The 64,506-nt window shown below is 37.0% G+C and overlaps 1 protein-coding gene across 3 annotated transcripts; it reads left to right on the forward strand.

The window, feature by feature from the left end:
- The first annotated feature begins 35,156 nt into the window (after positions 1-35,156).
- FAM241B (family with sequence similarity 241 member B) lies at positions 35,157-60,657 on the forward strand. Of its 3 annotated transcripts, none has more exons than XM_053692012.1 (3): positions 35,157-35,204; positions 42,273-42,395; positions 57,166-60,657. In XM_053692012.1, the coding sequence occupies exons 2-3, from the start codon at positions 42,303-42,305 to the stop codon at positions 57,412-57,414; spliced, it is 342 nt and encodes a 113-aa protein (XP_053547987.1). In that variant the 5' UTR covers positions 35,157-35,204; positions 42,273-42,302; the 3' UTR covers positions 57,415-60,657. The 3 variants fall into 3 exon arrangements, with proteins under 3 accessions (XP_053547987.1, XP_053547988.1, XP_053547986.1); XM_053692013.1 differs by lacking the exon at positions 35,157-35,204 and adding an exon at positions 35,439-35,456; XM_053692011.1 differs by lacking the exon at positions 35,157-35,204 and having other exon boundaries at positions 41,720-42,395.
- Positions 60,658-64,506: the final 3,849 nt, after the last annotated feature.

A 64,506-nucleotide genomic window follows, 5' to 3' on the forward strand; every position in this document is an offset into this window, starting at 1 on the left:
TGCTCTAAGTTTGCCAAGTATGTCATCCAATGGAGTCTCTACCTGTAAAGCCTCTTCCAGAGACTCAAACCAGTACGCCGCAGCAGCAGTGACAGGGGCAATGCATGCAATGGGCTGTAGGATAAAACCTTGTTGAATAAATATTTTCTTAAGGTAACCTTCTAATTTTTTATCCATTGGCTCTAAAAAAGCACAACTGTCCTCAACAGGGATAGTAGTACGCTTTGCTAGAATAGAAACTGCTCCCTCCACCTTAGGGACTGTCTGCCATAAGTCCCGTGTGGTGGCGTCTATTGGAAAACATTTTTCTAAAAATAGGAGGGGAAGAGAACGGCACACCTGGTCTATCCCATTCCTTATTAATAATTTCTGTAAACCTTTTAGGTATTGGAAAAACATCAGTACACACCGGCACTGCAAAGCATTTATCCAGTCTACAAAATTTCTCTGGCACTGCAATGGTATCACAGTCATTCAGAGCAGCTAAAACCTCCCTAAGTAACACGCCGAGGTGTTCAAGCTTAAATTTAAATGTAGAAATATTAGAATCAGGTATCTTTCCTGAGTCATTAACATAACCCACTGACTGAAGCTCTCCTTCCTCAGCTTCTGCATATTGTGAGGCAGTATCAGACATGGTTCTTAAAGCGTCAGTATGCTCTGCATTTTGTCTCACCCCAGAGCTATCTCGCTAACCTCTAAGTTCAGGTAGTCTGGCTAATACCGCTGACAGTGTATTATCCATGACTGCCGCCATATCTTGTAAAGTAAACGCTATGGGCGCCCTAGATGTACTTGGCGCCATTTGAGCGTGAGTCCCTTGGGCGGGAGTCAAAGAGTCTGACACGTGGGGAGAGTTAGTCGGCATAACTTTCCCCTCGTCAGATTCCTCTGGTGATAATTTTTTTAAAAAACAGAATATGATCTTTATTGCATAAAATGTAATCAGTACATTTGGTACACATTCTAAGAGGGGGTTCCACCATGGCTTTTAAACATAATGAACAAGGAGTTTCTTCTATGTCAGACATGTTTATACAGACTAGCAATGAGACTAGCAAGCTTGGAAAACACTTTAAATCAAGTTAACAAGCAAATATAAAAAACGGTACTGTGCCTTTAAGAGAAACAAATTTTGTCAGAATTTGAAAAACAGTGAAAAAATGCAGTAAATCAAACGAAATTTTTACAGTGTATGTAATAGGCTAGCAGAGCATTGCATCCACTTGCAAATGGATGATTAACCCCTTAGTTCAAAAAACAGATCAAAAAAACAAAATAGACTTTTTTTTTTTTTTTTTTTAACAGTCACAACCAACTGCCACAGCAAGCTGTGGTCCTACCTTCCCCAATAAACGACTTTGGAAAGCCTTTGAGCCCTTTAGAGATGTCCTATAGCATACAGGGGACTCCTGAGGGAAGCTGGATGTCACAGTTTGTAATTTTAACTGCACCAACTGTAACTTTTATACTATAACAGTGGAAAGCCTCAGTAAAACTGTTTCTAGTCAAAATTTAAGCCATGTGGAAAAAACTAGACCCCAATAAAGTTTTATCACCAATGCATATATAAAAACGATTAAACATGCCAGCAAACGTTTATATTGCAATATCATAAGGGTATTACCGCTGGGAGTAAGCATGATACCAGTCGTTATTAAATCACTGTATTCAGGCTTAACTTACATTAATCCGGTATCAGCAGCATTTTCTAGTGTTTTCCATCTCTAGAAAAAATTATAACTGCACATACCTGATAGCAGTATAAACTGCACGCCATTCTCTCGCTGAAGTTACCTCATCTGTGTAATCCCCTCAGACATATGTGAGAATAGCAATGGATCTTAGTTACAACCTGCTAAGATCATAGAAACCTCAGGCAGATTCTTCTTCTATTTACTGCCTGAGATAAAATAGCACAACTCTGGTACTATTTAAAAATAGCAAACTTTTGATTGAAGAAAATAAACTAACTATATTTAACCACTCTCTCCTACAACATCCTAGCTTGTTGAGAGTTGCAAGAGAATGACTGGCTATGACAGTTAGGGGAGGAGCTATATTACAGCTCTGCTGTGGGTGTCCTCTTGCAACTTCCTGTTGGGAATGAGAATATCCCACAAGTAATGGATGATCCGTGGACTGGATACACCTTACAAGAGAAATAATAAACAAATGACAAGATGTTTAAACTAATTACACCTAATCTAATCCCCCTAACAAAATAAAAAAGCCCCCCCAAAATAAAAAAAGTCCTACCCTACACTAAATTACAAATAGCCCTTAAAAGGTCCTTTTGCGGGGCATTACCCCAAAGTAATCAGCTCTTTTACCTGTAAAAAAAATTACAAATCCCCGCCCAACATTAAAACCCACCACCCACACAACCAACCCTACTCTAAAACCCACCCAATACCCCCTTAAAAAAACTAACACTAAACCCTTGAATATCACCTTACCGGGAGAAGTCTTCATCCAACCAGGCCGAAGTCCTCAACGAAGCTGGGAGAAGTCTTCATCCAAGCCGGGTGAAGTGGTCCTCCAGACGGGCAGAAGTCTTCATCCAGACGGCATCTTCTATCTTCTATCAGCCAATCGGAATTAAGGTAGAAAAAATCCTATTGGCTGATGCAATCAGCCAATAGGATTGAGCTTGCATTCTATTGGCTGATTGGAACAGCCAATAGAATGCCAGCTCAATCCTATTGGCTGATTGCATCAGCCAATAGGAATTTTTCTACCTTAAATCCAATTGGCTGATAGAATTCAAGGTAACTTTGTATTTATTTTAGCTAGGTAGTTATTAAATAGTTAATAACTATTTAATAACTATTCTACCTAGTTAAAATAAATACAAACTTACCTGTAAAATAAAAATAAATCCTAAACTACATACAATGTAACTATTAGTTATATTGTAGCTAGCTTAGGGTTTATTTTATAGGTAAGTATTTAGTTTTAAATAGGAATTATTTAGTTAATTATAGGAATTTTTCTTTAGATTTTAATTATATTGAAGTTAGGGGGTGTAAGGGTTAGGGTTAGACTTAGATTTAGGGGTTAATAACTTTAGTATAGTGGCGGCGACGTTGGGGGTGGCAGATTAGGGGTTAATAAATGTAGGTAGGTGTCGGCGATGTTAGGGATGGCAGATTAGGGGTTAATAATATTTAACTAATGTTTGCGAGGCGGGTGTGCGGCGGTTTATGGGTTAATATGTTTATTATAGTGGCGCCGATGTCCGGTTCGGCAGATTAGGGGTTAAAAAAATTTTTTTAGTGTTTGCGATGCGGGAGGGCCTCGGTTTAGGGGTTAATAGGTAGTTTATAGGTGTTAGTGTACTTTTAGCACTTTAGTTAAGAGTTTTATGCTACGGCGTTGCAGTGTAAAACTCTTAACTACTGACTTTTAAATGCGGTACCAATCTTGACAGGAGAGGGTGTACCGCTCACTTTTTGTCAGACTCATAATACCGGCGCTATGCAAGTCCCATTGAAAAAAGAGGATACGCAATTTACGTTAGTGGATTTGCGGTATTTCCAAGTCTGGCCAAAAAAGTGAGCGGTAGACCTATACCTGCAAGACTCGTAATACCAGCGGGCGTTAAAAAGCAGCATTAGGACCTCTTAACGCTGCTTTTTAAACCTAACGCACAACTCGTAATCTAGCCGTATATTTTTAGTTATTCTTTTACAATACTTATATTTTGTTGATTATTTTACTGATAGTCCTTTACAAATATGTTTTTGGAACACTACATATTTTACACTTTTAGTTGAATGCTCACTCAGGAAGGCAGTCAGACATGATGTATAAACATTCATTTTTTACATTCTTTTTTTCTTTACATTCTTTTTTTCTTTATGGCCTAATGATGTTTGTATCGTTCATGTGTACGTTATGGATTAATGTATGGCAGAGAAGATAAATGGAGCCTCTGTCCTTTTTGCTGTGACTTATGATTGTATAACTATGATAAGGAAATAAAAAGATATAAAAAAAATAGTTGAATGCACAGGAGGTTATGTTTTGATTCTACATCAGTGCTTAGAGACACCATAAAATGAATACATAAAATTACTACTACTAATAATAATTTGAAATGAGAGCTTTTGTTGAGTTGCCTAGTGCGGAGTTTATGATGAGACCTAACCTAAGCAGTAACTCAACGGCTAGACTTAACGACATAGGATAGAGCACAAAAGCCAGAGTATCCCCTCCTCTCAACAGAGGGAAAAAATGAGACCCCCTAATAACTAGCTCGGATAACTTGCTTTTAACCTTACGACCTTTGTCATTGCAGTTGGGGGACCATGGCACATCCATCAAGACTAAGCCAAAGAAAAGAGAATAATACCCCTTGCAATTTTATTCTGAACTCTTCCCTCCTTCCTTCCCCCTTGTAACTCCCCCTATCTCTCTCCACTTGTCCCTCATTTATCTATTCATTCCAGAACAGGAGATTTCAATTAGTTCACTCGTTCATCAGCTGAAGTGAAGCCACAATAAGCCATAATGATCAGGCCTCACCCAGACTGCCAGAGCTTTGAAGCAACCATTTACTCACCCTGGGCAGAACTAAACAAATGCTAATTTCACATGCGCCTCTTACTTTTTTTTCTTTTCTTTTTTTAGTTGCTTCTGTTTTTTTATTTTTTTTTATGCCCTAGTCCATCACTGGATGGATGAGCAGCGAAGCCAGTTCTATATGGCTGCTGAAAGGGAAACGTTTTGTGTCTCAAAAGAGAAACGCCTCTTATCAAGTTTTGCCTTTTTAAGAGGCCATAAACATTTTCTAATAGAGTTGAAGGACAAGGGGAAGAAATTTTCATCAGGTCTTTTGTTGTAGAGCCGTGTGCATCCACTGTATAGTCACCCACTGAAATAATGCGTCTACTATATGAAACATTGTCTATATTATTATGCCGCTGGTCCTAAGTGACAGTTATACCGCATCTAATTACTAGCGAGAAAATTCTAGAGATGTGCTACTCATAAAGCTAACAAAATATTAATTAAAATGGTAAACCGCTACAGCTTTTATTTTATATAAATATACAGGGGTGGAAAAATAAAACTATAGTTTACTAGTCAGTGATTAAAAGCATTAGCCCATTCCGTTTTAAAGATGGGAAAACGTTAACATTTTTTACTTGTCCAGGAATAGTGGATATTTCAAGCCATATACACAATTTTCTATAAAATATATAATATACTCTTTCAACCTAGTCAGTATTGTTCTATCCTTTTAACCCCCACTAGTCTTTAAAATCTAAGGTAACAATTCGGATAAAAGAAATTCGGTGTCCTGAAATTGTGTATTTCAATATGAAATGTAAGTCCAAAACATAATGTAAATAAATCGTGCAATGCTTATATTTATTTACTTAAATATTTGTGTTTACTTTTGTAGGTTTAAATAACATTAAGACATTTTTTTCTGTATTCCTCGAGTTGCTTAACCAACCAAGAACATGACTGAAATTAAACTCTATTGATTTCAGATATACAGGGGGTGATGAACTATGTGAGGTGCAGAGAGAGAGAGAAGGGGATCTATAAGAGGTGATGACCTATGTGGGGTGCAGAGAAAGAGGGGTGATCTATAAGAGGTGATGATCTATGAGGGTTGCAGAGAGAGAGGAATCCATAAGCGGTAATGATCTTTGTGGGGTGCAAGAGAAAGGGGGGGATGTATAAGGGGTGATGGACTATGTGGGGTGCAGAAAGAGAGAAAAAGCAGGATCTATAATGGGTGATGATCTTTGTGGGGTGTAGAGAGAGAGAGATGGGATTGAGTATGTGGAGTGCAGAGAGAGAGGTGGGATTGAGTATGTGGAGTGCAGAGAGAGAGGTGGGATTGAGTACGTGGGGTGCAGAGAGAGAGAGGTGAGATTGAGTACATGGGGTGAGAGAGAGCAAGTGGGATCTATAATGGGTGATGATCTTTGTGGGGTGCAGAGAGAGAGTTGGGATTGAGTAAGTGGGGTGCAGAGAGAGAGAGGTGAGATTGAGTATGTGGGGTGAGAGAGAGCGAGGGGGATCTATAATGGGTGATGATCTTTGTGGTGTGTAGAGAGAGAGAGATGAGATTGAGTATTTGGAGTGCAGAGAGAGAGGTGGGATTGAGTACGTGGGGTGCAGAGAAAGAGAGAGGTGAGATTGAGTACATGGGGTGAGAGAGAGCGCGGGGGATCCATAATGGGTGATGATCTTTGTGGGGTGCAGAGAGAGAGATGGGATTGAGTATGTGGAGTGCAGAGAGAGAGGTGGGATTGAGTACGTGGGGTGCAGAGAAAGAGAGAGGTGAGATTGAGTATATGGGGTGAGAGCGAGGGGGATTTATAATGGGTGATGATCTTTGTGGGGTGCAGAGAGAGAGGTGGAGTTGAGTATGTGGGGTGCAGAGAGAGAGGTGAGATTGAGTATGTGGGGTGCAGAGAAAGAGGTGGGATTGACTATGTGGGGTGCAGAGAGAGGTGGAATTGAGTACATGGGGTGCAGGGAAAGAGGTGAGATTGAGTATGTGGGGTGCAAAGAGAGAGGTGGGATTAGGTACGCGGGGTGAGAGAGAGCGAGGGGGATCTATAAGGGGTGATGATCTTTGTGGGGTGTAGAGAGAGAGATGAAATTGAGTATGTGGGTTGCAGAGAGAGAGGTGGGATTAAGTACGTGGGGTGCAGAGAGAGAGGTGGAATTGAGTATGTGAGGTGCAGAGAGAGGTGGGAGTATGTAGCGTGAGGGAGAGTGAGGGGGATCTGTAAGGGGTGATGATCTTTGTGGGTTGAGAGAGAGCGAAGTGGATCTATAAGGGGTGATGATCTTTGTGGGGCGCAGAGAGAGTGAGAGGGGATATATAAGGGGTGATGATCTATGTGCTTTTCAGGGAGAGGGTTAAAGAGATGACATTCTGGTTCCTATATTTTCCCAAAGTTTAATTTTCTATATTCCAGGAGGTATATAAAGTTTATTGTATATACTTCAGGAGGTATATAAAGTTAATTTATATATTTCCGGAAGTAAATAGAGTTTATAGTATATATTTCAGGAGGTATATAAAGTTTCTTTTATATATTTGTGTTTACTTTTGTAGGTTTAAATAACATTAAGACATTTTCTGTATTCCTCGAGTTGCTTAACCAACCAAGAACATGACTGAAATTAAACTCTATTGATTTCAGATATACAGGGGGTGATGAACTATGTGAGGTGCAGAGAGAGAGAGAAGGGGATCTAGAAGAGGTGATGACCTATGTGGGGTGCAGAGAAAGAGGGGTGATTTATAAGAGGTGATGATTTATGAGGGTTGCAGAGAGAGAGAGGGGGATCCATAAGCGGTAATGATCTTTGTGGGGTGCAAGAGAAAGGGGGGATGCATAAGGGGTGATGGACTATGTGGGGTGCAGAAAGAGAGAAAAAGCAGGATCTATAATGGGTGATGATCTTTGTGGGGTGTAGAGAGAAAGAGATGGGATTATGTGGGGTGCAGAGAGAGAGGTGGGATTGAGTATGTGGGGTGCAGAGAGAGAGAGGTGAGATTGAATACATGGGGTGAGAGAGAGCAAGTGGGATCTATAATGGGTGATGATCTTTGTGGGGTGCAGAGAGAGAGGTGGGATTGAGTACGTGGGGTGCAGAGAGAGAGGTGAGATTGAGTATGTGGGGTGAGAGAGAGCGAGGGGGATCTATAAGAGGTGATGATCTTTGTGGGGTGTAGAGAGAGAGAGATGAGATTGAGTATGTGGAGTGCAGAGAGAGAGTGGGATTGAGTATGTGGGGTACAGAGAAAGAGAGAGGTGAGATTGAGTACATGGGGTGAGAGAGAGCGAGGGGGATCTATAATGGGTGATGATCTTTGTGGGGTGCAGAGAGAGCGGTGAGACTGAGTACGTGGGGTGCAGAGAAAGAGGTGGGATTCACTATGTGGGGTGCAGAGAGAGGTGGAATTGAGTACGTGGGGTGCAGAGAGAGAGGTGAGATTGAGTATGTGGGGGGCAGAGAGAGAGGTGGGATTAGGTATGCGGGGTGAGAAAGAGAGAGGGGGATCTATAAGGGGTGGTGATCTTTGTGGGGTGTAGAGAGAGAGATGAAATTGAGAGAGGTGGAGTTGAGTACGTGGGGTGCAGAGAGAGAGAGGTGAGATTGAGTGCATGGGGTGCAGAGAAAGAGGTGGGATTGACTATGTGGGGTGCAGAGAGAGGTGGAATTGAGTAGGTGGGTTGCAGGGAAAGAGGTGAGATTGAGTATGTGGGGTGCAGAGAGAGGGGTGGGATTAGGTACGCGGGGTGAGAGAGAGCGAGGGGGATCTATAAGGGGTGATGATCTTTGTGGGGTGTAGAGAGAGAGATGAAATTGAGTATGTGGGTTGCAGAGAGAGAGGTGGGATTAAGTACGTGGGGTACAGAGAGAGAGGTGGAATTGAGTATGTGGGGTGCAGAGAGAGGTGGGATTGAGTACGTAGGGTGAGTGAGGGTGATCTGTAAGGGGTGATGATCTTTGTGGGTTGAGAGAGAGCAAAGGGGATCTATAAGGGGTGATGATCTTTGTGGGGCGCAGAGAGAGTGAGAGGGGATATATAAGGGGTGATGATCTATGTGCTTTTAAGGGAGAGGGTTAAAGAGATGACATTCTGGTTCCTATATTTTCCCGAAGTTTAATTTTCTATATTCCAGGAGGTATATAAAGTTTATTGTATATACTTCAGAAGGTATATAAAGTTTATTGTATATATTTCAGGAGGTATATATAGTTTATTTATATATTTCCGGAGGTAAATAGAGTTTATAGTATATATTTCAGGAGGTATATAAAGTTTATTTTATATATTTCATGAGGTATATAATATCTCTTTTATATATTTGAGGAGGTATATAAAGTTTATTTTATATATTTCAGGAGGTATAATGTTTTATATTATATATTTCAGAAGGTAAATAAAGTTTATTGGATATATTTCATGAGGTATATACATTTGATTGCATATATTTCAGGAGGTATATAAAGTTTATAGTATATATTTCAGGAGGTATATAAAGTGTATTTCATATACTTCAGGAGGCATATAAAGTTTATTGTATATATTTCATGAGGTATATAAAGTTTATTTTATATATCTCAGGAGATATATAAAGTTAATTGTATATATTTCAGGAGGTATATAAATTTAATTGTATATATTTCAGGAGGTATATAAAGTTACTTGTATATATTTCAGGAGGTATATAAAGTTAATTGTATATATTTCAGAAGGTATATAAAGTTACTTGTATATATTTCAGGAGGGATATAATGTTTATTTAATATTTAGATATATGAAGTTAATTGCATATTTTCAGGCGGTATATAAAGTTTTATTTTATATATTTCAGTAGATATATAAAGTTGATTGTATATATTTTAGGAGGTATATAAAGTTTATTGTATATATTTTAGGAGGTATTTAAAGTTTATTGTATATATTCCAGGAGGCATATAAAGTTTATTGTATATTTTTTAGGAGGTATATAAAGTTTATTTTATATATTTCATGAGGTATATAATATCTCTTTTATATATATTGAGGAGGTATATAAAGTTTATTTTATATATTTAAGGAGGTATAATGTTTTATATTATATATTTCAGAAGGTAAATAAAGTTTATTGGATATATTTCATGAGGTATATACATTTGATTGCATATATTTCAGGAATTATATAAAGTTTATAGTATATATTTCAGGAGGTATATAAAGTGTATTTCATATACTTCAAGAGGCATATAAAGTTTATTGTATATATTTCATGAGGTATATAAAGTTTATTTTATATATCTCAGGAGATATATAAAGTTAATTGTATATATTTCAGGAGGTATATAAATTTAATTGTATATATTTCAGGAGGTATATAAAGGAGGTATATAAAGGTATATAAAGTTAGGTATATAAAGTTAATTGTATATGTTTCAGAAGGTATATAAAGTTACTTGTATATATTTCAGGAGGGATATAATGTTTATTTTATATTTCTTATGAGATATATGAAGTTAATTGTATATTTTCAGGAGGTATATAAAGTTTTATTTTATATATTTCAGGAGATATATAAAGTTTATTGTATATATTTTAGGAGGTATATAAAGTTTATTGTATATATTTTAGGAGGTATTTAAAGTTTATTGTATATATTCCAGGAGGCATATAAAGTTTATTGTATATATTTCAGGAGGTATTTAAAATTTGTATATATTTCAGGAGGTATATAAAGTTTATTGTATATATTTCAGGAGGTATATAAAGTTTATATATTTCAGGAGGTAAATAGAGTTTATAGTATATATTTCAGGATGTATATAAAGTTTATTTATATATTTCAGGAGGTATATAACATTTATATATTTCAGGAGGTAACTAGAGTTTATAGTATATATTTCAGGAGGTATATACAGGGAGTGCAGAATTATTAGGCAAATTAGTATTTTGACCACATCATCCTCTTTATGCGTGTTGTCTTACTCCAAGCTGTATAGGCTTGAAAGCCTACTACCAATTAAGCATATTAGGTGATGTGCATCTCTGTAATGAGAAGGGGTGTGGTCTAATGACATCAACACCCTATATCAGGTGTGCATAATTATTAGGCAACTTCCTTTCCTTTGGCAAAATGGGTCAAAAGAAGGACAGGTTCAGAAAAGTCAAAAATAGTGAGATATCTTGCAGAGAGATGCAGCACTCTTAAAATTGCAAAGCTTCTGAAGCGTGATCATCGAACAATCAAGCGTTTCATTCAAAATAGTCAACAGGGTCGCATGAAGCGTGTGGAAAAACCAAGGCGCAAAATAACTGCCCATGAACTGAGAAAAGTCAAGCGTGCAGCTGCCAAGATGCCACTTGCCACCAGTTTGGCCATATTTCAGAGCTGCAACATCACTGGAGTGCCTAAAAGCACAAGGTGTGCAATACTCAGAGACATGGCCAAGGTAAGAAAGGCTGAAAGACGACCACCACTGAACAAGACACACAAGCTGAAAAGTCAAGACTGGGCCAAGAAATATCTGAAGACTGATTTTTCTAAGGTTTTATGGACTGATGAAATGAGAGTGAGTCTTGATGGGCCAGATGGATGGGCCCGTGGCTGGATTGGTAAAGGGCAGAGAGCTCCAGTCCGACTCAGACGCCAGCAAGGTGGAGGTGGAGTACTGGTTTGGGCTGGTATCATCAAAGATGAGCTTGTGGGGCCTTTTCGGGTTGAGGATGGAGTCAAGCTCAACTCCCAGTCCTACTGCCAGTTTCTGGAAGACACCTTCTTCAAGCAGTGGTACAGGAAGATGTCTGCATCCTTCAAGAAAAACATGATTTTCATGCAGGACAATGCTCCATCACACACGTCCAAGTACTCCACAGCGTGGCTGGCAAGAAAGGGTAAAAAAGAAGAACATCTAATGACATGGCCTCCTTGTTCACCTGATCTGAACCCCATTGAGAACCTGTGGTCCATCATCAAATGTGAGATTTACAAGGAGGGAAAACAGTACACCTCTCTGAACAGTGTCTGGGAGGCTGTGGTTGCTGCTGCACGCAATGTTGATGGTGAACAGATCAAAACACTGACAGAATCCATGGATGGCAGGCTTTTGAGTGTCCTTGCAAAGAAAGGTGGCTATATTGGTCACTGATTTGTTTTTGTTTTGTTTTTGAATGTCAGAAATGTATATTTGTGAATGTTGAGATGTTATATTGGTTTCACTGGTAAAAATAAATAATTGAAATGGGTATATATTTGTTTTTTGTTAAGTTGCCTAATAATTATGCACAGTAATAGTCACCTGCACACACAGATATCCCCTTAAAATAGCTATAACTAAAAACAAACTAAAAACTACTTCCAAAACTATTCAGCTTTGATATTAATGAGTTTTTTGGGTTCATTGAGAACATGGTTGTTGTTCAATAATAAAATTAATCCTCAAAAATACAACTTGCCTAATAATTCTGCACTCCCTGTAAAGTTTATTTATATATTTCAGGAGGTATATCGAGTTTATAGTATATATTTCAGGAGGCATATAAAGTTTCTTTTATATATTTCAGGAGGCATAAAAGTTTTATTTTATATATTTCAGGAGGTATATAATATTTCTTTTATATATTTCAGGAGGTATATAAAGTTTATTTTAAATATTTCAGGAGGTATAATGTTTAATATTATATATTTCAGGAGGTATATAAAGTTTATTGGATATATTTCAGGAGGTATATACATTTTATTGCATATATTTCAGGAGGTATATAAAGTTTATAGTATATACTTCAGGAGGTATATAAAAGTTATTGTATATATTTCATAAGGCATATAAAGTTTTATTTTTATATATTTCAGGAGGTATATAAAGTTTATTGTCTATATCTCAGGAGGTATATAAAGTTACTTGTATATATTTCAGAAGGTATATAAAGTTACTTGTATATATTTCAGGAGGTATATAATGTTTATTTTATATATCTCAGGAGATATATAAAGTTAATTGTAAATAGTTTAGGGGGTAGATAAAGTTTATTGAATATATTTCAGGAGGTATATAAAGTTTATTGTATATATTTTAGGAGGTATATAAGGTTTATTGTATATATTTTAGGAGGTATATAAAGTTTATTGTATATATTTTAGGGGGTATATAAAGTTTATTGTATATATTTCAGGAGGTATTTAAAGTTTATAGTATATATTTCAGGAGGTATATAAAGTTTTTTGTATATATTTCAGGAGGTATATAAAGCTTATTGTGTATATTTCAGGAGGTATTAAAAGTGTATAGTATATATTTCAGGAGGTATATAAAGTGTATTTCATATACTTCAGGAGGCAAATAAAAAGTTTATTGTATATATTTCAGAAGGTATATAAAGTTTTATTTTATATTTCAGGAGGCATATAAAGTTTATTGTATATATTTCAGGAGGCATATAAAGCTAACTGTATATATTTCATAAGGTATTTAACGTTTATTTTATATATTTCAGTAGGTATATAAAGTTTATAGTATATATTTCAGGAGGTATATAAAGTGCATTTTATATACTTCAGGAGGCATATAAAGTTTATTGTATATATTTCTGAAGGTATATAAAGTTTTATTTTATATTTCAGGAGGTATATAAAGTTTATTGTATATATTTCAGGAGGCATATAAAGCTAATTGTATATATTTCATAAGGTATTTAACGTTTATTTTATATATTTCAGTAGGTATATAAAGTTTATAGTATATATTTCAGGAAGTATATAAAGTGCATTTTATATACTTCAGGAGGCATATAAAGTGCATTTTATATATTTCTGAAGGTATATAAAGTTTTATTTTATATACTTCAGGAAGCATATAAAGTTTTTTGTATATATTTCAGGAGGCAAAAAGGTAATTGTATATATTTCATAAGGTATTTAACGTTTATTTTATATATCTCAGGAGTTATATAAATTTTATTGTATATATTTCAGGAGGTATATAAAGTTTATTGTATATATTTCAGAAGGTATATAAGGTTTTATTTTTATATATTTCAGGAGGTATATAAAGTTTATTTTATATATCTCAGGAGATATATAAAGTTTATTGTTTATATTTCAGAAGGTATAAAAAGTTTTATTTTATATATTTCAGGAGGTATATAAAGTTTATTTTATATATCTCAGAAGATATATAAAGTTTATTGTATATATTTCAGAAGGTATAAAAAGTTTTATTGTATATATTTCAGGAGGTATATAAAGTTTATTTTATATATCTCAGGAGATATAAAGTTTATTGTATTTATTTTACAGAAGGTATAAAAAGTTTTATTTTTTATATTTCAGGAGGTAGATAAAGTATATTGTATATATTTCAGGAAGTATAAAAAGATTATTGTAAATATTTCAGGAGATATATAAAGTTTATTGTATATATATCAGGAGGTATACAAAGTTTATTTTATATATATATATATATATATATATATATATATATATATATATATATATATATATTTCAGGAGGTATATAAAGTTTATTGTATATATTTCAGAAGGTATTTAAAGTTTATTGTATATATTTCATACGGTATATAAAGTTTATTTTATATATTTTAGGAGGCATAAAGGTTTTATTTTATATATTTCAGGTGGTATATAAAGTTTATTGGATATATTTAATAAGGTATATGCATTTTATTGCATATATTTCAGGAGGTATATAAAGTTTATAGTATATATTTCAGGAGGTGTATTAAGTGTATTTTATATACTTCAGGAGGCATATAAAGTTTATTGTATTTATTTCAGGAGGCATAATAAAGCTAATTGTATATATTTCATAAGGTAATTAACGTTTATTTTATATATTTCAGGAGATATATAAAGTTTATTGTATATATTTCAGGAGGTATATAAAGTTTATTGTATATATTTCAGAAGGTATATAAGTTTTTTTTTATATATTTCAGGAGATATATAAAGTTTATTGTATATATTTCAGAAGGTATAGAAAGTTTTATTTTATATATTTCAGGAGGTATATAAAGTTTATTTGATATATCTCAGAAGATATAAAGTTTATTGTATTTATTTTAAAGAAGGTATAAAAAGTTTTATTTTTTATATTTCAGGATGTAGATAAAGTTTATTGTATATATTTCAGGAGGTATGAAAAAATTATTGTAAATATTTCAGGAGATATATAAAGTTTATTGTATATATATCAGGAGGTATAAAAAGTGTATTATATATATTTCTGGAGGTATATAAAGTGTATTGTATATATTTCAGAAGGTATTTAAAGTTTATTGTATATATTTCAGAAGGTATATAAAGTTTATATTATTTATTTCAGGAGGTATATAACGTTTATTGTATATATTTCAGGAGTTATATAAAGTTTAAAGTATATATTTCAGGAGGTATATAAAGTGTATTTTATATACTTTAGGAGGCATATAAAGTTTATTTTATATATCTCAGGAGATATATAAAGTTTATTGTATATATTTCTTGAGGTATATAAAGTTTATTGTAAATATTTCAGGAGGTATATAAAGTTTATTGTATATATTTAAGGAAGTATTTGATTTTTATTGTATATATTTCTTGAGGTATGTAAAGTTTATAAAATATATGTCAGGAGGTATATAAAGTGTATTTTATATACTTTGGGAGGCATATAAAGTTCATTGTATATTTTTCAGGAGGTATATAAAGTTTATTTTATATGTCTCTGGGGTATAAAAAGTTATTTGTATATATTTCAGGAGGTATATAAAGTTTATTGTATATATTTCAGAAGGTATATAAAGTTTTATTTGTATATATTTTAGGAGGTATATAAAGTTTATTGTATATATTTCAGGAGGTATATAAAGTTAATTGTATATATTTCAGGAGGTATATAAAGTTTATTTTATATGTCTCAGGGGGTGTATAAAGTTCATTGTATATATTTCAGGAGATATATAAAGTTTATTGTATATATTTCAGAAGGTATATAAAGTTTTATTTTATATATTTCAGGATGTATATAAAGTTTATTGTATATATTTCAGGAGGTATATAAAGTATATTGTATATATTTCAGAAGGTATTTAAAGTTTATTGTATATATTTCATGAGGTAAATAAAGTTTATAGTATATATTTCAGGAGGTATATAAAGTTTATTGTATATATTTCCAGAGGTATATAAAGTTTATTGTATATATCTCACGAGGTATATAAAGTTTATTGTATATATTTCAGAAGGTATATACAGTTTTATTTTATATTTCAGGAGGTATATAAAGTTTATTGTATATATTTCAGGAGGTACATCAAGTTTATTTTATACATTTCAGGAGGCATATAAAGTTTATAGTATATAATTCAGGAGGTATATAAAGTTTTATTTTTATATACTTCAGGAGATATATAAAGTTAATTGTATATATTTCAGGAGGTAAATAATGTTTATTTTATATATCTCAGGAGATATATAAAGTTAATTGTATATATTTCAGGAGGTATATAAAGTTTATTGTATATATTTTAGGAGGTATATAAAGTTTATTGTATATATTTCAGAAAGTATATAAAGTTTTGTTTTATATTTCAGGAGGTATATAAAGTTTATAGTATATATTTCAGGAGGTATGTAAAGTTTATTGTATATATTTTAGGAGGTATATAAAGTTTATAGTATATATTTCAGGAGGTATATAAAGTTTTATTGTATATATTTCAGGAGCTATATAAAGTTTTTTGTATATATTTAAGGGGTATATAAGGTTTTATTTTATATAGTTTTATTTTATATATTTAAGGGGTATATAAAGTTTATTTTTAATATTTCAGGAGGTATATAAAGTTTATTGTATATTTTTCAGGAGATATATAATGTTTATTGTATATATTTCAGGAGGTATATGAAGTTTATTGTATATATCCCAGGAGGTATATACAGTTTATAGTATATATTTCAGGAAGTATAAAAAGTTTTATTTTATATATTTCAGGATATATATATATAAAGTTTATTGTATATATTTCAGGAGGCACTGTATATAAAGTTTATTGTATATATTTCAGGAAGTTTATACAGTTTATTGTATATATTTCAGGACATATATAAAGTGTATTGTAGATATTTCAGGAGGTATATAAACTTTATTGTATATATTTTATGAGGTTTATAAAGTTTATAGTATATATTTCAGGAGGTATATAAACTTTATTGTATATATTTCAGGAGGTATATAAAGTTTATTGTAAATATTTCAGGAGGTATATAACGTTTATTGTAAATATTTCAGGAGGTTTATAAAGTTTATTGTATTTATTTTACAGAAGGTATAAAAAGTTTTATTTTTTATATTTCAGGAGGTAGATAAAGTTTATTGTATATATTTCAGCAGGTATATAAAGTTTATTGTATATATTTCAAGAGGTATTTAAAGTTTACTTTATAGTTTTCATAAGGTATATACAGTTTATATTATATATTTCAGGAGGTATATAAAGTTTATAGTATATATTTCAGGAGGTATATAAAGTTTATAGTATATAAAGTGTATTTTATATACTTCAGGTGGCATATAAAGTCTATTTTATATATCTCAGGAGATATATAAAGTGTATTGTATATATTTCAGGAGGTATATAAAGTGTATAGTATATATTCCAGGAAGTATTTGACGTTCATTGTATATATTTCAGGAGGTAAATAAAGTTTATCTTATATATCTCCGGGGATATAAAAAGTTCTTTGTATATATTTCAGGAGGTATATAACGTTTATTGTAAATATTTAAGGAGTTATAAAATGTTTATTGTAAATATTTCAGGAGGTTTATAAAGTTTATTGTATATATTTCAGGAGATATATAAAGTTTATAGTATATGATTCAGAAGGTATAAAAAGTTTTATTTTTATATTTCAGGCGGTAGATAAAGTTTATTGTATATATTTCAGGAGGTATATCAAGTTTATTGTATATATTTCAGGAGGTATTTAAAGTTTACTGTATATTTTTCATTATGTATATAAAGTTTATATTATATATTTCAGGAGGTATATAAAGTTTATTGTATATATTTCAGGAGGTATATAAAGTTTATTGTATATATTTCAGGAAGTATTTGATGTTTATTGTATATATTTCATGAGGTATGTAAAGTTTAAAGTATATATTTCAGGAGGTATATAAAGTGTATTTGATATACTTTGAGAGGCATATAACGTTCATTGTATATATTTCAGGACGTATATAAAGTTTATTTTATATATCTCAGGAGATATATAAAGTTCATTGTATATATTTCAGGAGGTATATAAAGTTTATTTTATATATCTCCGGGGATATAAAAAAGTTGTTTGTATATATTTCAGGAGGTATATAAAATTTATTGTATATATTTCAGGAAGTATTTGACGTTTATTGTATATATTTCATGAGGTATGTAAAGTTTAAAGTATATATTTCAGGAGGTATATAAAGTGTATTTGATATACTTTGAGAGGCATATAAAGTTCATTGTATATATTTCAGGACGTATATAAAGTTTATTTTATATATCTCAGGAGATATATAAAGTTCATTGTATATATTTCAGGAGGTATATAAAGTTTATTGTATATATTTCAGAAGGTATTATTATTATCATTTATTTGTATAGCGCCGCCACATTCTGTAGTGCTGGGTACAGTGACAGGGGTATACAATGACAAAGATTTGTGATAAAATACAAAAACATAACAAAACTAAACAAATCTATTACAGGAGGAAGAGGGCCCTGCTCCGGAGAGCTCACAGTCTATAGGTATATACAGTTTTATTTGTATATATTTTGGGAGGTATATAAAGTTTATTGTATTTATTTCAGGAGGTATATAAATTTCATTCTATATATTCCAGAAGGTATATACAGTTTTATTTTATATTTCAGTAGGTATATAAAGTTTATTGTATACATTTCAGGAGGCATATAAAGTTTATAGTATATATTTCAGAAGGTATATAAAGTATATTCTATATACTTCAGGAGGCATATAAAGTTTATTGTATATATTTCAGAAAGTATATAAACTTTTATTTTATATTTTAGGAGGTATATAAAGTTTATAGTATATATTTCAGGAGTTATATAAAATTTATTGTATATATTTCAGAAGGTATATAAAGTTTTATTTGAGATATTTCAGGATGTATATAAAGTTTATTGTATATATTTCTGGAGGTATATAAAGTATATTGTATATATTTCAGGAGGTAAAAAGGAGGCATATAAAGTTTATTGTATATATTTCAGAAAGTATATAAACTTTTATTTTATATTTCAGGAGGTATATAAAGTTTATTGTATATATTTCAGGAGGTATGTAAATTGTATTGTATATATTTCAGGAGGTATTTAAAGTTTATTGTATATATTTCAGGAGGTATTTAAAGTGTATTGTATATATTTCAGGAGGTATGTAAAGATTATTGTATATATTTCAGGAGGAATATATAGTTTATTATATATATTTCAGGAGGTATATAACGTTTATTATATATATTTCAGGAGGTATATAAAGTTTTATGTATATAATTACAATATAGTAGAAGTTTGTTTAATCTTGGTAAATTGGCTACCTAGGATATCAGTTATTGGAGATGTCAGTTTGGATTCAGAGCTAACTGCCAGTGACCCAGTGAAATGCAGTCAGACAACCTTTTGCCTCCTGTGGGTCATGGCTTGAGGACAATCTAACTTTATTGACCACTTTGCTATGAAGAGGTCTCCAAAGCCCCCAGTATAATGCTGTTCTCTCTTGCTGAGTGCTAACATATGGCTCAACCTCTTTAGTCACTTCAGTAAAGGACAGAATGTGGCTTCTGTTCGGCTAGCTAAGCCTTGTGCAGGACAGGGCAAAGCATCGGTAGTGGCAGCTAGAAGGTTGAAAGGATATAACAGTACAAAAAAATGCTCCAATATATGATGGCATTTTATTATTGCAGTATTGCACTGCTGCTGGCTTATAAATGTGTAAAACACCTTCAAAAATGTTAAACATATATGTAAAGTCTGTTCCAGAACAGCAATGAACACATCTATCTATCTATCTATCTATCTATCTATCTATCTGTCTATCTATCTATCTATCTATCTATCTATCATCTATCTGTTTATCGTCTATTTATCTATCTATTTATCTTTCAGATCTATCTATCTAGCTTTTTAATCTATCTATTTATCTATTTATAATCAATCTATATATCTATCTATCATCTATTTATCTTTCAGATATATCTATCTATCTAATCTATCTATCTATCATCATCTATTTATCTATCTATCTATCTATAATCTATCTATTGCCTATCTATCTATCTATCTATCTATCATCTTCTATCTATGTATCTATTATCCATTTATATATCATCTATCTTTCTATCTATCCATCTATCTATAATCTATCTATTATTATCATCAGGTATTTGTAGATTGCCAGCAGATATATCTATCTATCTATCTATCTATCTATCTATCTATCTATCTTTTTACACAAAATGTTCCTTTAAAGGGAGATTATAGTGAAAAAAGTAAACTATTTCACCCTCTGAATGCTCACAGTCAGCCCTTCATTCTTTCTGCAAGGTTTCCAAAACACTTCTCATTCTATAACTAAACAGGTCATCTCTATTTGCCACCAATAATAAGACAAAATAAACACTTGCTATAATGCTATTGCATTGCATGTGGCTGGTTTTTAGTCACTTTAAATGCAATAATAAAAAACTGCAATTAATTACATTAATGCTTGTTCCTAACATGCAGCTAGATTACAAGTTGTGGCGTTATGGCTGCTCTCTAATTTCGTGTACGTTATTTTCGTTGCACACCTTTCATAACGTAGGTATTACAGGTTTGAAAAAAAACAGCTTGCGCGGGCGATATGGTGGCGTTGAGCTCCATACCTCACCCAAATACAAGAGGTGTTTTGATGTGCTTGTGCACAATTTCCCCATAGACATCAATGGGGAGAGCCGGCAAAAAAAAAAGTCTAACACCTGCGATCGCGGAATGAAAAGCTCTGTAATGCAGCTCCATTGATGTCTATGGGGAAAGAAAAAGTTATGTTTTAAATATTAACCCCTAATCTGCTGCCCCGACATCGCCGCCACCTACATTACAGTTAATTACCCCTAATCTGCCGCCCCTAACATTGCCGCCACCTACATTACAGTTATTAACCCCTAATCTGCTGCCCCCAATATCGCCGCCACCTATATAAATTTATTAACCCCTAATCTGCTGGCCCTAACATCGGTGCCACCTACCTACACATATTAGCCCCTAATCTGCCGCCCCAATGTCGCCGCCACTATACTAAAGTTATTAACCCCTAAACCTCTGGCCTCCCACATCACTAACACTACATAAATATATTAACCGCTAAACCTAACGTAACCCTAAGCATAACACTAACCCTAACGTAACCCTAAGCCTAACCCTAACACCCCCTAACTTACACATAATTAAAATAAATATAAATAAACCTTACAATTATTACCTAAATAATTTCTATTTAAAACTAAATGAATACTTACCTGTAAAATAAAACCTAAGCTAGCTACAATATAACTAATAGTTATAATATTGTAGCTATCTTAGGTTTTATTTTTATTTCACAGGTAAGTTTGTATTTATTTTAACTAGGTAGACTAGCTAGTAAATAGTTATTAACTATTTACTAGCTACCTAGTTAAAATAAATATAAAGTTACCTGTAAAATAAAACCTAACCTGCCTTACACTAAAACCTAAAGGGAAAGAGAACAGCACACCTGTTTGTGGGGCATGGAGTAAGATTTGCCAAATCTTGTCAATCCAAATAGTCATACATCCAAAGCACTCCAGCCACCAGAAGAAATATTTGTTTAAAAGACCTTTATTTTCATTAGTTGGGTCCAAGAGTTTATAGGAACGTTTCGAACCTACAAGAGGCTTATGACTAAGAGCCTATTGTAGGTTCGAAACGTTGTTCCTATAAACTTTTGGACCCAACTAATGAAAATAAAGGTCTTTTAAACAAAGATTTCTTCTGGTGGCTGGAGTGCTTTGGATGTATTACACTAAAACCTACACTAAACTGCCAATGGCCCTTAAAAGGGAATTTTGCGGGGCATTGCCCCAAAGAAATCAGCTCTTACAGCTCTTACATAGCAATTAAAAATACAAAATTCCCCCCCAACAGTAAAACCCACCACCCACACAACCAAACCCCCCCAAATAAAATTCTAAATAAACCTAAGCTAACCATTGCCCTGAAAAGCTGAGAGCTCAATCCTATTGGCTGATTGGATCAGCCAACAGGATGAAAGCTCAATCCTATTGGCTGATTGCAACAGCCAATATGATTTTTTCCCCTTTAATTCCTATTGGCTGATGGAATTCTATCAGCCAATTGGAATGTAAGGGACGCCATCTTGGATGACATCACTTAAAGGGAACTTTCAGATGACGCCGACGACCGTAAGAAGAGGATGCTCTGCGTCTGATATCTTGAAGATAGACCTGCTCCTCGCCGGATGGATGAAGATAGAAGATGCCGTCTGGATGAAGACTTCTGGCCGCTTCGATGAGGACTTCTGCCCGCTTGGATGAAGACTTCAGTCCGCTTGGATGAAGACTTCTGCCCACTTGGATGAGGACTTCTGCCCACTTGGATGAGGACTTCGCCGGCTGGATGAGAATGGATGTCCGGACTTCAAAAACTGTAAGTGGATCATCGGGGGTTAGTGTTAAGTTTTCTTTAAGGGTTTTTTGGGTGGGTTTTATTTTTAGCTTAGGGTTTGGGCACTTTGTAAAAGAGCTGATTGCCCTTTTCAGGGCATGGTAAAAGAGCTAAATGCCCTTTTAAGGGCAATGCCCATCCAAATGCCCTTTTCAGGGCAATGGTTAGCTTAGCTTTATTTAGATAGAATTTTATTTGGGGGGTTTGGTTGTGTGGATGGTGGGTTTTACTGTTGGGGGGGATGTTTGTATTTTTAATTGCTATGTAAAAGAGCTGATTTCTTTGGGGCAATGCCCCGCAAAAGGCCCTTTTAAGGGCCATTGGCAGTTTAGTGTAGGCTAGGGTTTTTTTTATTTTGGGGGAATTTTTTATTTTTTATAGGGCTATTAGATTAGGAGTAATTCATTTTTATTTTTGATAATTTCGTTTTTTATTTTGTGTAATTTAGTGGTTTATTTTTTTTTTTAATTTAGATAATTGTATTTTATTCATTTAATTTATTTTATTTTATTGTAATGTTAGGTTTGGAATAGCCAATAGAATGCAAGCTCAATCCTATTGGCTGATTGGATCAGCCAATAGGATGAAAGCTTAATCCTATTGGCTGATTGCAACAGCCAATATGATTTTTTTCCCCCTTAATTCCTATTGGCTGATAGAATTCTATCAGCCAATCGGAATGTAAGGAACGCCATCTTGGATGATGTCATTTAAAGGGAAACTTCATTCTTAAAGAGACATCGTAAGAAGAGGACGCTCCGCGCTGGATGTCTTGAAAATGGACCCGCTCCACGCCAAATGGATGAAGATAGAAGATGCAGTCTGGATGAAGACTTCTGCCCGCTTGGATGAAGACTTCTGCCCGCTTGGATGAGGACTTCGCCGCCTGGATGAGGATGGATGTCCGGTCTTCAAAAACTGTAAGTGGATCATCGGGGGTTAGTGTTAGTTTTTTAAGGGTTTATTGGGTGGGTTTTATTTTTAGCTTAGGGGTCTGGGCAATGTAAAAGAGCTAAATGCCCTTTTAAGGGCAATGCCCATCCAAATGCCCTTTCCCAGGGCAATGGGGAGCTTAGGTTTATTTAGATAGGATTTTATTTGGGGGGTTTGGTTGTGTGGGTGGTGGGTTTTATTGTTGGGGGGGTGTTTGTAATTTTTTTTACAGGTAAAAGAGCTGATTTCTTTGGGGCAATGCCCTGCAAAAGGCCCTTTTAAGGGCCATTGGCAGTTTAGTGTAGGCTAGGGTTTTTTTTTGGGGGGGGGGGTTATTTTGATTGGGCTATAAGATTAGGAGTAATTCGTTTTTATTTTTGATAATTTCTTTTTTTTATTTTGTGTAATTTAGTGTTTTTTATTTTTTGTACTTTAGATAATTGTTTTTTGTTAATTTAATTTATTTAATTGTATTGTAATGTTAGGTTTTAGTGTGAGGCAGGTTAGGTTTTATTTTACAGGTAAATTTGTATTTATCTTAACTAGGTAGCTAGTAAATAGTTAATAACTATTTACTAACTAGTCTACCTAGTTAAAATAAATACAAACTTACCTGTGAAATAAAAATAAAACTTAAGATGCAATGTAACTATTAGTTATATTGTAGCTAGCTTTGGTTTTATTTTATAGGTAAGTATTTAGTTTTAAATAAGAATTATTTAGTTATTAATAGTAGGTTTTATTTAGATTTATTTTAATTATATTTAAGTTAGGGGGTGTTAGGGTTAGGGGTTAATAGGTTTATTATAGCGGCGGAGTGGGCGGACGGCAGATTAGGGGTTAATTATATTTTAATAGTGTTTTTGATGTGTGAGGGCTGTGGTTTAGGGGTTAATAATTTTATTATAGTGGCGACGATGTCGGGGAGCAGCGGAATAGGGGTTAATATTTTTTTAATTGGGGGCGATGTCCGGAGTAGCAGATTAGGGGTTAATAATTGTATTATAGTGTTTGCGATGCGGAAGGGCCTCGGTTTAGGGGTTAATAGGTAGTTTATGGGTGTTAGTGTACTTTGTAACACTTTAGTTATGAGTTTTATGGTACAGCTTTGTAACGTAAAACTCATAACTACTGACTTTAGATGGTGGTACGAATCTTGTTGGTATAGGCTGTACCGCTCACTTTTTGACCTCCCAGGCAAAACTCGTAATACCAGTGCTATGGAAGTCCCATTGAAAAAGGTCTTTTTTAAAAGTGCGGTACTGACGTTGCATGGCGGCCAAAAAAGTGTGCGGTACAGCTATACCTGCAAGACTTGTAATAGCAGTGGTAGGGAAAAAGCAGCGTTATGAAGCATAACGCTGCTTTTTCACTCATAACGCCAAACTCGTAATCTAGCTGTAAGATAACTACAATATTATAACTATTAGTTATTTTGTAGCTAGCTTTGGTTTTATTTTATAGGTAAGTATTTATTTAGTTTTAAATAGGAATTATTTAGGTAACAATTGTACGTTTTATTTAGATTTATTTTAATTATATTTAAGTTAGGGGGTGTTAGGGTTAGATTTAGGATTAGGGTTACGTTAGGGGTTAATATATTTATGTAGTGATGTGGGAGGCCAGAGGTTTAGGGGTTAATAGTTTAATTTATTATATTTCGTTGTGGGGGGCTTGTGGTTTAGGGATTAATAGCGGCGGTGTGGACGGGCAGCAGATTAGGGGTTAATAATATTTAAATAGTGTTTGCGATGCGGGAGGGCGGCGGTTTATGGGTTAATAGGTTTATTATAGTGGCGACGATGTCGGGGAGTGGAGGAATAGGGGTTAATACATTTTTTAGTGGTGGCGATGTCTGGAGCGGCAGATTAGGGGTTAATAATTTTATTTTAGTATTTGGGAGGGCCTTGGTTTAGTGGTTAATAGGTAGTTTATGGGTGTTTAGTGTACTTTGTAACAGTTTAGTTATGAGTTTTACGCTACAGCTTTGTAACGTAAAACTCATAACTACTGACATTAGATGGCGGTACGGAGCTTGTCATTTTAGGCTGTAACGCTCACTTTTTGGCCTCCCAGGCAAACTCGTAATACTGGCGCTATGGAAGTCCCATAACTTTTTAAAAAGTGCGGTACTGATGTTGTGTGACGAAAAGGTGTGAGGTTCACCTATACCTACAAGACTTGTAATAGCGGCGTTAGGGAAAAAGCAGCGTTATGGCCCGTAACAATGCTATTTGAGTCATAACGCAAAATTCGTAATCTAGCTGTATGTTTTTAATTCCAGCAAAGTAGTTAAAGAGACCAAGTATACTGCCAAGCTGGTCCTGACCAGGGCATAGCCAGTGGTTGGCAAATACCTGCATATGCTTCTCTCTGATGCATAACTGGTCAAGCCTTGCGTAAGAGCAGCAAAATACTGCAGCTTCTTAGTGTTTTTAACCCAATAGAGGGGTTATTTGTGTATTAGTATTAGTTTAATACGTATTCATGTAATGTTAAAATAATACACAAATAACAGCATTTTATTTTTGCATAAAAGAGTCTCTTTAAAGGGATGTTAAGCTTAATAGTCAAGTTTAGTTATGTTTGCATAATGAGAAATAAATCAACATTGCAATATATTATTTTTCCTCTGCTTTTGTTGTAAATATATCTGAAAAAATGTACTTGTTTACTTTCTCTTAGAGACAGGAACGCCTCCATCATAGCTTCATGAAAGTCAGAATGAAACTTTAATGAATCAGGAAATAAGGATCAAAAAGTTCCAATAGACGTGCACTTGCATAGAACAAGCAATCTTCAAACGAAGACCGTGGTGATGAATTCAGGCTGCACTCTCATAATCTCATAATCATCTTTTGATTTGTTAGGACTGTGGTGTGGGTGGGGTTAATGCACTAGAGGTGATAATTGACAGCTAGCTGCATCTAGCTTTATTACATTATTCTCATACATCGAGATCCTGCTGCCGGTGCTTTGGAACATTATACGCACCAATTGGAGGAACGACTGTGACGTACCTGTGACGTACCTGGCCCTAGCGTGTCTGTCGGGCGACCCCTAACAGTCCCGACTTATGATTTCTGGCACTCTGATCGTGCCGCTCCGTTTTTGAGTATACCACATTTATGGGGAAAGGGATCTGTCTGTGTTCTGGAATCCCAACGATACTGTTTTATGTTTGGCGCCTCTCTTTTTTTCTTTAATGAATCAGAAAGAGCATGCAATAAAAAAAAACTTACAATATACTTCTATTGCCATATTTTCTCTGGGTATCCTTTGTTGAAAAGCACCTAGGCATACCTGAGCACTATATTGCAGCAATGTTTGCAATGTTATACAATGTTGTGCTGTCATGTAGTGCTTAAGACACGCCCATAAGCCTAGGGTTAGGGTTTAGGGTTATTAGGGTTAGGGTTTTCAAAACTACATGCTTTGTCTTATTTGTGAAAAGTTTAATTGTGACTTATATACACTTACTTGTCTGCAATGCTCTACACAGTGATTGTTTATTCAGAGCACAGGATGATTTACATCTCTCTCTAAGAGACCAGGAACATGGACTCCCCCAGGTTTGTTTAATAAGTGTTCTCTTGATTTGCTATACCTTGTAAACTATGCTAACATAATGAGTGAGTGAAATTATTTTAAATCATCGCTTTTGCAGTGCAGTGATTAAAGAGACCTAAAATCCAAATCCTTTCTTTCATGATTGAGATAGAGCATGTCATTTTAAACAATTTTCCAATTTACTTCTACACTGTGTGCAGAATTATTAGGCAAATGAGTATTTTGACCACATCATCCTCTTTATGCATGTTGTCTTACTCCAAGCTGTATAGGCACGAAAGCCTACTACCAATTAAGCATATTAGGTGATGTGCATCTCTGTAATGAGAAGGGGTGTGGTCTAATGACATCAACACCCTATATCAGGTGTGCATAATTATTAGGCAACTTCCTTTCCTTTGGCAAAATGGGTCAAAAGAAGGACTTGACAGGCTCAGAAAAGTAAAAAATAGTGAGATATCTTGCAGAGGGATGCAGCACTCTTAAAATTGCAAAGCTTCTGAAGCGTGATCATCTAACAATCAAGCGTTTCATTCAAAATAGTCAACAGGGTCGCAAGAAGCGTGTGGAAAAACCAAGGCGCAAAATAACTGCCCATGAACTGAGAAAAGTCAAGCGTGCAGCTGCCAAGATGCCACTTGCCACCAGTTTGGCCATATTTCAGAGCTGCAACATCACTGGAGTGCCCAAAAGCACAAGGTGTGCAATACTCAGAGACATGGCCAAGGTAAGAAAGGCTGAAAGACGACCACCACTGAACAAGACACACAAGCTGAAACGTCAAGACTGGGCCAAGAAATATCTCAAGACTGATTTTTCTAAGGTTTTATGGACTGATGAAATGAGAGTGAGTCTTGATGGGCCAGATGGATGGGCCCGTGGCTGGATTGGTAAAGGGCAGAGAGCTCCAGTCCGACTCAGACGCCAGCAAGGTGGAGGTGGAGTACTGGTTTGGGCTGGTATCATCAAAGATGAGCTTGTGGGGCCTTTTCGGGTTGAGGATGGAGTCAAGCTCAACTCCCAGTCCTACTGCCAGTTTCTGGAAGACACCTTCTTCAAGCAGTGGTACAGGAAGAAGTCTGCATCCTTCAAGAAAAACATGATTTTCATGCAGGACAATGCTCCATCACACGCGTCCAAGTACTCCACAGCGTGGCTGGCAAGAAAGAGTATAAAAGAAGAAAATCTAATGACATGGCCTCCTTGTTCACCTGATCTGAACCCCATTGAGAACCTGTGGTCCATCATCAAATGTGAGATGTACAAGGAGGGAAAACAGTACACCTCTCTGAACAGTGTCTGGGAGGCTGTGGTTGCTGCTGCACGCAATGTTGATGGTGAACAGATCAAAACACTGACAGAATCCATGGATGGCAGGCTTTTGAGTGTCCTGGCAAAGAAAGGTGGCTATATTGGTCACTGATTTGTTTTTGTTTTGTTTTTGAATGTCAGAAATGTATATTTGTGAATGTTGAGATGTTATATTGGTTTCACTGGTAAAAATAAATAATTTAAATGGGTATATATTTGTTTTTTGTTAAGTTGCCTAATAATTATGCACAGTAATAGTCACCTGCACACTCAGATATCCCCCTAAAATAGCTAAAACTAAAAACAAACTAAAAACTACTTCCAAAACTATTCAGCTTTGATATTAATGAGTTTTTTGGGTTCATTGAGAACATGGTTGTTGTTCAATAATAAAATTAATCCTCAAAAATACAACTTGCCTAATAATTCTGCACTCCGTGTATTATCTAATTTGTTTTATTTTCTTGGTATCCTTTGTTAAAAAGGATACCTAGGTAGGCTCAGGAGCTGCTGATTGGTGGCTGCACATCTATGCCTCATGTTATTGGCTCACCAGATGTGTTTAGCTAGCTACCAGTAGTGCATTGCTGCTTCTTCAACAAAGGATACAAAAAGAATGAAGCAATTGGGCGGTTTTTATAAAATGTCTTCTGTCTGAATCATGAAAGAAAGGGTTTGTGTCCTTTCAATCGCTGATATATACACTGTGAGCCTATGGGGCATAGCTTGATGCCCCGTGTTTCTGGTGAGCCTTCAGGAAACACAGGTTATAAAGAAGCGGTCTAAAGACCGCTGCTCCATAACCTGTCCGTCTGCTCTGAGGCGGCGGACAGACATTGCCGGAAATCAACTCGATCGAATACGATTGGGTTGATTGACACCCCTGCTAGCGGCCAATTGGCAGCGAATCTGCAGCGGGTGGCATTGCACCAGCAGTTCACAAGAACTGCTGGTGCAATGATAAATGCCGAGAGCGTATGCTGTCACCATTTATCGATGTGCAGCAGACATGATCCGCAATATCGGATAATGTCCGCTCGCACAATGATAATTCGGCCCCTATAACTCACCTGGTGCAGCTAGAAGTGATATAAATATAAAGTAAGGCACAGGGATGAGCAGTTATTGGCAGTCTTCAGGCGCACATAAAAATGTAGATTTCTGAAACTTCTCGGACCTGTCAAACCTTAATCTGAATAAAGAGGATAAAGTTATATTTCTCCAACGCGCTGAAGCTCTTTCTGGCAGCCAAGTGGTTAAATCCTAATAACATTATAAATGTCTCATCCAATACAACACACCAGGTCACTTGTAGTCTCCTAAATTAACCGTTTTTAGCACCTCTGTGACATTATGTCAATGCCACCCACAGCCAAACAGCTGAAAACATATACTGAATGCTCTATTAGGGAACCTCTTTGTACTATAATTGGATTTCTCTCCTTGTTAGCTGCAATGAAAATGTCACCTAGCTGGGCTGGATCCCATTCATCCAGAAATAAATTAATTTGTCTCTTTGGTGAGCTGTGAAGCTATTTTCCCAGGATGCAGCTGTGTCGTGCTTCCGAAATCCCCTGATATTATCACTGAAACTCGCTACTCGGTAAACCATGTATTGTCCTCAAGTCTACAAATGTATGCCCCCCATCCAATCCCTCAGCATTTGTCTGCTAAATGCCTTGTACGTTATTTTGTAAGTTTACAAATTCCATTCCAATCCATCAAAAAAAAAACACAAGAACCTTTTTGTCATAAGTTTGGTGAGAAAGCCCCCTCTCTTTCTTTTATGGAGAGTCGGGGACAGTTAGACACTGCTATTCCAGCCCATCACAAACCAAGGTAAGTTTATGGTTCTCATAATGGTCTGAAGATGTTACAGGTACATGTAAGTGATTCAGATAAAGTGTGCACACTCCTCAGCATACCTCAGTATGCTCTCATGAAATTGTTTAAAATCCTAAATCCTTTCTGAATGTATTAATTTATTATAAAATGTCCTTGATAGTGTTAAAATGACATGCTCCCTCGCAAAGTGGTTAAAGGGATAGAAAGGTCAAAATGAAATGTGCATGGAGGCAGATTAACCTTCAAACAAGATTCGTGTTCAAGTTTATAAAGGGGAAGCGCCACCATGCAGGTTAAGTGCAAACACAGTCTTTGTGACACAGCACCCGATTTAATCAAAGTACTTGTACCTTCATTATTGAATTCTCAGTCACAGTTTAGAAGTGAACACAGTTAAGAAGTTTAGGCCAGTTTTGTGAGCGGACCAGCAGTGAAACAGTTAATTAGAGCAAGAAGCAAACACTACAGAATACAGATTGCAAGGTGTGGTTCCCTTAGTAACTGTTTCACTGCTGAGCCACTCACAAAACTGGCCTTAAAGTGAACACAAAGGGGTCAATTTACCAAATGTCGTGTGGACATGATTGGTTATAGCGAACCATATCCGCCTGACATCGCTGTGAATTGCTTGTGCAATGCCGCCCCCTGCACATTAATGACCAATCGGCCACTAGCAGGGGGTGTCAATCATCCCGATCGTTTGCATTGCAGTCAACCACCTAAAAGATGGCGGACAAGATAAGGAGCAGCATCCTTACAACCGCTGCTTCAGACTGCGGATTCCGGCGGATAAAGCAGCATTGGCTGCTTATTAAATCCGCCCCTAAGCCTCTACAATAGGGATGAATGGAGTCTAATTAATCAATACCACGTATGTTAATAGGCAGTGTCTCCTGTAGCCATTCAGAACACTTTGCACAAGATAACAAACTGTTTGCAAATAGTTGTAAAGATGCCTTTCTGAGGACTTATCAAGTGATTTGAGGAGCTGAATTTGAAATGTCAAAAATGGCCCAAAAAAGTATGGAAAAGTCATTCGAAAATGGATGGTGATCCCCAAGATCTTTTTCACCTCATAGAAAAAATAGGGATGTTAGTGAGGATTGAAAACACATTAGCGAGTGCTGCAAAGAACCGAGCAATGCCAGACTGGCCCATCGGGATGCTGGGAATTTCCTGGCGGGCTGCCGGCACCGCAGGGCCACATAATAGCCAGAATTGCAGAGGGAGCCTCCCAGCCAGGACACAGAGCGAGCCTTGTGCAAAGAATATCGCATCTATTCAAGGCCGCTCTTGGAAGCTAAAAAGTAACATGGAGGGGGGCTGTGGAGAGGATGAGGGTTCTGCTTAGCTGGGCCAAGGGGTGGCAGAGGCTGGGGTGGTCGTCATATATTTCCAGGGCCAGTCTGATTTCCCAGTCTGGCCTGGAGCCAAAAATGCACTATTGGGATTTACCCCACAGATAGACTCAGTAATGCAAACACTGAATAGAGAGCATGTCATTTTCAAATTACACTGTCTCTTTAAATTCTGTTTGTATACACATTGTTAAAACCTGATTCTATTTCAAACAATAAGAATTGTCTTTAGTTTCAGAAATAAAGTAGAATATTTCCAGGCTGGCCACAGTAAACACCTACTTTATGTAAAGAAATAGACAAGGTAACTAACGCTTGGTACTTATATCATCCATAGCTGCTTGGTTTAGAAGTGAAGGCATGGGTCACTAGCACCTGTTTGTGAAGGAGATGCTGAGCTATTCAGCTCTGTATGGTAGAGCAGACTTTCCTCTTTGGGATGTTCTTTTCACACTGAATAGAGAATGACCAGTAAACATTGTACAAATAGGATTATCTCCACCACAGAGGGTCAGAACAGTGACCCCCCCCATGTATCCTTTGTCACCAGGGACTGTTGGGTTAAACATCTCTTGCTTTTGTGTAAAACTGTGCTTGCCTCACATTTCTAGAGAGGCCAAAAAGCAAATTGTGTAAATTAGATTTTCAGAATATTGCAAATTGCCTTAACCAGTTATCTGTGAGGGGCTTAATTACCCAATACATTTAAATCAAATTAGATTTAAAGGGACATGACACCCAATTTTTTCTTCCATGATTCAGATAGAGAATACCATTTTAAACAACTTCCAATGTACTTGTATTATAAAATGTGCTTCATTCTCTTAGTATCCTTTGTTAAAGGAGCATCAATACACAACTGAATGCATTGGTTAGGCCAATAATATGAAGCATATATTTGCAGCCACCAATCAGCAGCTTCTGAGCCTATCTAGGTATCCTTTTCAACAAATGATATTAAAAGAACACAACACATTAGATAATAGAAGTAAATTGGGAAGTTGTTTAATATAACATGCACTGTCTGGGTCATGAAAGAAAAAAAATGTAAGTTTCATGTCCCTTTAAGTTAACCTATTGATAATGCAGCATAGCTGTAAAAAGCTGACTAGAAAATATCACCTGAACATCTCTATGTAAAAAAGGTAGATATTTTACCTCAAATTTTCACACCTCATTGTAAAGAGACTTTAAGTAGCCAATCAGAATGCTAGTCCCAGGACTTGCAAGGGAGAGTGCATATGAACATGCAGGCACAGTCATGTTATTTTCTTATTCAGTTTAACCCCTTTACGACCAGGCATTTCAGACAAAAACTTCCCGAAAAGACCAGAGCATTTTTGCCATCACTACATTTAAACAGAAATAGAGCCTTTAGGTAGCTGGTAGGGGTCATTTTAACTTTAGAGTAGGGATCAGCCTCCCACCCCCTGATCCCTCACTGACCCCTCTCAAACAGCTCTAATCCCTCCCCCACCCCCAAAGGGCACCCCCATCTTAAGTACTGGCAGAAAGTCTGCCAGTACTAAAATAAAAAGCTGCTTTTTTAAATATTTTTTTTAGGTTTTCTCCAGTGTATTATCCCCCCTTACCCCGCAACCTCCCTGATCCCCCCCAAACAGTTCTCTAATGCTCCCCCCTCTATCTATTTGCCGCCATCTTAGGCACTGGCAGCTGTCTGCCAGTACCCAGTTTGCAGTAAATTAGGTAATAGCTGCCCCCACCTCATTACCTTACCCCCCTCCCAGATCCCTTTCCCTCAATGGATCCAACATAGAACTCCCCCTCACTGCCCTTCCTTCCCGGCACTTTTCTTTTTTCCTAACGTGTTGGGTGGCGTATCGGTCCCACCCACTCCCGCCCTCCTCCAGTGATGGGCCGCCCACCTCATTATACTCCCTCACACCAACAATCGGCACCACCGCTGTGCGATGCAGAGAGGGCCACAGAGTATTTCTGCAATGCCACATTCCTGGGGAATGCAGAAATAGCGCAATCTCGCTATTTTGAGCGAGATCGCGGCAGAGAGAAGCCCAGGACTGCAGCAACGTAAGCAGGGCCGTCTTTAATATTGACTGGACCCTGGACGAAAATTTTCTTGGGCCCCCCCATGCAATTTCACTCTCCAACCCAACATCCCAAAAAACAACTAAATCAATTTTTTTTTTTAATTATTAGCCCAGCAGTGGATTATCCACTGCTGAGCTAATTATTTAAAAAAATGAAATAAATTGTAATATGTGAAACTGGACCTAAGCAGTACTAATAAGTAAATAAATATATAAATTCCTCCACTGTGGATTCATTTAATATTCTTTTGAATGTGATTCTGGTGTGAGGTTAGTTGGTTAAAGAGATTTAGGGCAGCCAACAGGAGCAAAGCAAGGTAAAGACTGAGGAGGAAGCATGGAGGTGCAGTATAAGTTTACTGACTGGAACAGCAGAACTACTATGGGAAGCTGTAAAATCTGACAGAGAGAAAAAAAAACTATAAAAATAAACCTTACATTAATGTGTGAAGTATCAGCATGACACTATACATCAGCTACAGCAGCACATGTCACTTCTTTGCTAGGAACAAGTTCCCTCTCACCTTGCACTAGACAATGCTGCATGGAGAGGGGTGTGTGTGCACTCACGTATTCTTCCCACTGACACCTTTCTACAAAGCACTGTTCCCCTAACAAACTTCAGTTAGTTGATCTTAGGGCCACAGCAGAAAGAGCAGGGCTAAGGGGACCAGCAGACTGGATGCTGTCTGTCCAAGGCTGCATGGATACAGTGTGAGATGAGTCACACAGCCTAAAGACTGATGAGAGCAGTGTATGCAGCTGCACAGATGCTTAAATCCTCACGTGCTTGCCGCTCCAGCTTTCTGCTGCATGCGCCTACAGTCAGCCCTACCCAGAAACAATCCCCACCACCAGAGCAGTGACCTGGTAACAGTGGTAACCCCAGTAGGACCTTTTCTGATGCAGTGGGAATGGCTGGATGCCGAGTTAGGGCTTTGCATTCAGTGCTGCACAGTGCACACCTAAAACAGCACATGGCAATAGCTTGGCATGTCACATGACACTGGCACGGTCTGGCACAGTTTTTTAAAAAAAAAAAAAATATATATATATAAGCATAGTACTTTTGACTGTGACAGTATTAGGACTGAATGTGTGTGCTCCCCATGTCACATCAGCAGCTGCCCCTTTTGCCCTGTGTTAAAGACGGTCCTGAACGTAAGGGCATAACGACCAGCATCATACAGGTTACGGTGCTGGTCGTTAAGGGGTTAAGTAAGGTCTATGAAATCTCATGAGATCACAGCAAAGGTAAAGCATAACCTCAGGGCTGCTGATGCTGATTGGATTTTATTTTTCCAACTTGCAACTGGACAGCAGCTGAATATAACTGTTTACACAGCACCTACTCTGGTGAGCTGAGGAACTTGTGAGGCAAAATATCCTCCCTTTTTTACATAGAGATGTCAGCTTTTTACAGTATCTAGTGATTTAGCATATGAGTATTATGTCCCTTTAAGTAGTAAGAAATGAACATGATCTGCAAAACCCTTTTCTTGTAAAAGTTCTCAGTTCTGCTGTAATAATTTACTGCACAAGCTCCCTACCTGTTCCTTTAACTGGCACCTAGTAGCAAAGGTATCAGTTGTTTCCTGTAATATTACCCAAGCAGGTGCCCTGTGCTAGATGACCCTGCAACTGCAGCACAACACTCAGCATAGAACGAAGCTCCCGTCCCTAGCTGGTGCCTATTGCTGTGTTCAGCTCGTTTAGCAGTCAGATGTCTGTACTCAATCGTCCAGCAGATGGGGATACTGAGCACATACAGAACATAACACTGTAGTCCTGCCCTGCTTCCTGTGACTACAGAGACTGCAGAGGGGAGGGCAGGAAGCTGGCGGAGCTGCAGGGCAAGGTAGTGATGATGTGTACTGAGTATTGTGTGTGTGTGTGTGTGGTAAGCTCTGTGTGCAGGGCAAGGCATTGTGTGTGTGTGGTAAGCTCTGTGTGCAGGGCAAGGTATAGTGATGATGTGTACTGAGCATTGTGTGTGGTAAGCTCTGTGTGCAGGGCAAGGTATAGTGATGATGTGTACTGAGCATTGTGTGTGGTAAGCTCTGTGTGCAGGGCAAGGTATAGTGATGATGTGTACTGAGCATTGTGTGTGGTAAGCTCTGTGTGCAGGGCAAGGCATTGTGTGTGTGTGTGTGGTAAGCTCTGTGTGCAGGGCAAGGCATTGTGTGTGTGGTAAGCTCTGTGTGCAGGGCAAGGCATTGTGTGTGTGGTAAGCTCTGTGTGCATTGTGTGTGTGGTAAGCTCTGTGTGCATTGTGTGTGTGGTAAGCTCTGTGTGCATTGTGTGTGTGGTAAGCTCTGTGTGCAGGGCAAGGCATTGTGTGTGTGTGTGTGTGGTAAGCTCTGTGTGCAGGGCAAGGCATTGTGTGTGTGGTAAGCTCTGTGTGCAGGGCAAGGCATTGTGTGTGTGGTAAGCTCTGTGTGCAGGGCAAGGTAGTGATGATGTGTACTGAGTATTGTGTGTGGTAAGCTCTGTGTGCAGGGCAAGGTAGTGATGATGTGTACTGAGCATTGTGTGTGTGTGTGGTAAGCTCTGTGTGCAGGGCAAGGTAGTGATGATGTGTACTGAGCATTGTGTGTGTGTGGTAAGCTCTGTGTGCAGGGTAAGATAGTGATGATGTGTACTGAGCATTGTGTGTGTGGTAAGCTCTGTGTGCAGGGCAAGGTAGTGATGATGTGTACTGAGCATTGTGTGTGTGTGTGGTAAGCTCTATGTGCAGGGCAAGGCATTGTGTGTGTGTGTGGTAAGCTCTGTGTGCATTGTGTGTGTGGTAAGCTCTGTGTGCAGGGCAAGGCATTGTGTGTGTGTGTGGTAAGCTCTGTGTGCAGGGCAAGGCATTGTGTGTGTGGTAAGCTCTGTGTGCAGGGCAAGGCATTGTGTGTGTGGTAAGCTCTGTGTGCAGGGCAAGGTAGTGATGATGTGTACTGAGTATTGTGTGTGTGTGTGTGGTAAGCTCTGTGTGCAGGGCAAGGTAGTGATGATGTGTACTGAGTATTGTGTGTGTGTGTGTGGTAAGCTCTGTGTGCAGGGCAAGGTAGTGATGATGTGTACTGAGCATTGTGTGTGTGTGGTAAGCTCTGTGTGCAGGGTAAGATAGTGATGATGTGTACTGAGCATTGTGTGTGTGGTAAGCTCTGTGTGCAGGGCAAGGTAGTGATGATGTGTACTGAGCATTGTGTGTGTGGTAAGCTCTGTGTGCAGGGCAAGGTAGTGATGATGTGTACTGAGCATTGTGTGTGTGGTAAGCTCTGTGTGCAGGGCAAGGTAGGGATGATGTGTACTGAGAATTGTGTGTGTGGTAAGTTCTGTGTGCAGGGCAAGGTAGTGATGTGTACTGAGCATTGTGTGTGTGTGGTAAGCTCTGTGTGCAGGGCAAGGTAGTGATGTGTACTGAGCATTGTATGTGTGTGGTAAGCTCTGTGTGCAGGGCAAGGTAGTGATGTGTACTGAGCATTGTGTGTGTGGTAAGCTCTGTGTGCAGGGCAAGGTAGTGATGTGTACTGAGGATTGTGTGTGTGGTAAGCTCTGTGTGCAGGGCAAGGTAGTGATGATGTGTACTGAGCATTGTGTGTGTGTGGTAAGCTCTGTGTGCAGGGTAAGATAGTGATGATGTGTACTGAGCATTGTGTGTGTGGTAAGCTCTGTGTGCAGGGCAAGGTAGTGATGATGTGTACTGAGCATTGTGTGTGTGGTAAGCTCTGTGTGCAGGGCAAGGTAGTGATGATGTGTACTGAGCATTGTGTGTGTGGTAAGCTCTGTGTGCAGGGCAAGGTAGGGATGATGTGTACTGAGCATTGTGTGTGTGGTAAGTTCTGTGTGCAGGGCAAGGTAGTGATGTGTACTGAGCATTGTGTGTGTGTGGTAAGCTCTGTGTGCAGGGCAAGGTAGTGATGTGTACTGAGCATTGTATGTGTGTGGTAAGCTCTGTGTGCAGGGCAAGGTAGTGATGTGTACTGAGCATTGTGTGTGTGGTAAGCTCTGTGTGCAGGGCAAGGTAGTGATGTGTACTGAGGATTGTGTGTGTGGTAAGCTCTGTGTGCAGGGCAAGGTAGTGATGATGTGTACTGAGCATTGTGTATGTGGTAAGCACTTTGTGCAGGGCAAGGTAGTGATGTGTACTGAGCATTGTGTGTGTGTGTGTGTGGTAAGCTCTGTGTGCAGGGCAAGGTAGTGATGTGTACTGAGCATTGTGTGTGTGGTAAGCTCTGTGTGCAGGGCAAGGTAGTGATGTGTACTGAGGATTGTGTGTGTGGTAAGCTCTGTGTGCAGGGCAAGGTAGTGATGATGTGTACTGAGCATTGTGTGTGTGGTAAGCACTTTGTGCAGGGCAAGGTAGCGATGTGTACTGAGCATTGTGTGTGTGGTAAGCTCTGTGTGCAGGCCCAGGGCAAGGTAGTGATGTGTACTGAGCATTGTATGTGTGGTAAGCTCTGTGTGCAGGGTAAGGTAGTGATGATGTGTACTGAGCATTGTGTGTATAGTAAGCACTGTGTGCAGGGCAAGGTAGTGATGATATGTACTGAGTATTGTGTGTGTGTGTGGTAAGCTCTGTGTGCAGGGTAAGGTAGTGATGATGTGTACTGAGCATTGTGTGTGTGTGGTAAGCTCTCTGTGCAGGGTAAGGTAGCAATGTGTACTGAGCATTGTGTGTGTGGCAAGCACTTTGTGCAGGGCAAGGTAGCGATGTGTACTGAGCATTGTGTGTGTGGTAAGCTCTGTGTGCAGGCCCAGGGCAAGGTAGTGATGTGTACTGAGCATTGTATGTGTGGTAAGCTCTGTGTGCAGGGTAAGGTAGTGATGATGTGTACTGAGCATTGTGTGTATAGTAAGCACTGTGTGCAGGGCAAGGTAGTGATGATATGTACTGAGTATTGTGTGTGTGTGGTAAGCTCTGTGCGCAGGGTAAGGTAGTGATGATGTGTACTGAGCATTGTGTGTGTGTTGTAAGCTCTGTGTGCAGGGTAAGGTAGCGATGTGTACTGAGCATTGTGTGTGTGGCAAGCACTTTGTGCAGGGCAAGGTAGCGATGTGTACTGAGCATTGTGTGTGTGGTAAGCTCTGTGTGCAGGCCCAGGGCAAGGTAGTGATGTGTACTGAGCATTGTATGTGTGGTAAGCTCTGTGTGCAGGGTAAGGTAGTGATGATGTGTACTGAGCATTGTGTGTATAGTAAGCACTGTGTGCAGGGCAAGGTAGTGATGATATGTACTGAGTATTGTGTGTGTGTGGTAAGCTCTGTGTGCAGGGTAAGGTAGTAATGATGTGTACTGAGCATTGTGTGTGTGTGGTAAGCTCTGTGTGCAGGGTAAGGTAGCGATGTGTACTGAGCATTGTATGTGTGGTAAGCTCTGTGTGCAGGGCAAGGTAGTGATGATGTGTACTGAGCATTGTGTATAGTAAGCTCTGCATTGTACCCTACTGTGTGTATGGTAAGCTCTGTATTGTACCCTACTGTGTGTATGGTAAGCTCTGTATTGTACCCCACTGTGTGTATGGTAAGCTCTGTATTGTACCCCACTGTGTGCAGGGTAAGCACGGTATTGTATCGCACTGTGTGCAGGGTAAGCACGGTATTGTATCGCACTGTGTGCAGGGTAAGCACGGTATGGTATTGCACTGTGTGCAGGGTAAGCACGGTATTTGTATCTCACTGTGTGTATAATAAGCACTGTGTGCAGGGTAAGCTCTGTATTGTACCCCACTATGTGTATGGTAAGCACTGTGTGCAGGGTAAGCTCTGTATTGTACCCCACTGTGTGTATGGTAAGCACTGTGTGCAGGGTAAGCTCTGTATTGTACCCCACTGTGTGTATAATAAGCACTGTGTGCAGGGGAAGCTCTGTATTGTACCCCACTGTGTGTATGGTAAGCACTGTGTGTATAGTAAGCTCTGTATTGTACCCTACTGTGTGTATGGCAAGCACTGTGTGTATGGTAAGCTCTGTATTGTACCACACTGTGTGTATGGTAAGCTCTGTATTGCACCCCACTGTGTGCAGGGTAAGCATGGTATTGTATCTCACTGTGTGCAGGGTAAGCATGGTATTGTATCTCACTGTGTGCAGGGTAAGCACGGTATTGTATCGCACTGTGTGCAGGGTAAGCACGGTATTGTATCTCGCTGTGTGTATAATAAGCACTGTGTGCAGGGTAAGCTCTGTATTGTACCTCACTGTGTGAATAGTAAGCTGTGTATGGTAAGCACTGTGTGTATGGTAAGTTCTGTATTGTATCCCACTGTGTGTATGGTAAGCATGGTATTGTATCTCACTGTGTGCATGGTAAGCACGGTATTGTATCGCACTGTGTGCATGGTAAGCACGGTATTGTATCGCACTGTGTGCAGGGTAAGCACGGTATTGTATCTCACTGTGTGTATAATAAGCACTGTGTGCAGGGTAAGCTCTGTATTGTACCTTACTGTGTGAATAGTAAGCTCTGTATTGTACCCTATTGTGTGTATGGTAAGCACTGTGTGTATGGTAAGCTCTGTATTGTACCCCACTGTGTGTATGGTAAGTTCTGTATTGTACCCCACTGTGTGTATGGTAAGCACGTTATAGTATCTCACTGTGTGCAGGGTAAGCACAGTATTGTATCGTACTGTGTGCAGGGTAAGCACGGTATTGTATTGCACTGTGTGCAGGGTAAACACGGAATTGTATCGCACTGTGTGCAGGGTAAGCACTGTATTGTATCGCACTTTGTTCAGGGTAAGCACGGTATGGTATGGCATATCGCACTGTGTGCAGGGTAAGCATGGTAAGGTATCGCACTGTGTGCAGGGTAAGCACGGTATGGTATTGCACTGTGTGCAGGGTAAGCAGAGTATCGCATCGCACTTTGTGCAGGGTAAGCACGGTATCGCATCGCACTGTGTGCAGGGTGAGCACTGTATTGCATCGCACTGTGTGCAGGATAAGCACGGTATTGCATCGCACTGTGTGCAGGATAAGCACAGTATTGCATCGCACTGTGTGCAGGGTAAGCACGGTATCGTATTGCACTGTGTGCAGGGTAAGCACGGTATCGTATTGCACTGTGTGCAGGGTAAGCACGGTATCGTATTGCACTGTGTGCAGGGTAAGCACGGTATCGTATTGCACTGTGTGCAGGGTAAGCACGTTATCGTATCGCACTGTGTGCAGGGTAAGCACGTTATCGTATCGCACTGTGTGCAGGGTAAGCACGTTATCGTATCGCACTGTGTGCAGGGTAAGCACGTTATCGTATCGCACTGTGTGCAGGGTAAGCACGTTATCGTATCGCACTGTGTGCAGGGTAAGCACGGTATCGTATCGCACTGTGTGCAGGGTAAGCATGTTATCTTATCGCACTGTGTGCAGGGTAAGCACGTTATCAAATCGCACTGTGTGCAGGGTAAGCACGGTATTGTATCGCACTGTGTGCAGGGTAAGCACGGTATTGTATCGCACTGCGTGCAGGGTAAGCACGGTATCGTATCGCACTGTGTGCAGGGTAAGCACGGTATGGTATCGCATATCGCACTGTGTGCAGGGTAAGCACGTTATCGTATCGCACTGTGTGCAGGGTAAGCACGGTATTGTATCGCACTGTGTGCAGGGTAAGCACGGTATTGTATCGCACTGTGTGCAGGGTAAGCACGGTATGGTATCGCACTGTGTGCAGGGTAAGCACTGTATTGTATCGCACTGTGTGCAGGGTAAGCACGGTATGGTATCGCAGTGTGTGCAGGGTAAGCACGGTATGGTATCGCATATCGCACTGTGTGCAGGGTAAGCACGTTATCGTATCGCACTGCGTGCAGGGTAAGCACGGTATGGTATCGCACTGCGTGCAGGGTAAGCATGTTATCTTATCGCACTGTGTGCAGGGTAAGCACGGTATTGTATCGCACTGTGTGCAGGGTAAGCACGGTATGGTATCGCAGTGTGTGCAGGGTAAGCACGGTATGGTATCGCATATCGCACTGTGTGCAGGGTAAGCACGTTATCGTATCGCACTGTGTGCAGGGTAAGCACGGTATTGTATCGCACTGTGTGCAGGGTAAGCACGGTATGGTATCGCACTGTGCGCAGGGTAAGCACGGTATTGTATCGCACTGTGTGCAGGGTAAGCACGGTATGGTATCGCACTGTGTGCAGGGTAAGCACTGTATTGTATCGCACTGTGTGCAGGGTAAGCACGGTATGGTATCGCAGTGTGCGCAGGGTAAGCACGGTATGGTATCGCATATCGCACTGTGTGCAGGGTAAGCACGTTATCGTATCGCACTGCGTGCAGGGTAAGCACGGTATGGTATCGCACTGCGTGCAGGGTAAGCATGTTATCTTATCGCACTGTGTGCAGGGTAAGCACGGTATTGTATCGCACTGTGTGCAGGGTAAGCATGGTATGGTATCGCATATCGCACTGTGTGCAGGGTAAGCACGTTATCGTATCGCACTGTGTGCAGGGTAAGCACGGTATGGTATCGCAGTGTGTGCAGGGTAAGCACGGTATTGTATCGCACTGTGTGCAGGGTAAGACTAGTTTAGCGTCACATCATGTGCAGAGCAGTGGATTGCTTTCTTGTAGCATAATGTCACTTGTCACACACACACACACTCATGACACGTGGCAAAGGAAGCTCTAGCATCACACAAACAACCTTAATGCAGCTACACATATGTGTGTTTTTGTTGCTAATAAAATATTATTATTGAGTATGTGGTGCCTTGTTTTGTCTAACTCGCCAGTGCAATTAGAAGGGGAAATGTACAGCAGTGTTAATACAGATAAATATAGGGGAGCACCCTGGCCTCAGGAGCTTATAATCCATCTGGGGTGGAACAACATGCTTGCTGGATAGGGAATTGGTAATTAACAAGCACACTGGGCATTTTGTGTGTTATATAAGTGACAATGTGTTTTTTGGTTATGTTTAGTTGTAGAACTGCAGGTCGGTATCAGAAAAAATGGTTCGGATTTTAGCAAATGGTGAAATTGTCCAAGATGACGATCCTCGGGTGAGGGCAAGCGCCCATAACAGAGAGAGCAACCCTCGGCAGGTGAGGTCCCTTATTGTTTACATGCCATATGCTGTGAGAGCCCCACTACTGAGTATATATGCACAGTGAGATCAATATGCCTTTATATATTTATATTTATTTATTTATATTCCAATTCATGATACAGCAAAAATTAAAAGCATCAGGAAGAACATGATAGCAAAATATGGCATTTCATACAAAAGACAAATACGTGAGCACATTGTCAAGTACATAACAAAGGAAACAATTAAGTCAACAAGAACAACCAGATTCATGGATATTACACTTAAACTCCATACTTAAACCTGCAATACCATGAAAAACTGAAACATTTCATAAAAAAAGATGTGCAGGACACCTTACCAATAATATCAAGCTGAGCTTGAGCACAAGGTTATAATTAAACAAATAAACAACAGCAAAGATAACGCTTAAAGGGACACTGTAACCAAAATTTTTCTTTCGTGATTTAGATTGAGCATGAAATTTTAAGCAACTTTCTAATTTACTCCTATTATCACATTTTCTTCATTCTCTTGGTATCTTTATTTGAAATGCAAGAATGTAAGTTTAGATGCCGGCCCATTTTTGGTGAACAACCTGGGTTGTCCTTGCTGATTGGTGGATAAATTCATCCACCAATAAAAAAGTGCTGTCCAGAGTACTGAAACCAAAAAAAAGCTTAGATGCCTTCTTTTTTAAATAATGATAGCAAGAGAACAAAGAAAAATTGAAAATAGGAGTAAATTAGAAAGTTGCTTAAAATTGCATGCTCTATCTGAATTACAAAAGAAAAAATTTGGATACAGTGTCCCTTTAACTTTATGCTGGGACTTAATTTACCTTTTCTTCAGATTCAAATTGAACCAGCTAAACCTTTCTCATGAAAGAAGAGAAGACAAAAAAAAATGTACCGAGGGAGGAAGGGACTGAATGCCTAACTTCCTAGTTGCCCCCAATATGGGGCAAAGCAATCTAACTGTATAAGCTGGAGGAAGAGAGGGGAGGCACGGAGAGGATACAGAATCTGTGACTGGGTCTCTAATAGGAGAGATATGATAACATTTTCCCATATAGCCAAAAAGGCCTTAATTTATTAACGAGATGAATCAGCGGGTCTTGTTGATCTACTGCTAACTTAATAAATGCTGCTATGGTTGGTGCACTTCTATCTTTCCAAGTTCTTAAATCATTTGTCTAGCAGTCAGAATACCAGTGTTAATTAAATGTTTATTTTGAATGTGATCCTGAGTAATTAAAAATATTACTGTTTTTGCATCAAAATTAATCTTAACAGGATTAAATCTATTTAAACAATAGGCAATTTGAGCTCATTTTTTTAATCTTAGGACAATAATAGAAGGCATGTAGTAAATCTGCTCTAGGAAAATTACACCTGGAACTCTGTTTACACCATTTGGCCATTTTACCGGGAGTAATATATGATCTATTTATTAATCTTGTATATGATTCCCTAAATGAGATAGCCGACGTATACATGGCTACACGACCAAGACTCTGTTTAAAAAAATCAAGATTAAAATCGTAAAAATCCACTCGCCATTTCTGAAAGAGCTCTAATATTTTATCTTTAGCGTCATATGTTAGTAGGAGTTTATACAGCGTCATTATAGAGTGATTTCCTGAATGATAAATTCCAATAATGCCACCCATATCCTCCAATGTCCATGGATTGGAATTAATCATTTGATTACTGTTGATATAGTGTCTGATTTGTAAGTAGGCAAAAAGCTGTTTTTTATCCAGCCCAAATTCTAATGACAATGTATCAAAGGTTTTGACCAATTTCATTTGTGGATCTACAAATTGAAAAATTAAAATTTAGTTCTTTTTGAGCCCAGGTTTCAAAAACCTGCAGGTTAAGTCCAGGTTAAAAATTGGGGTTACCCTTAATTGGAAGATATGGAGAGGCACTATTATTAATATGCAAAGTTTGACAAATCTTATTCCAGGCTACTAAAATATTAAGAAATTAATATTTCAGTAAACCTTTTTTATTTACATTGGATAGATTCAGATTTAGAAGTGCTCTTAAAGAGTATTGTGAGCACAGAACTTTTTCTTTCACAGAATTCGTAATTATGTCTGTGCTAGTGAGCCAGTCAATTGCGATCTTGGCCAAACATACCAGATTATAGAATTTAATATTGGGAAGTGCAAACCCTCCATGCTCCTTAAGATGAGTTCATTTTTTTATTGACATCCGAGGTTTCCCTTTACCCCATAAAAAGCTTGAACACTGGGAATTAAACTTTTGAATGATATTCCTATTCAGAAGAATCGGGATGTTTTGCAGAAGAAAGAGTATTTTCGGGAAGATGATCATTTTGATTAATGTAATCTTGGCTGATAGAGTTAAAGGGAGCCGCATTAAGTTTTTTAGATCTAAAAAGCATTTCTGCCTTAGAGAGGAGAAATTGAGCTTGGACCATTCCTCTGGATCTTTAGATAATAATATTCAGAGATATTTAACTTTCCCTTTTGCTTGTGCAAATGGATTAGTCATTTTTTTTTTTTTTTTTAAATGATCCAGAGTATTTCTGACTTGGTAAGGTTGATTCTGTATATCGAGAATTTACTATATTCAGTCATAATGTCTATAATAATGAGAATGTTCAATTTGGTATTTCATACATAAGAGTATAATGTATGCATAGAGGGAAAGAATAAAACATCATTTACCTATAAGAATGCCTTCTAATTTTTTCCTACATATAATTGCTAAGGGTTCAAGAGCGATGTTGAAAAGTAGCGGCGACAAGGGGCAGCCTTGTCTAGTTTCTTTTTGTAGAGTTATACTTGAGGATAGCAACCCATTTATACTTGAGGAAGAAATTGGATCATGATAAATGAGTTTAATATAATTGAGGAAGGAGTCTGTAAAGCCAAAGAACATATCAATTCTTGATAAGGTTTTATGTGACCTTGATTCACACATATACGATTGTTTATCTGGGTGCTGTAACCTCCATATAGCTTTAATTTCAGATTTTTGATAAAATTTGTTAAAACCTTAGCTTCCTCTTTATATCTGTTTGCTTTTAATGTTTTGAGCCGATCTAGGTAAGGATTGAATACACTATTAAAGTCTCCCCCTACTATCAATTGCAAGTCTAGATAATTTACAAGTTTAGTATATAGTTTTTCCCAGAAAGCTGGTTGATATTCATTAGAGCATACAAATTACAGAATATATAAGTGAGACCATTTATTTCTATTTCCACTATTAAAATCTCCCTTCTTTATGTTTAGGCTGAGAGATTATCTAATTTACTAGTTTTTTAATAAAAAAAACACGCCACCCCTCTCTTCCTACCAACTGCAGGGGTAGAAATCACCTCTCCGATCCAACCAAATCCTAGTTTATCTGCCTCAGCACTATTCAGTTGTGTTTCTTGTAAAAAGGCAATATCTGGAGATAGTTTTTTAAGATATTGTACAATTCTTTTCCTTTTGATCGGAGAGGTGATTCCCCCCACATTCCAGGAAAGAAAATTAATTGCTTTTTTCATGAAAAATAATTAAGAGTAATGTCAATAAGTGGAGTAATTTCATAAAGGGGAGAAAAACAATGCAGAAGAAGGGAGAAAGAAAAGAGATCAATATACCTTTATGTTTTTATTAATGATTTCATATAGACGTGTAATTCAAATGTCTGTCAGTAGCTGTTACCTCCAGTGAAATATTAGTCCCTTTAAAGTTGTTTATATATAACCTTTAGACAGCTAACATCAGGTGACACACACACATATATACTGTATATCCAACCTTTAGACAGCTAACATCAGGTGACACACACACACATATATACTGTGTATATATAACCTTTAGACAGCTAACATCAGGTGACACACACACATATACTGTATATATAACCTTTAGACAGCTAACATCAGGTGACACACACACACATATATACTGTATATATAACCTTTAGACAGCTAACATCAGGTGACACACACACACATATATACTGTATATATAACCTTTAGACAGCTAACATCAGGTGACACACACACACATATATACTGTATATATAACCTTTAGACAGCTAACATCAGGTGACACACACACATATATACTGTATATATAACCTTTAGATAGCTAACATCAGGTGACACACACATACATATACTGTATATCCAACCTTTAGACAGCTAACATCAGGTGACACACACACACACATATATACTGTATATATAACCTTTAGACAGCTAACATCAGGTGACACACACACATATATACTGTATATATAACCTTTAGATAGCTAACATCAGGTGACACACACACATATATACTGTGTATATATAACCTTTAGACAGCTAACATCAGGTGACACACACACACATATACTGTATATATAACCTTTAGACAGCTAACATCAGGTGACACACACACATATATACTGTATATATAACCTTTAGATAGCTAACATCAGGTGACACACACATATATACTGTATATATAACCTTTAGACAGCTAACATCAGGTGACACACACACACATATATACTGTATATATAACCTTTAGACAGCTAACATCAGGTGACACACACACATATATACTGTATATATAACCTTTAGATAGCTAACATCAGGTGACACACACACACATATATACTGTATATATAACCTTTAGACAGCTAACATCAGGTGACACACACACACATATATATACTGTATATATAACCTTTAGACAGCTAACATCAGGTGACACACACACATATACTGTATATATAACCTTTAGACAGCTAACATCAGGTGACACACACATATATACTGTATATATAACCTTTAGACAGCTAACATCAGGTGACACACACACATATATACTGTATATCCAACCTTTAGACAGCTAACATCAGGTGACACACACACACATATATACTGTATATATAACCTTTAGACAGCTAACATCAGGTGACACACACACATATATATACTGTATATATAACCTTTAGACAGCTAACATCAGGTGACACACACACATATACTGTATATATAACCTTTAGACAGCTAACATCAGGTGACACACATATATACTGTATATATAACCTTTAGACAGCTAACATCAGGTGACACACACACATATATACTGTATATATAACCTTTAGACAGCTAACATCAGGTGACACACACATATATACTGTATATATAACCTTTAGACAGCTAACATCAGGTGACACACACACATATATACTGTATATATAACCTTTAGACAGCTAACATCAGGTGACACACATGCACATATATACTGTATATATAACCTTTAGACAGCTAACATCAGGTGACACACACACATATATATACTGTATATATAACCTTTAGACAGCTAACATCAGGTGACACACACACATATATACTGTATATATAACCTTTAGACAGCTAACATCAGGTGACACACACACACATATATATACTGTATATATAATCTTTAGACAGCTAACATCAGGTGACACACACACACACACACATATATACTGTATATATAACCTTTAGACAGCTAACATCAGGTGACACACACACATATATATACTGTATATATAACCTTTAGACAGCTAACATCAGGTGACACACACATATATACTGTATATATAACCTTTAGACAGCTAACATCAGGTGACACACACACACATATACTGTATATATAACCTTTAGACAGCTAACATCAGGTGACACACACACACATATATATACTGTATATATAACCTTTAGACAGCTAACATCAGGTGACACACACACACATATATATACTGTATATATAATCTTTAGACAGCTAACATCAGGTGACACACACACACACACACACACACACATATATACTGTATATATAACCTTTAGACAGTTAACATCAGGTGACACACACATATATACTGTATATATAACCTTTAGACAGCTAACATCAGGTGACACACACACATATATACTGTATATATAACCTTTAGACAGCTAACATCAGGTGACACACACACACATATATACTGTATATATAACATTTAGACAGCTAACATCAGGTGACACACACACATATACTGTATATATAACCTTTAGACAGCTAACATCAGGTGACACACACACACATATATATACTGTATATATAACCTTTAGACAGCTAACATCAGGTGACACACACACACATATATACTGTATATATAACCTTTAGACAGCTAACATCAGGTGACACACACACATATATACTGTATATATAACCTTTAGATTAGCTAACATCAGGTGACACACACATACATATACTGTATATCAACCTTTAGACAGCTAACATCAGGTGACACACACACACATATATACTGTATATATAACCTTTAGACAGCTAACATCAGGTGACACACACACATATATACTGTATATATAACCTTTAGACAGCTAACATCAGGTGACACACACACACACATATATACTGTATATATAACCTTTAGACAGCTAACATCAGGTGACACACACACATATATACTGTATATATAACCTTTAGACAGCTAACATCAGGTGACACACACACATATATACTGTATATATAACCTTTAGACAGCTAACATCAGGTGACACACACACATATATACTGTATATATAACCTTTAGACAGCTAACATCAGGTGACACACACACATATACTGTATATATAACCTTTAGACAGCTAACATCAGGTGACACACACACACATATATACTGTATATATAACCTTTAGACAGCTAACATCAGGTGACACACACACATATATACTGTATATATAACCTTTAGATAGCTAACATCAGGTGACACACACACACATATATACTGTATATATAACCTTTAGACAGCTAACATCAGGTGACACACACACACATATATATACTGTATATATAACCTTTAGACAGCTAACATCAGGTGACACACACACATATACTGTATATATAACCTTTAGACAGCTAACATCAGGTGACACACACATATATACTGTATATATAACCTTTAGACAGCTAACATCAGGTGACACACACACATATATACTGTATATCCAACCTTTAGACAGCTAACATCAGGTGACACACACACACATATATACTGTATATATAACCTTTAGACAGCTAACATCAGGTGACACACACACATATATACTGTATATATAACCTTTAGACAGCTAACATCAGGTGACACACACACATATACTGTATATATAACCTTTAGACAGCTAACATCAGGTGACACACATATATACTGTATATATAACCTTTAGACAGCTAACATCAGGTGACACACACACATATATACTGTATATATAACCTTTAGACAGCTAACATCAGGTGACACACACATATATACTGTATATATAACCTTTAGACAGCTAACATCAGGTGACACACACACATATATACTGTATATATAACCTTTAGACAGCTAACATCAGGTGACACACATGCACATATATACTGTATATATAACCTTTAGACAGCTAACATCAGGTGACACACACACATATATATACTGTATATATAACCTTTAGACAGCTAACATCAGGTGACACACACACATATATACTGTATATATAACCTTTAGACAGCTAACATCAGGTGACACACACACACATATATATACTGTATATATAATCTTTAGACAGCTAACATCAGGTGACACACACACACACACACATATATACTGTATATATAACCTTTAGACAGCTAACATCAGGTGACACACACACATATATATACTGTATATATAACCTTTAGACAGCTAACATCAGGTGACACACACATATATACTGTATATATAACCTTTAGACAGCTAACATCAGGTGACACACACACACATATACTGTATATATAACCTTTAGACAGCTAACATCAGGTGACACACACACACATATATATACTGTATATATAACCTTTAGACAGCTAACATCAGGTGACACACACACACACACATATATATACTGTATATATAATCTTTAGACAGCTAACATCAGGTGACACACACACACACACACACATATACTGTATATATAACCTTTAGACAGTTAACATCAGGTGACACACACATATATACTGTATATATAACCTTTAGACAGCTAACATCAGGTGACACACACACATATATACTGTATATATAACCTTTAGACAGCTAACATCAGGTGACACACACACACATATATACTGTATATATAACATTTAGACAGCTAACATCAGGTGACACACACACATATACTGTATATATAACCTTTAGACAGCTAACATCAGGTGACACACACACACATATATATACTGTATATATAACCTTTAGATAGCTAACATCAGGTGACACACACACATATATACTGTATATATAACCTTTAGACAGCTAACATCAGGTGACACACACACATATATACTGTATATATAACCTTTAGACAGCTAACATCAGGTGACACACACACACATATATACTGTGTATATATAACCTTTAGACAGCTAACATCAGGTGACACACACACATATACTGTATATATAACCTTTAGACAGCTAACATCAGGTGACACACACACACATATATACTGTATATATAACCTTTAGACAGCTAACATCAGGTGACACACACACACATATATACGGTATATATAACCTTTAGACAGCTAACATCAGGTGACACACACACATATATACTGTATATATAACCTTTAGATAGCTAACATCAGGTGACACACACACATATATACTGTATATATAACCTTTAGACAGCTAACATCAGGTGACACACACACATATATACTGTATATATAACCTTTAGACAGCTAACATCAGGTGACACACACACATATATACTGTATATATAACCTTTAGACAGCTAACATCAGGTGACACACACACATATATACTGTATATATATCCTTTAGACAGCTAACATCAGGTGACACACACACACATATATACTGTATATATAACCTTTAGACAGCTAACATCAGGTGACACACACACATATATACTGTATATATAACCTTTAGACAGCTAACATCAGGTGACACACACACATATATACTGTATATATAACCTTTAGACAGCTAACATCAGGTGACACACACACATATATACTGTATATATAACCTTTAGACAGCTAACATCAGGTGACACACACACATATATACTGTATATATAACCTTTAGACAGCTAACATCAGGTGACACACACACACATATATACTGTGTATATATAACCTTTAGACAGCTAACATCAGGTGACACACACACACATATATACTGTGTATATATAACCTTTAGACAGCTAACATCAGGTGACACACACATATATACTGTATATATAACCTTTAGACAGCTAACATCAGGTGACACACACACACATATATACTGTGTATATATAACCTTTAGACAGCTAACATCAGGTGACACACACACATATATTATACTGTATATCTAACCTTTAGACAGCTAACATCAGGTGACACACACACACACACATATATACTGTAATCTTTAGACGGCTAACATCAGGTGACACACACACACATATATACTGTATATATAACCTTTAGACAGCTAACATCAGGTGACACACACACACATATATATACTGTATATATAACCTTTATTCGGCTAACATCAGGTGACACACACACACACATATATACTGTAATCTTTAGACGGCTAACATCAGGTGACACACACACACACACATATATACTGTATATATAACCTTTAGACGGCTAACATCAGGTGACACACACATATATACTGTATATATAACCTTTAGACGGCTAACATCAGGTGACACACACACATATATACTGTATATATAACCTTTACACAGCTAACAGGTGACACACATATATATATACTGTATATATAACCTTTAGACAGCTAACATCAGGTGACACACACACATATATACTGTATATATAACCTTTAGACAGCTAACAGGTGACACACATATATATACTGTATATATAACCTTTAGACAGCTAACATCAGGTGACACACACACATATATACTGTATATATAACCTTTAGACAGCTAACAGGTGACACACATATATATACTGTATATATATAACCTTTAGACAGCTAACATCAGGTGACACACACATATATACTGTATATATAACCTTTAGACAGCTAACATCAGGTGACACACACACATATATATACTGTATATATAACCTTTAGACAGCTAACATCAGGGGACACACATATATATACTGTATATATAACCTTTAGACAGCTAACATCAGGTGACACACACACATATATACTGTAACCTTTAGACGGCTAACATCAGGTGATATATATATATATATATTTATATATATACACATATATACTGTATATATAACCTTTAGACAGCTAACATCAGGTGACATATATATATATATATATATATATACTGTATATATAACCTTTAGACAGCTAACTTCAGGTGACACACACATATATACTGTATATATAACCTTTAGACAGCTAACATCAGGTGACACACACACATATATACTGTAACCTTTAGACGGCTAACATCAGGTGATATATATATATATATATATACTGTATATATAACCTTTAGACAGTTAACATCAGGTGACACACACACACACATATATACTGTATATATAACCTTTAGACAGCTAACATCAGGTGACACACACACACACATATATACTGTATATATAACCTTTAGACAGTTAACATCAGGTGACACACACACACATATATACTGTATATATAACCTTTAGACAGCTAACATCAGGTGACACACACACACACATATATACTGTATATATAACCTTTAGACAGCTAACATCAGGTGACACACACACACACACATATACTGTATATATAACCTTTAGACAGCTAACATCAGGTGACACACACACATATATACTGTATATATAACCTTTAGACAGCTAACATCAGGTGACACACACACACACATATATACTGTATATATAACCTTTAGACAGCTAACATCAGGTGACACACACACACATATATACTGTGTATATATAACCTTTAGACAGCTAACATCAGGTGACACACACACACACACATATACTGTATATATAACCTTTAGACAGTTAACATCAGGTGACACACACACACATATATACTGTGTATATATAACCTTTAGACAGCTAACATCAGGTGACACACACACACACACATATATACTGTGTATATATAACCTTTAGACAGCTAACATCAGGTGACACACACACACATATATACTGTGTATATATAACCTTTAGACAGCTAACATCAGGTGACACACACACACACATATATACTGTATATATAACCTTTAGACAGCTAACATCAGGTGACACACACACACATATATATACTGTATATATAACCTTTATTCGGCTAACATCAGGTGACACACACACACATATATACTGTAATCTTTAGACGGCTAACATCAGGTGACACACACACACACACATATATACTGTATATATAACCTTTAGACGGCTAACATCAGGTGACACACACATATATACTGTATATATAACCTTTAGACGGCTAACATCAGGTGACACACACACATATATACTGTATATATAACCTTTACACAGCTAACAGGTGACACACATATATATATACTGTATATATAACCTTTAGACAGCTAACATCAGGTGACACACACACATATATACTGTATATATAACCTTTAGACAGCTAACAGGTGACACACATATATATACTGTATATATAACCTTTAGACAGCTAACATCAGGTGACACACACACATATATACTGTATATATAACCTTTAGACAGCTAACAGGTGACACACATATATATACTGTATATATATAACCTTTAGACAGCTAACATCAGGTGACACACACATATATACTGTATATATAACCTTTAGACAGCTAACATCAGGTGACACACACACATATATATACTGTATATATAACCTTTAGACAGCTAACATCAGGGGACACACATATATATACTGTATATATAACCTTTAGACAGCTAACATCAGGTGACACACACACATATATACTGTAACCTTTAGACGGCTAACATCAGGTGATATATATATATATATATATATATATATATATATATATATATACACATATATACTGTATATATAACCTTTAGACAGCTAACATCAGGTGACATATATATATATATATATATATATATATATACTGTATATATAACCTTTAGACAGCTAACATCAGGTGACACACACATATATACTGTATATATAACCTTTAGACAGCTAACATCAGGTGACACACACACATATATACTGTAACCTTTAGACGGCTAACATCAGGTGATATATATATATATATATATATATATATATATATACTGTATATATAACCTTTAGACAGTTAACATCAGGTGACACACACACACACATATATACTGTATATATAACCTTTAGACAGCTAACATCAGGTGACACACACACACACATATATACTGTATATATAACCTTTAGACAGTTAACATCAGGTGACACACACACACATATATACTGTATATATAACCTTTAGACAGCTAACATCAGGTGACACACACACACACATATATACTGTATATATAACCTTTAGACAGCTAACATCAGGTGACACACACACACACACATATACTGTATATATAACCTTTAGACAGCTAACATCAGGTGACACACACACATATATACTGTATATATAACCTTTAGACAGCTAACATCAGGTGACACACACACACACATATATACTGTATATATAACCTTTAGACAGCTAACATCAGGTGACACACACACACATATATACTGTGTATATATAACCTTTAGACAGCTAACATCAGGTGACACACACACACACACATATACTGTATATATAACCTTTAGACAGTTAACATCAGGTGACACACACACACATATATACTGTGTATATATAACCTTTAGACAGCTAACATCAGGTGACACACACACACACACATATATACTGTGTATATATAACCTTTAGACAGCTAACATCAGGTGACACACACACACATATATACTGTGTATATATAACCTTTAGACAGCTAACATCAGGTGACACACACACACACATATATACTGTATATATAACCTTTAGACAGCTAACATCAGGTGACACACACACATATATACTGTATATATAACCTTTAGACAGCTAACATCAGGTGACACACACACACATATATACTGTGTATATATAACCTTTAGACAGCTAACATCAGGTGACACACACACACACATATATACTGTATATATAACCTTTAGACAGCTAACATCAGGTGACACACACACATATATACTGTATATATAACCTTTAGACAGCTAACATCAGGTGACACACACACACACATATATACTGTATATATAACCTTTAGACAGCTAACATCAGGTGACACACACACACATATATACTGTGTATATAACCTTTAGACAGCTAACATCAGGTGACACACACACACATATATACTGTGTATATATAACCTTTAGACAGCTAACATCAGGTGACACACACACACACACATATACTGTATATATAACCTTTAGACAGTTAACATCAGGTGACACACACACACATATATACTGTGTATATATAACCTTTAGACAGCTAACATCAGGTGACACACACACACACACATATATACTGTGTATATATAACCTTTAGACAGCTAACATCAGGTGACACACACACACATATATACTGTGTATATATAACCTTTAGACAGCTAACATCAGGTGACACACACACACATATATACTGTGTATATATAACCTTTAGACAGCTAACATCAGGTGACACACACACACACATATATACTGTATATATAACCTTTAGACAGTTAACATCAGGTGACACGCATGCACATATATGGGAGAGAGAGAAAAAGTTTGGTGAAGTGCAAAATAGATCAATTTCATATAACAATATAAATATGATTGATGATATGTAATAATACAAATAATTCTAGTTGTCATCTATAAAAACTGACTGTGATTACTTTTTGTACAATCTATATTTGAATTGTGTTATAAATCAATAAATCAATGTTTAAATAGAAATCCCCCTTAGGGGCCCTATTCACAATTTTCCACCAGAATCTTATGAGGTAAGGGCCGTGTGCGGTAAGGAGAGGTTCGTTGGCACCGGAGTGTGGCAGCTTTACTTCCTCTTGATATAGGGTAAGTTTCCCATTCTGCTCCGTGTGCACCAGGGAGAAATAAAACATAAAATTGGGAGTAGGACCCCTAAGGGGGATTTCTATTTAAACAACACATTATTGATTTGTAATACTATTCAAATATTAATTCAACAGAAAAGAACCAGAGTCGGTTTTATGGCTGACAGCTATAACTATTTGTATTATGAGAGGATCTGTAGTGCGGATACAAATAATTCTATTTATATTGTTACATGAGATTGTTCTGTTTTGCGCTTCCTCACACATTTTCTTTCTTTACTCTGTTGTGTTGTTTTATTTGGGAAGATGGATTTAACCAACCACAGGAGTTTAGCTGCTCTAGATTTCTCATCAAGCGCTGGATAAATACTCCCTAGCTATATATTCTTTCACCATACTAGTAATATTAGTTATTCTGGTTTCTGTTAATGGTGTATAATTCCACAGATATTCTTATTTTTTTTAATGTTAGTACATTTATATAAAGTATTTTAATGTCTTAATGGAATTAGTTTCCTCTACCGTGCCTGTTTCCATGCTATGACTAGTTTTACTTTTTAAAAACAACTAGAACAATGTGTGTAATAATAAATAATGCATTTAAGTAATATTTCATATATGTAGGGTTTTTTCAACACGGCACAAGGACCACAGCCTGGACCCCAAGCTGAGGGGAGACAGGAGGGACGATCCCCTTTTACTGAGATTAATCAGCAGCTGGTTAACATGGGATTCCCAAGATGGAACCTCGGAAATCAGGTGGTGGAACCTGTCATGTCCATATTATTCCTATTCCTCATCCTGATGTTGGGGGTTCGAGGCCTATTACTTGTGGGTCTGATTTATGTCGTCTCACACCTGAGCCAACGATAAGCACCATTGCACCAAAGAACAAAAATTCCACAGCCAACTATACGCACCAAATATCAGAAATTACAGAGCCAACGTTCATCACCATGGTGCTAAAAAGAAATTCCAGAGCCAACGATAAGCACCATGGCCCCAAAGAATAATCTGATGTATATGCGTTTATTTCTTGACTGGACAACACTGTTTGCTGTGGACATGATTTGACCAAACTACTAATTTCCAATATAATAATATAATTTCCAATCTCTTTTACATGACCTATTTTAAAAATAGACAAATATCATAACTGTATAAACACAGTACTTCCCATTGAGTACCTAGTAACAGATATCTCCAAATGTATGTAGCGCACAAGGTCATCATCGCAAAGGTTAACAATTGTATGGGATAAACCTCTTAGTATTTTCTGTACTAGGGAGCAGATCTTTAAGTGTAAACATCCGTATCTAATTTAAAGAACAAAATATCAATAGCTACTAACAATACAACAGGGACAGTAATGTCAAAATTAAACTTAATTGGGTTGACTAGAGCATGACATTTTAAACAACGTTCTAGATTACTTCTATCATCAATTTTGCTTTTTTTCTCTTGGTATCCTTTGTTAAAAAATAATCATGTTAGCTCAGGAGCGTGCACGTGTCTTTAGCCATCTGGCAGCAGTGTTTGCATCAATGCTAATAGTAATGTTATACATTGTTACAAACACTGCCTTCATAGAGTGTTAAAGACACATGCACGCTCTTGAGCTTCCTATGTTTACTCTTCAGCAAAGGATACCAAGATAATGAAGAAAATTTGATAATAGAAGTAAATTGGAAAGTTATTTACATTTAGGTATTCTAACTAAATTGCAAACTTTTATTATTTTTACTTTACTTTCCCTTTAATTACTAATATACATATTATGACAACAGTGAAACAAAATACAGCCCTCACCATCTTACAGATTAGTAATATAAGTAAAATAAAGAAATAGTTCTTGCAGAGAAGCCACACGCATTTCGCTAACCATATTCATGACCTGATGAAGTAGTTACATACTAGTGTATTCATAGCCAGGATCATTTCTGTGTTGCACTTACAACTGACCCATCTATGCACATCTCTTATGGATTTATCTGCAAGCTTCTAAGCACTTTTTAAACTTTTATTAGACATGCAGTTTTTCCCCAGTGGCAGAACTTTCCACCAGAGATTGCTTTCTGTTTAATTCATTTACTAGCATTTCTCAGTCTAAAGTTAGACCTTCCTCCCCCCAAAAAATATAATTATATCTGGTATAAATGTAAGATTACAGTACTGTTTAAGGTACTAACAGTTTATTAGATTATACAATTCAATCATAAAACCAGCATTATTTCTAAAATATTTGATTCAAGATGTGCAATTGTTATTTACTAAGATTGAAATAGAATAGGAAAGTGGAATGCATGCACCATATTATTTATAAGGCTTTGCAGGTGTCATTTATTTAACCACGTTTAGCGATAAGTGATCATTCATAATAAGACTGTTTGGTCTGAACAGATTTGGCTACAGCATCAAATCTAAAACATTTATCCTTACAGGGAACAGATATGGACATTTTATATTACATTGGAATTGCTAGTTATAACCTGCACTTATGTTTTACGGAAAATGTAATCTTCCATTTTTAATACTTTAAAAAAAAAAATAAGACTGAGCGAAAAGTTGTCAGCCAGTAGCATAAAATAAATAGTAGCGAGACCATAAAATAAGTGGCAGAAATTACAATCTGTGACTGAGAATCTAAATGAGTTCATTTCAGAGCTGCTGTACTTAGTGTAGTGCAAAATCATCTGGCACAGACAAGAACATCACTAATTCCTCCATAACTAACGCTCACGGGGCCAATAGATTGTCATCATCAAATTTGTTTCTAGATGTGACCTTCTGACGACTAACTTTAAAATAAAATACCAAGAGGTTTTGAGAACTTGGCCTGTGTTTAAACGGACATTCAGATGCAAACATGACACACTCTGATTTGTCACAGCATTTTACTGATCCTGTCTAACTATGGGGTCGATTCTAATCTTTCCAATTCTGTTTTTCGGCTCCCAATAATGTGTGTTTCAAGTTTGAAGCAATCACAATGCCAACAATAATTGTGTTGTGAAAAAAACCTGATTAACAGTATCTAGATCCTCGTGCCATTATCTTCTTACAGTAATAGAAAGTCAGTAAAAAGACAAACCTTGTTCTGTACAATGATGTTTGGAACGTTTGCCAGCAATTTAAACGTTGTCACTTAGCGGTTTCACAATTTGCAGTATGAGAACTGTTAAATTCCCGTTTATAGAAGATGTAATAAGTTGCAGCAACGTTTTTATGGAAATTAATTTCCCACTTTGGTGCAAAAAAAATAATTCGGTTTTCTTAATGAAATAAAAAAAATAATAATTAAGTTTCAAAATCATCATTGATCACTTATAAACAGCAATCTATCCAATTGCAAAACACACATCGAAAAAAAAATCTGAAAAATTGGAATTGACTCCCATGTGATTAACCTCCTTAAAGTGGTTAAAAACATAGACCAAAATCTTCACCGGAGCTACAAGCATTGTGAGTACCCGATTGGCTCATGAGCTGCAATGCTTGCAATTTCCAAGCTGGACTTTAAGTATTTTTACACTTTAGTAGTTTAACACCTTTGCAGAGGATGAAAACCAACTTATCTGGGATCAGTAATACAAATAATGCATGAAAACTACAGACTGCAGTTATTGCACTAGATAGAATACCTTAAATGTGTCTCAAACCTTTACTGATACCATTTAGCATTATATTTAGCAGATTATTCTGAAACATTCCATATTAGCATGTTGTCCTAGCTGCTATGCAAATCATGAGTAATTTATTGTAATGTGTGGGTTAATGCTATTTATTGCAAATTATTTCTCATTATTTGAACTAGATCTTTTTAATAGTCTAGGTGCTTGATCCTAGGGTGTCGACTTATGAAGCAGCGGATGATGCTTCTGACCCACTCCGCTTCAGGTCCGCCTTGTGCAATGATAAATGCAGACAGCATATGATATCAGCATTTATTGATGTGCGGAGGACATCGCCCGCACATTAGTAAATCAGCCCCTAAGACTTTTGAAGATCTGATTCCATAAGGTTTGAAATGTGCCTTCTCCAAAACAGAATCTGGAGCAAAAAACTGGAGGATTTTTATACATTTTGTGTATTCTGTAATAAATGATGAAACCTTAATTAGTTTGCTGGTACTCTGCTTTCTGCTTTCTGCTTTACGGGGGGGGGGGGGGGGGGGGAGAGACTGAAACTTTACAATCAGTATGTTTTTCAAAGGGGGATAAAACGTAACCCTCACATTTTAAACATTTTGCTTTTCACCGATTCACCCTAACAACAGTTACAGCACTGATGTCACCACCCAAAGTATATATTACACTTTATCTAAATGGTCTTAAAAAGTCACCAGCAATCTATAGTTATCTGAAACTGTTAGACAACGCACAGGAATTTAAGAGACGTTGCATGTAAAGGGAGTGTAGTCAAATGTATAGGATCTGATGCTCAAAATCTCGCCTGCATGGAGAGATATCACACAATATCTTTGTGGGCTTTTTTTGAGCATTATATTGTTATTTATATGTCTCTTCTTCCCATGCAGAAGTAGTTTCAGTTTTTATGTAAATATAGTTTTAGTGCAAAATCATTTATTTCCTTTAAGAAATGTACACTGGTAGCTTATTCATTTTAAAAAGTGTCCCAATACACACGCTACTGCAGACACACACAGACCAATGGGCCGATTTATCTATGTCGGCATTTAACATTACACAAGCAGTTCTGGTGAACTGCTTGTGCAATGCCGCCCCCCTGCAGATTCGCTGCCAATCGGCCGCTAGTAGGGGGTGTCAATCAACCCGATTGTATGCGATCGGGCGAATTGATGTCCGCAGCCTCAGAGACTGCCGACGAGTTAAGGATCGCTGCTTCTTAAGGCTTGCGCGGAAACGGGTATTTGGCCTAATTCGGGCCATGATAAATCTTCCCCCAAGTGCCAACAAGAGAAAAGTGTGCTTTAGTGAGTCTGTTGTATAAAATAACAGGAACTGGTAAAGCTGGAGAGACTCAATAGTGAATTTTCCCCAGAGATAGTCTAATAAACTCACTGTCCAGCTGAAGGCTAAAGCTGATTTTAAAGGAACATTATACACTAGATTTTGCTTTGCATAAATCTTTTGTAGATGATCCATTTATATAGCCCATACACACCTAGATTACGAGTTTTGCGGTACAGCTATACCGCGTGGAATGGCCGGTAAATGCATGTTATGAGTTGCGGCCGTATAGCTATACCACAAGCATTTTAGCCTTAACGCAACCCTCCATTCCGCACTCAAAAAATTACGTTTGAGTGTGGAGTTTTCCATAGCGCCGTATTACAGGTTATGCGGTCTAGCTAAAATGCTTTCGTTACAGCCAATACCGACACGAGCCATTCCGCGATCTGAGACCAGTAGTTATGGATTTTACAAAACTCATAACTAAAATGTTACAAAGTACACTAAACACTCATAAACTACTTATTTACCCATAAACCGCCATCCTCCTGCATCACAAACACTATAATAAACCTATTAACCCCTAATCTGCCGCCCACCCACATCACCAACACTAAAATAAACCTATTAACCCCAAAGCCGCCGGTCCCCCACATCGCCAGCACTATATAAACCTATTAACCCCTAAACTGCCCCCACACATTGTAACTAATAAACTAAACCTATTAACCCCTAATTTGCCACTCCCCGACACTAAATAAAGCTATTAACCCCTAAACCGGCAGCTCCCCATATCACAACTAATAAACCAAACCTATTAACCCCTAAACCACCGGCCCCCCACATCGCAAAACACTAAATTATTAACCCCTAAACCTAACACCCCCCAACTTTAAATTAAAAGATATAATATAACTGTCTTAAAATAAATAAAAACTTACCTGTGAAATAAAAAAACCTAAGATTAACCTAACATAACTATTCTAATAAAATTTAAAAAAAGTAACAAATTGTATTACATGATTAAAAAAACCTAACACTACAAAGAAATAAAAAACCTAAATTACAAATTTAAAAAAACTTAATACTACGAAAAAATTTAAAAATCTAAGATTACAAAATGTAATAAACGAAATTATCAAAAATAAAAACAACTACACCTAATCTAATAGTCCTATAAAAATAAACACACCCTAACCTGCAATAGACTACAGCTTTTTTACAGTGCCCAATCCTAATCTAAAAAAAAAAACCCACCCAAAAATGTTTTTTTTAAAAAAAACTAACACTAACTCCATAAAATTTACTCACGGTTCCTGAAGTTCGGACATGAATTTTCATCCAGGCGGCGCCATCTTCTTTCTTCATCCCGGTGTCTCGGAGCTGTGGAGGCGCGGAGCTTCTTTGCCGGCTGTGCAGACATCGAGCGTGGAGGATCCTCTTCATACTGTCACCACTGTACACTGAAGCCTGAATGCAAGGTACCTGTTTAAAAATGGGGTACCTTGCATTTCTATTGGCTGACATTTTCAAATCAGTCAATAGGATAAGAGTTACTGAAATCCTATTGGCTGTTCAAATTCTACTGGAATTTTGGACCATTTTTCTTTCGCCAACTGCTCCAGGTCTCTCAGATTGGAAGGGTTTCTTTTTCCAACTGCTGTTTTGAAATCTCTCCAAAGGTGCTCTATGGGATTGAGATCTGGGGACCGATTTATCATCGGTCTGTCCGACATGATCCGCTCAGCGGATCATGTCTGAAAGACATCAATGAATGCTGACCGCATACTCTGTTGGCATTTATCATTGCACAAGCAGTTCTTGTGAACTGCTTGTGCAATGCTGCCCCCTGCAGATTTGCGGTCAACCGGGGTGTCAATCAGCCAGATCGTATGAGATTGGGCGGATTGATGTCTGCAGCCTCAGAGCAGGTGGACCGGTTAAGGAGTAGCGGTCTTAATACCGCTTCTTCATAACTGCTGTTCCTGGCGAGCCTGAAGGCTCGCGCGGAATCAGGGGCCATTCGGCCCTTGAAAAATCGGCCCCATAGACTCATTGCTGACCAGTTCAGTACCCTCCAGTGCTTTGTCTTAAACCATTTCTGGGTGCTTTGGGTCATTGTCCTGCTGTAAGGCCCATGACCTCTGAAGGAGACCCAACTTTCTGACACTGGGCCCTACATTGCACCACAGAATTATTTAGTAGTCTTCAGCTTTCATAATGCCAGGCACACAGTCAAGACATACAGTTCCTGAAGCAGCAAAGCAACCCCAAAACATCACTGAACCTCCACCATGTTTGACTGTAGGGACTGCATTCTTTTCTTTAAAAGCCTCATTTCTTTTTCTGAAAACAGAAGAATGATTGACCAAAAATCTGTAGTTTTGTTTAGTCTGTCCACAGCACATTCTTCTAAAAGTATTTTGGCTTTCTCAGGTAAGTTTTTGCAAACTCCAATCTGGCTTTTTTATGTTTCTGTGTCAGCAGTGGGGTCTTCCTGGGTCTCCTACCATAGCGACCCTTTTCATTCAGATGGCGATGTTTAGTGCGAACTGACACATTTGTACCCTATGCCTGAAGTTCAGCTTGAATTTGTCTGGAAGTTGATTGAGGTTCTTAATCCACCATTCGAACAATCCTTTGTTGTAATCTTTCGTCCACATCTAGGGTGATCAGCTACTGTGCTATGGGCTGTAGACCTTGAAAACGTTGCGCACATTGGACACAGGAACATTAAGATCTCTGAAAATGGACTTGTAACCTTAAGATTGTCCATGCTTTTCCACAATTTTATTCTCAAATCATCAGATAATTCTTTGTTGCTCTCTCTCTCTCTTCTCCATGGTCAGTGTGGCACACAGAGACACACAACAGAAAGGTTGAGTCAATTTTTCACCATTTTAACTGGTTGCCGGTGTGATTTCTATATTGTCAGCAATTGTTAATTGATACAGATGAGTTTAATTACAAATTACAGGAGCATCACAAATTTGGAATGCAATTATTTCTTACAATTTTTAGAAGGTAACAA

The sequence above is a fragment of the Bombina bombina genome, chromosome 9 (assembly GCF_027579735.1).
Source record: "Bombina bombina isolate aBomBom1 chromosome 9, aBomBom1.pri, whole genome shotgun sequence".
NCBI classification, from domain to species: domain Eukaryota; kingdom Metazoa; phylum Chordata; class Amphibia; order Anura; family Bombinatoridae; genus Bombina; species Bombina bombina.

What these genes read in the sequence shown, in the direction of transcription:
- FAM241B (XM_053692012.1), top strand. Translation starts at nt 42,303, where the DNA reads ATGGTTCGGATTTTAGCAAATGGTGAAATTGTCCAAGATGACGATCCT. An exon ending in GAGAGAGCAACCCTCGGCAG is followed by an intron (nt 42,396 to 57,165) that starts GTGAGGTCCCTT and finishes TCATATATGTAG; the next exon opens with GGTTTTTTCAACACGGCACA.